This window comes from Natator depressus, chromosome 2 (assembly GCF_965152275.1).
Source record: "Natator depressus isolate rNatDep1 chromosome 2, rNatDep2.hap1, whole genome shotgun sequence".
In the NCBI taxonomy this organism is placed as follows: Eukaryota; Metazoa; Chordata; order Testudines; family Cheloniidae; genus Natator; species Natator depressus.
The window spans coordinates 237,956,235-238,028,323 of NC_134235.1; the positions used below are offsets into that span (position 1 = coordinate 237,956,235).

At 41.5% G+C, this 72,089-nt stretch overlaps 2 long non-coding RNA genes across 2 annotated transcripts; one reads left to right on the top strand and one right to left on the bottom strand.

Annotated features, from left to right (window-relative positions):
• The first annotated feature begins 22,011 nt into the window (after positions 1–22,011).
• Positions 22,012–35,050, top strand: LOC141981779 (uncharacterized). Its single transcript, XR_012637913.1, has 3 exons — positions 22,012–22,081; positions 22,652–22,704; positions 34,920–35,050. It is a non-coding gene; the product is annotated as an uncharacterized LOC141981779 (long non-coding RNA).
• Positions 22,156–25,544, bottom strand: LOC141981780 (uncharacterized). The gene is made up of 3 exons (XR_012637914.1): positions 25,406–25,544; positions 24,733–24,898; positions 22,156–22,273 (listed from the first exon to the last, which is right to left on the bottom strand). It is a non-coding gene; the product is annotated as an uncharacterized LOC141981780 (long non-coding RNA).
• Positions 35,051–72,089: the final 37,039 nt, after the last annotated feature.

Genomic DNA, 72,089 nt, shown 5'->3' on the forward strand with positions numbered 1-72,089 from the left:
GTCTGAAGCTCTTTCCTCAGATATTATTCATGTTGAAGTCAGTGGCATTAAACCAGTGAAGAATTTGGTCCAGTTTTATTACATAACTACTGCAAAGTTATACACAACTCACAAAAAATAAAAGGTGTGTGTTTGAGCGGCTTACAGATTTCTGAAATACAGAAGACAAATTTGTTTTATTGACTGGCCATCAATGGGAAGGGGAGGAGAAATAGTATGGTGTCCCAGGACTTGTTTTAGCAGTAGGCCAGGGAGGCAGTGGTGAGTGGGGCTGACTGGAAAACAAACCTTTTATTTCATGAAAAGATTCAAGGGTTTGGAATTTGTTTTGTTCCACATTAGAACAAAATTGAGACCTTTGAAAGTTTTCACAAAAACAAAAGACAAACCAACCTTTCAGAATTGCCAATAGCCTCTGAGTTAGGGCACTTGCCTGGGAGGTGAAAGACCTAGCTTCAAGTCCCTAGCCTGAATCAGGCAGAGCAGGAACTTCAAGTTGGATCTCCTACATTACAGGTGGGTGCCCTGAGCTATTGGCTAATCAAGGGGCTCTTTTCTTCCCCAGAAGTTCTATCCTAGACCTGAGAAACCCTGTGGAGGAAAGTTTCATCAAAACAGATAAGTTTTTGCAAAAAGTTTCAGTTTCAACAAATTGCCACTTTCTGAGGAAAAACATTTCAAGAATGCAGCAAGAAAAAGTAAGTGTTTAGACATGTCTGAGGAGAAGACAACATTGATAATATAAATGTATGCCTAAGCACGTATATTGCACTTATTACTGTAGTATCTGAATACCTATTAATTCCCCAGGGGACACTTAATGTACACTCTAACTGTGAAACCCAAAACCAAAGTCTCTGATGGTGTAAATGTATGCAGCTGCACTGATGTCATTAGTATTGTGCCCATTTACAATAGCAGATAATTTGCCCCCTCCCCATTGTGATAAGTTCTTAGGATGCAAATGAAGTACCCCAGCAAGCAACTTTTCCCTGTAGCCCGTCGCTTCCCGCATCTCCTATTGGCCACTGGGAGCTGTGGAGAGCCGTGCCTGCAGACAGTCAACATCAGCAAAATGTCTCGCAGCCCACAATCAGATTACCCTGATGGGTTGCATGTGGCCCATGGACCGCAGGTTGCCCACCACTGGTCTAAGGCCTTGGGAATTCCCTCAGGTAAGGATTTGTTGCTGGCGTTCTCTCTGTAAACTTTTTTTTAAAATAAAAAGGTATCCTTTTACCTTCTTAAAGTTCTGCTGATGTAAGTATTAACTGCAGATATTAAAGGCTGGCAACACATATCACTTTATAGCGCTTTTCAGCTTCAAAGCATTTTACAAGTACTAATCCTCACCACATCCTAACAGGTAGTTAAGCAACTATTATAATCCCAAACTGAAACAGGGAGGTTAAGTAATTTGTCCAAAAGCACAGAGTAATTTTCAGAACTAGAAGTGGTTGAAAATTTGAAATTCCATCCTGCAGGAACTTCTGATATTTCAGAATTTGTTTTTGTCTCAAATTGGGACCAAATAAATAAAGTATTAAAACTTTTAGCAGAATGCAGAAGTTCAGCAAAAATTATATTTTGAATTATAGATATGTTTTGTTTTGATATTTTTAATCAAAAGGAAATGTTTTGACATTCCAGAAATCAAATGGTTTCATTTCAGGTCAGTTCAGCATTGATCTGTGTTCCCCCCAACTTGCACAGCTCCTCATGGGAGTTGTAGCTCAGGTGTCTCATGGCTCCATTCTCCTGTATGGACCGTGCTTCCTAGTTGAACTCCATCTCCCATGATGCACTCTGGTCACACAACTCCTGTGATGCACTGTGGTGATTTGACCAGAAAGGAGATTATTTTAGAGTTTTATACTGCTTTCCATCACCATAGCATCTGAATGCCTTCCATGTCAAATCAATAGCAATTTTGAAGTCTTTAGTTCAGTTCATGAAGTCTCTGACACTTTTCCCTTTTTGGAGTCAATACTCTGCTTGGAGTAGGGCTGTGTTTTACCTTGTTTATTTTAAGATTTTATTAATTGCATTTTGGGGGGGGTTGAATGGTATAAGGGGGTGTCAATGTTCTGAATATCATTCATATCATGACAGGTTTCAGAGTAACAGCCGTGTTAGTCTGCATTCGCAAAAAGAATGGCCCAACTTAATTATCATACACATTGTAAGGAGAGTGATCACTTTAGATAAGCTATTACCAGCAGGAGAGTGGGGTGGGGGGAGAGAAAACCTTTTGTAGTGATAAACACCCATTTTTCATGCTTTGTGTGTATAAAAAGATCTTCTATCCTTTCCACAGTATGCATCCGATGAAGTGAGCTGTAGCTCACGAAAGCTTATGCTCAAATAAATTGGTTAGTCTCTAAGGTGCCACAAGTACTCCTTTTCTTTTTATTCATATGATGGAAAGGCCTTTTCAGATAGAAAGGTTCTGCAATGTTTCCTAAAGATGGTCAGAATGTGGATTCACCTGATCTCCTCTGGAACTTTGTTCCATAGCAAAGATCCCCTTGATAAACAACACTCTGTCCCCAGCACTCACATGCTTTCTCCTGGGCTTTTGACCTGCAATGTCCCAGAGGAATATAACTAGTGTATTGGCTCATAGTTTTAAATTTGGTCTTTGGTGTATGGCTCATTAATTGCTTTGATAATTAGAACCAAGGCCTTAAAACTGGCACTGGAAACTGACTGGGGGCCAGTGGAGGGACTTGAGCATAGGCCTTATGTGCTTGTGGTGGCCTAAGCCATGGAGAAGACAGTGAGCCACATTCTGTATCAGTTGGTGCCTGTGCATCTTCTTCCCAGAGGTAGGTGAAATTTATCAGGCAAATAGTTTGATTGCTGAAAAATGCAGCTTTGGGTTGACCAAAACAAGTTGTGATTTTGACACAAATTCACCAAAGAGTAGTTTATGAAAGAACAAATGCCCTCCTCCCTCCCCCAGTCCAATAGCCCAGTGGTTAGGGTAGTCACCTGTGATGTAGGTGACCAGGTTCAAATCTCTGCTTTGGTGCAGCAACTTGAACCCAAGTTTCCCCCCTCCCAAGTTAGTGCCCTAAACACCAGGCTATGGAGTATTCTGGTGTGGGTCTCAATCTCTTGTTTAAGCTCTTCTACTCATCTGGGATATAGGAAAACCAAGTTCAAGTCCTGTACCAATGACTAGTTAATTATGTATACTATATCTCCCAGTGGTTTTAACTAGATATCGAGGATGAATCCCAATGTGACCCTGCATGTAAGGTCCTTCAGAGATGAGGAGCAGTTACCCATCACCGCTTTGACTTTTGCCAGAGAGGAACAATTAGAGACTGTGGTGCATCACAGTGGTTGGCATCCAGTCAGGAAGCCCAGTCTGTAGAGGAGAATAGGGGCATGAAGCATCATCTCTCATGGCAGAGAAGATCCAATGATTAGAGATTCAGATGGAGATGATGATGGAATTGAGAAAGGGTTTTGAAGTTCCTTTTCATAATGCAAGAGAGGAGGTGGTACAGAAAACTACTGAACAAAAGTACTGGAGGTCACACAAGTCAGAAGAGGAGAGTGATTCGTGGAAGAACATAACAACAAGGACAAGTGAGAGGAAGAGACCAGCTAATTATGGTGAAACTGAATTGAGTAACAGGTTTGCTGCAGTGGGGAACAAGGAGGAGGAACAGGCAAAAGATGGAGTGGCAAGAAGGAAAAGAAGGGAAGACAGTCCCTGAAGAAGAGAGAAAGAGAAGTTGGAGTTAGCCAGGGACTGAAGCTTATGGAAAAATGATGATTATGTACAGGGGACTGTGAGAGAGAAAATAAGGTGAGGCAGGTCTGTGTGACTGGGGATGCCATATTCAGAAGAATTGACAGCCCTGTCAGACCAGATCCAGAGAAAAGAAGACTTTGCTGTCTGCCAGGAGCAAGGATATGAGATGTGGATGTGGCTGAGAAGGATCCTTATGGGAGTGGGAAGAAAAATCCACTGACTGGGTGGCCTGTTGAGACAAATGAAGCTGCTACATTCCCACTAGAATGGATCAAGGATGACTAAGCTTGGCTGGGTAAGACACTTAAAGAAATGGAAGCTCAGATAATCTTCAACAGAAGGAAGGTGAAGGTGAGACAAGATAATGAAGATCCACAGATGGCTCAAGGACTGATGCTATGAGGAAGGTTTGGGAATCATCAACTACTGGAAGGCATTCTCAAAAGCAGACTTTTCTTGGCTGATGGACTTCATTTGAGTATGTGGGTTATTAATCTTGTGGGAGCAAGGCTGGTGTGATTGATGAATAGGGTTTTAAACTAGAGATGGGGGGAGACGGTTGAGAGATACTCATAAAATCTCTATTCATGGCAGACAGAAGGGGGAAAAATCAGCTAAATGAAGATATGTAAGGGTAATGCAATACCAGAAGATAAAAGTATGGAGAGCAAACAAAAAGGAAATATAAATATTTATTAGAGTATTAGTCAGGTAGGTGTTACAGTCAGCAAACGGACTATATCTAATCTGGCTAGAAAAGTTACTAACCAACTCAGTTTAACTTGACACAATGTTTGGAAAAACTTGGCTTTCTGAACATTACACCTCTATTTCCATTTATTTACTTTTGATTGATGATCACTTTAGTGAAAATGAGGAGCCTGATTTGCAACCAATTTTTTTTCCAGATAAGAACATTGTAAGAACAACACCATCCAATCAATACAAAAAGCATTCAGCAAGAGCAATTTTAAGCTAGAAGTGTCATCTTCTGTATGATTAGGTCCATCCATGCTTTGTGGCAGCTGCCAACCTGCAAGTAGGGCAAGTATTTTGATAACTATGGGGTTGTTTTGGCTAGGACAATCATAGAATCATAGAACTGGAAGGGACCTTGAGAAGTCATCTAGTCCAGGCCCCTGCATTCATGGCAGGACTAAGTATTACCTAGACAATCCCTGATGGGTGTTTGTCTAACGTGTTCTTAAAAATCTTCAATGATGAAGACTCCACAACCTTCTTAGGCAATTTATTCCAGTGCTTAACCACCCTGAAAGTTAGGAATTTTTTCCTAATGTCCAACCTAAACCTTCCTTGCTGCAATTTAAGCCCATTTCTTCTTGTCCTATCCTCAGAGGTTAAGAAAAAATATGTTTGTTCCTCCTCTTTGTAACAACCTTTTACATACTTGAAAACTGTTATCATGTCCTCTCTCAGTCTTCTCTTCTCCAGACTAAACAAACCCAATTTTTTTTCAATCTTCCCTCATAGGTCACGTTTTCTAGACCTTTCATCATTTTTGTTGCTCTTCTCTGGACTTTCTCCGATTTGTCCACATTCTTCCTGAAATGTGGTACCCAGAACTGGACACAATACTTCAGTTGAGGCCTAATCAGCACAGAGTAGAGCGGAAGAATTACTTGTGTCTTTCTTACAACAATCCTACTAATACATCCCAGAATGATGTTTGCTTTTTTTGCAACAGCATTACACTGTTGACTCATATTTAGCCTGTGGTTCACTATGACCCCCAGATTCCTTTCCACAGCACTCCTTCCTAGGCAGTCATTTCCCATTTTGTATGTGTACAACTGATTGTTCCTTCCTAAGTGGAGTACTTTGCATTTGTCCTTATTGAATTTCATCCTATTTTCTTCAGACTATTTCTCCAGTTTGTCCAGATCATTTTGAATTTTAATCGTATCCTCCAAAAGCACTTGCAACCCCTACCAGCTTGGTATTGTCCATAAACTTTATAAGTACACTCTTTATGCCATTATCATAGAATATCAGGGTTGGAAGGGACCTCAGGAGGTCATCTAGTCCAACCCCCTGCTTAAAGCAGGACCAATCCCCAATTTTTGCCCCAGATCCCTAAATGGCCCCCTACAAGGATTGAACTCACAACGCTGGGTTTAGCAGGCCAATGCTCAAACCACTGAGCAACCCCTCCCCCCAAATTATCTAAATAATTGATGAAGATATTGAACAGAACCAGACCCAGAACTGATCCTTCTGGGACTCCACTCGTTATATTCTTCCAGCATGATTGTGATCCACTGATAACTACTCTCTGGGAATGGTTTTCCAACCAGTTTTGCACTCACCTTATAGTAGCTCCATCTAGGTTGCATTTCCCTAGTTTGTTTATGAGAAGGTCATGCGAGAGAGTATCAAAAGCTTTACTAAAATCAAGATATACCATGTCTACCACTTCCCCCCTATTCAGAAGGCTTGTTACCCTGTCAAAGAAAGCTATCGGGTTGGTTTTACATGATTTGTTTTTAACAAATCCATGCTGACTGTTACTTATCACCTTATTGTCTTCTAGATGTTTGCAAACTGATTGCTTAATTATTTGCTCCATTATCTTTCTGGGTACAGAAATTAAGCTGACTGGTCTGTAATTCCCTGGGTTGTCCTTATTTCCCTTTTTATAGATTCACACTATATTTGCCCTTTTACAGTCTTCTAGAATCTCTCCCATCTTCCATAACTTTCCAAAAATAATCACTTAATGGCTCAGATATCTCCTCAGTCAGCTCCTTGAGTATTCTAGGATGCATTTAATCAGGCCCTGGTGACTTGAAAACATCTAATTTGTCCAAGTAATTTTTAACTTGTTCTTTCCCTTTTTAACCTCTTATAATCCTACTTCGTTTTCACTGGCATTCACTACATTAGGCATCCAATCACCACCAAGCTTCTTGGTGAAAACCGAAACAAAGAAGTCATTAAGCACCTCTGCTATTTCCACATTTTCTGTTATTATTTTCCCCCCACATTGAGTAACAGGCCTACCCTGTCCTTGGTATTCCTCTCTATCAGCAACAGAAGATGGTCCAATAAAATCAAGGTAGATGTCAACTAAATACCTACAAGTACAATTTTTACTAAGAAAAATACTGTCAGCTAAAAGGTCTGCTGACCTGTCCCTCCACTGGTTTAACTGCTAGTGTAGAGGGGACAGTTTGACTATTACCATTTCAAGACTATATTCCATTTGATCTACTTTCTATAAGTGTTTGAAAAACAGTTGTGTCTCCTTTATTCTAGCAGATTTCAGAGTAGCAGCGGTGCTAGTCTGTATCCGCAAAAAGAACAGGTTTCAGAGTAGCAGCCGTGTTAGTCTGTATTTGCAAAAAGAAAAGGAGTACTTGTGGCACCTTAGAGACTAACCAATTTATTTGAGCATAAGCTTTCGTGAGCTACAGCTCACTTCATCGGATGCATAAAGTGGAAAGTACAGTGAGGAGATTTTATATACACACAGACCATGAAAAAATATACATTGTAAGGAGAGTGATCACTTAAGATGAGCTATTACCAGCAGGAGAGTGGGGTGGGGGGAGAGAAAACCTTTTGAAGTGATAATCAATTTGGGCCATTTCCAGCACATTTCCAGGAGTTAACAAGAACGTCTGAGGAACAGTGGGGGGGGGGGGGGAGGAGGGGGGAGGAATAAACAAGGGGAAATAGTTTCACTTAGTATAATGACTCAACCACTCCCAGTCTCTATTCAAGCTAAGTTAATTGCATCCAATTTGCAAATTAATTCCAATTCAGCAGTCTCTCGTTGGAGTCTGTTTTCGAAGTTTTTTTGTTGAAGGATAGTCACTTTGAGATCAGAAATAGAGTGACCAGAGAGACTGAAGTGTTCTCCGACTGGTTTATGAATGTTATAATTCTTGACATCTGATTTGTGTCCATTTATTCTTTTACGTAGAGACTGTCCAGTTTGGCCAATGTACATGGCAGAGGGGCATTGCTGGCACATGATGGCATATATTACATTGGTAGATGTGCAGGTGAACGAGCCCCTGATGGTGTGGCTAATGTGATTAGGTCCTATGATGGTGTCACTTGAATAAATATGTGGACAGAGTTGGCACCAGGCTTTGTTGCAAGGATAGGTTCCTGGGTTAGTGTTCTAGCAGTTAAACCAATGTTAGGGTAAACCAATGTAAACTAGTGTTAGGGTTAGTATTCTAGCAGTGAAACCAAAGTTAACACCAGCTGAGAGAAGACTGTGGATGATGCTACTACTGACAGCTATTGTTTAGAACAAGTTGAATAGTAACTTTTGAAGGGAGGTGGACCAAAATAGTATCTGAACAGTAGTAATTGCTGTGAATGTTCTTAATGCTGGAACACACTTGTAATTTCATTGCATTCACTAATGCAAAATTGGTAATGTTGAAGTTACATTACCAATGTGCAGGTGAACAAGCCTCTGATAGTGTGGCTGATGTGATTAGGCCCTATGATGGTGTCCCCAGAAGAGATATGTGGACACAGTTGGCAACGAGCTTTGTTGCAAGGATAGGTTCCTGGGTTAGTGGTTCTGTTGTGTGATGTGTGGTTGCTGATGAGTATTTGCTTCAGGTTGGGGGGCTGTCTGTAGGCAAGGACTGGCCTGTCTCCCAGATTTGTGAGAGTGATGGGTCGTCCTTCAGGATAGGTTGTAGATCCTTGATGATGCGTTGGAGAGGTTTCAGTTGGGGGGCTGAAGGTGATGGCTAGTGGCGTTCTGTTATTTTCTTTGTTGGGCCTGTCCTGTAGTAGGTGACTTCTGGGTACTCTTCTGGCTCTGTCAGTTTGTTTCTTCACTTCAGCAGGTGGGTATTGTAGTTGTAGGAATGCTTGATAGGGAAAAAATGAAAGTGACACCACAGACTGCTGTTACACAGGTGATAATGAGAAATTCCTTAGACCTCAACAGATATTTAGTCATCTACAACACCAGAGAAATTGAACAATTCCCTAATTATTCAAGCAATTCATTACTATTGTCTCTCTCCAGCTAAAGCTACCAGCTTTGGAAAGAAACATATAATTAGCAACTCATGAACCCAAGGACATTCAGCAAGTCTCAATAAACAGGTTATAAGGAGCATTATTCTCACTATCCTAATAAATAACTTCTTTTGTAGGAGTAATGACCAATCATTTATAAATGACAGTCCCACAATTATCTTTCCCTCTTCAGATGTAGGCACAAACAAATCACTTAATAAAAGCAAATATGTGGACTATAATAATCTTAAGAATGCTTTTGTTTTCAGTAAGAGATGTTAATGAGGGTAAACAAGGAAAATCAGCAGAAAACAAGTGCCATGTATCAGGTTTAACGAAGTTAGTAGAGCAGGAAAAGGCATTTTTATCTGGTTTACTTGCTTTTTTTCTTTTAAGATATTTCAGGGTTGTAGTTATTTTGGGGAGGGGAAGGGAGGAATAGGAGGGAGTTGGTTAATTTTTCTTCCAGTGGAAAATACAAAATATTTGGTATATTCAGTGTGTTCTTTGAGCTATGAGACCCTTGGCATGATCACACAATACAGGTAATTTAGCTTGGCTCAATATTTACTACAAACATCTAGCAATTGGAGACTGTTGTGCAATAGGTATGTTTAGCTCTGCCTATTCCTCACACAGCCCTGAATTCAGCCCTATTAGGGTACATGGGGTGCAAGGTAAGAACAGAGTCCCTATAATCAGCCAACCTCTTGTTGGGCAGATATTGCAGCCAGCTGTCCCTCTCTTGTGCTTCCTTTGGGCTCCTCAAATTATGGCTGTGTCCTCTCCCCCCGTGGACCAATGCTGAAGTGGCCATTACTGGACTATGCTGTTGTGTATTAAATCAGGGATCACAAAGTCAAAGATGCAGCCCATAAGCCAAATATAGTCCAGGGATAGCTATGAACACTGAAAGCCCAGTAATGGCCACTTCAGCATTGGTCCACTGGGGGAGAGGACATAGATATATATATATAAAAAGAGATGCCAACTCTGGAGACTCCATATTTGAATGTATACAGTGCTCCATCTTATTTTTAATGGCTCTCACAACAAGAAAGAACATGGCATATTCTGTAGTTTCTGTGGCCCAGACTGGTGTGAGGTGGTTGCAATTTGTTTCATTGTACTACATGAACTGAGTGTGACCTTCAGGATCCTGATGATAAGGGACCCGTGACGTGCTGAGCTGGGCAAAGTTTAGGCATATTGTTCTAAACAAATTGTATCATCTGATTCTGAAATTAAAACTTTGATTATCATCCTTTATATTAATACCTACCTGTTATATAGCATTTTACCTCAGTAGATCCCTTTACAGTCTTTAATGCATTTAGCCTCACAACATCTCCATGAGGTAGAGAAGTGCTATTATACCTATTTTACAGATAGGAAATTAGGGCACAAAGAGGTAAGAGGTCACATATGAAGCCTGCGGCAGAGCAAAGAATTGAACCCCTGTCACCAAAGTTCTAGGTTAGTGCCCTAATCACTGCACCATCCTTCCTCTAATCTGATATTCAATTAGCAAAAATTCTGCTGCAGTGAAAATGACTAATGTTTCATCTATTATATAACACTGAGGAATAAAGATTATAATGTGCATGGCTTCCTATATATTATCATTTAATAGTGGGTATGTTTGCACATTTTATCAAATTCAAGTATAGTTTTGCAGTATCAGCCACTGATATAAATTTGTAAGCGATCTCATTGTTAAACCAGGAATGAAAAGATCAGGGAGCCTGAATATTCACCCCATTCATTATGCCAGTGCCACCTTATTGAGGTCAATGGTTTACAGCTGTGCAAAACTAGTGTAACAAAGTAGGCAATCAGACCCAAAGTTCTCATTCCATTTCTTCCAGCGAGTTCTTGTGTGACTTTTAACACGTCATTTAGGGACATATTTTCACCCACTTGCTCCCACTGAGCTGAGGACTTTTAGCAATCTGACCACGAGAGCCAAATTCTCCTGCCATTTATTCTGGTGCAGTCCCACTCAAGTCAGTAATAATTAATAACACATTGCTGTATGGCACCTGTCACCCTGAAATCACCAAGGATTTTGGAAAGATGGGGAAGTGGTGAAATGTAGGATCAGAGACCTTAAATTCTCATTTCTGTTACACCAACACAATCCCATTACCATAGTGCAAGGCACTATATAAATGCCAAGTGTTGTCTGACAATTTTATTCATGACTTGGATCATACAGAGAAGAACAACAAGCTATTTAAGTAAGAATTAAATACTTTCACTTCATCTTGTTGTATAGCGATGGTGGTGAGTTTTGTAACCCACAAACTTTTAAAGAGCAGATATTAGAATAGTGCACAAGCAATTTTTAAAAAGTGGAATGAATGGAAGCAGAGAATTTTTGCTTTAGATGGCCAAAGGGGAATACCGGTTCATTTGCAACACCAGTTCTTTTTAAAGTTCATTTAAACATAGCTGGTAAGTAACTAATTGCAATCCCCAAACTACTTTATTGGCAATTCATTTGAAACACAAGCTACGTGGTAAATGCATTTTTATTCAAGAAGTAAGAGAACATTAATCTTATTTAATTTGTGCCTATGAGCTGCATATGCCAAGGTTTTCAGGTGTAACAGATCATGGCATATAAATTAAGCTCAGCATCTGCAGAAGGCAACCCTGTTTGATTGCTATTTGATATTTCTCTGGAGAGCTGATATCCTGATGTTTTATACTCTCTCTATACTTTGGTGATGCATAGAAAGTACTAGTATTTTTAAGTAATGTATTTTATAAGCTTGTACACTTTAAACATTGAATGATGGAGATGGCCAATTGCTAAAATGGCTAAATACTGAAAAATTACGCTGTCAGGTTCCATACAATTTTCCATTTAGTTCTTCATAACCTTAAACTGAACTGGGAGAGAAAAGCTTGCATACAGCCTGTGAATGGTTGTTTACTGTCATTTATTTATTTATTTGTTTCACATTATGAACCTTTGCATTTTAAGAAAAACCTTTATACATTTTTTCATTGCAAGCTTCATGAAATCAGCAGACAGTTTTAAGAATACAACAAATGTATCCCTTAAACATCCTATTCGCTCATCAAGTAGATGCTATTGTGATAAGGGTAGTATAAATGTAAGAAGACTGATCCATATAATTAGGGCCTTACCAAATTTACCGCCATGAAAAATGCATCATGGACTGTGAAATCTGGTCTTTGGTGTGCTTTTACCTTATACTGTACAGATTTCACGTGGGGAGACCAGCATTTCTCAAATTGGGGGTCCTGATCCAAAAGTTGCAGGGGGGGTCACAAGGTTATTTTAGGGCAGTCACAGAATTGGATGGTTGGAGAGTGGCTACGGCTGACCAAGGGCCTAGCTCTGAAGGCAGCTGCACAGAAGTAAGGGTGGCAATACCATACCATACCATCCTTATTTCTGCACTGCTGCTGACGGTGGCTCTGCCTTCAGAGCTGGGCTTCCAGCCAGCAGCTGCCGCTCTCTGGCCACCCAGCTCTGAAGGCAATGCCGACGCCAGCAGCAGCACAGAAGTAAGGATAGCAATACCACAATCCCTCCATACAATAACCTTGTGACCCCCCTTTCCCCTGCCCCCCACAACTCCTTTTTGGGTTAGGACCCCTACAATTACAACCCCATGAAATTTCAGATTTAAATAGCTGAAATCATGAAATTTACGATTTTTAAAATCCTATGACTATGAAATTGAGAAGAATGGACCATGAATTTGGTATGGCCCTAAGTCTATAATTTTATCTCTTCCAAAGTGCATTGTTTTATGACTGGGTTGAATTTAGCCATGTTGTTTCCAGTGGGCTCATGCTGCACTCCCTTCCTCCCTCCCCCACTCTCTCATCAAAAACTATATTTTGTTCATGTTATTGAATTTTATGTCCACTAGACACAACGATGAGACTAGGACGATACCAAGATCCCAATAGGTCAAGAGTGTGCTATGCTAATCCTCTAAACCAATGAGCTCTCTGATCTTTGCTTTTTGCCTCTCTCACCCCACTTAAAGAGCTTCTGGGGACAACATTGCGGCAGAAATAGCTGAACCCCAAACCTTTTACGCGCCTGTCAGTGTTTAGTTCTCTGGGTGCTAGCCAAATATAAATAATTCATAAAAATTAATTAAAAATTAACACCCCTAATCAATATAGCTGTGCTGACAAAAGTGTTTGTCAGTATAGCTTATTTAATTCAGGGATCTGATATTACTAAATCAGCAAAAGTGCTTGTTTTCATTATAAGCTGCATCTACACTGGGGGAGGGAGTTGTGTATGTACAGCTCATTCAAACCCCTAAGTGACAAAAGTTATACCGACATAAGTGGTAGGGTAGATGTAGCCTTAGTTTAGATATTAGGAAAAACTTTCTAACTATAATGATAGTTAATTACTGGAACAAGGTTACAGGGATGTTGTGGCCTCCCTGTCCTTGGAGACTGTTAAGAACAAGCTTGATAAATATCAGGGATGGTCTAGGAATACATGGCCCTGACTCAGCACAGGGGACTGAATTAGATGATCTCTCAAGATCCCTTCCAGCCCCATATACTTCTATAACTATTATAAAGCAGCCGCCCGCTAGGGCTACGGGCATGGGAAGACCATTTAAGCCATGTGCCTCCCCCTAATACTGGTTCCATTGATGAGGGGAATGGAGATTTGACTAGGACTCTCGCTTGTCAGGGAACTGCTGCTGCTGCTGGCAGCTACCCCTGCTGCTGCTAAGGCATTGCTTAGTTTGTATTTTGGGAGCAAAGGTCTAGTTTAATTCTTATTCAGCTCAAATGTAATACACCAACAATAATGTCATCCACTGTAATATATGGTATATATGGAGGCTGCTTCCTGGAAGGAATCTGTATCAGGGGATTTTATTCCTTAAATTTTGAATGGGAAGAAGTGCTAGAAACAAATGTCTTTTAGCCCAAAAACATTGCCGGTTACAATCATTTCTAGGAACTCAGTACATAACTATGAGTATAATTCATTTTTCAAGGAATCACAGAACATAAATCAAAGGACGGATTAAACTATATCATTTGTTACATACAAAAAAATCTATTGAGAGAAAAATCAGATGTTGAAGACAAAAGGTAGTTTTGGGTCACAGGTCTCATCTGTAGTTACTTTACCTACTCAGATGTTTGAATCTGCTCATTTAGCCAAGTTACCTAAAAAGCTATCATTACTGATTTTCAAGCAGAGCAATCAGCATCTGAAGGAAAACTGTCTGAAAGTCACAAACAAGCACAGAGGCCCAGAGGCAAAAGGTTTGTGAAATCTTTAAAAGATAGCTTAGAGGCTAGAGTTAGAGCTCTGAAATCAGACAATGAAAAACTCTTGCCTGAAAAATAGATGTTCAATGCACAGAAATGTATTCAACAAAAAACGAAGGACTTAGCAAAAAGTTGAAGCTACTTCACACAAAGTACTAAAACGATATTATTTCATTGTTATCATTGTTGATTATGTAGATTAGGATACTGGGGTGACGGAAGCTCCCTATAAGTGTGTGTGGGGGGGACATCAGCGCCTGAACCGTGGCCCCTCTCGCGGTCCCGAGATCCCGCCCTTGTGCTGCCCCTCCCCACCCAAGGCCCTGCCCCCTGCTCGCTCCTCTCTGCCTCCGCACCCCCTTCGCTTGCTCTTATGGTCGGTAAAAATGGGTGGGCTACACTTTTAAAAGTCATGCGCCCCCCCCCGTTCCAACACCCCCATTAGGATAGCACCCAGAGAGATAAACACTGACAGACATGTAAGGTGCCACAGTCTTTGCACTGAAGAGCTTACTGTTTCATCTATTGGATAATAATATAAAAGGACTCCTTGTTTCTAAAACTAAACTGGCTGTTTATTATGAGAACTATTTACAGAGCTGCTGCAACTGCAGTTGGCATTCCAGGCACGTGCAAGCAGATTGGCTCCCGGGTGCCTTCTCCAAACTCTTCCTTCCTGCAACCTGTGCTCCTCCCTCCAAGTGTCATGCAGGCTGCTACACTTAAGCTATAAATAGATAGTCAGAAAATAGAGAGGTAAAACTACTATTTTAGCCACTAATTTAGTCAACACTGGCACTTACAAACACCTTGCTCAGCTGCTGCCTAACCCTGTAGGTGCCTAGACTCTCTTGGCATCTAAGTTTCCACTGTTGAAGTCCCCAAGGTGCCTAAATTTCACCTCAGTCCTGACACTCCTGAGAAGCTCAGTGCCTAACTCATGCCCAAGCCATAGCAGGATTCACAAAGTAGGTGCCCCCCTCACTCCCCATCTCACCTTTAGGATTTGATCTGGTGGATGTGCTTGGAGCAGGTCTACACCCACACAAAATGGACAAAGGAGGAAGATGAGATGCTGGTGGTGTCCCCAACTCTTATCCCTGTAGATAAAGCACTCAGGTTGTGGAAAAAGGCCTTGAGCTTGGGCCACCCACCTCAGTTTCCTAATCCTTTTGCTATAGTGTATTCTAGGACAGGACTTTGCCTGTCAACACTGTTCTACTGTATTTAAATAACTAAAGAGTCATTAGAACAGAAGGTTTGGAACATGAGTCTCTCCCATCCCAGGGGAACATGATAATTACTAGGCTGTAGAGAGAGACTTCTCTTACTCTCTTCTCCCCACCTCCCCATGAATATTTTATTATTTATACACCATGGAACAGCTTCAATAGGAGAGCTTGAGAGTCCTGCCTGAGATTGCTCCATAGCCCAGTGGCTAGGGCACTCTCCAGGGAGAACCAAATTCAAGTCTGTTCTCTATATCAGGCAGACAGGGGGAACCTATGTCTCCCACATCCTGGCTGAGTGCTCCAGCCCCTGCACTAAGAGTTATAGGGGCACCATCTCCTAATTGTTCCTTGAAAAATGACAAACCTGGCTTGGGTGCCTATTTCCAGGCGAGGGTTCATGGCTGTGAATCCCAAGTGGAGATAAATTTAAGTTGGAGTGTGGCATGTAAGTGCCTAACTCACAAAGGGTGAGGCTTAGGCCACACCCCTCTCCTCAGTGTATCCTATTGGCTAGATTAGGCAGCTCCCTGTTTACCATGCTGGCTTTTGTAACTCCCATTCTTAGGAGCTCTGTACAATGCATAAGGAACCTAACTTGAGATTGTGAATTCCATGTAGGCACCCTGCTACCTAATGTTAGACACTGCAACACTGAGCGTTGCAGCACTTAAGTCCCCCTTGTGAATCCCACCTTCAGTAACTTCCCCACACAGGAAGTCTGTGGTGAAGTTGGGAATTGAACTTGGGTCTCCTATTAGCAACCTAACCACCAGGCCACCCTTCCTCCTAGTGCTGCTCCACTATGCCCACCTTCCAGCCTGCCAGCTGCATAGTTTCAGGGATAACTTGAGATCCTAGTGTAGAGAGGGGAATCCATTAACACATCCACATTATTGAAAGTTTCTGAGTGTAAAAAGATTTCCCTTTACTTGGCCCCTGTAATCACTGGTAGCTCCTACTGCCTGATATCTCATGTATCCACCTCCCCCTGTGGAAGATGCACAGGATATGGATGATCCGACTTCTGTTGAGCTTCCCCAAGCAGGGCCCCACATAACATTATTTCAGTCAAATAATGAGGGCCAAATCTTACAAACCTGTGCTCATATCCCACTGGAAACAATATTTTATGATTTTATTCAGTTTGAACTTGGCCTTCAAGGGTCTGCTCCAAAGTCCACAGAGGCCAATGGGAATTTTGCCATCTGTTTCACTGGGCTTTGAATTAGACCCAAGTGCAGCTCTGTTCACAGGGTTCCGTGCCTAATGTCTCCATGAGTCTGTATGAATAGGCTCAATTTACATGTACAAATATATATATATATTAACCACTATCCCTGAAACACATGCTCATATGGTCACTGATACTAGAGATTCATTCTGCAGTGAGCTTACAGACTGCTAACGGTTCTTTGGATGAGACATAAGTTTGACTGTACAGTGCTAAACAGGAGTATGGAGTAGCAGAATCTTATTTTTGTCACTAAAGTCAGCATATATGACTGAATATACACAGATGAGTAAGCAGATGCCTTTTTACATAGGGTTACCATATTTCAGGTGTCCAAAAAGAGGGCACTGCAGGGGTGGAGAAACTGGGGGAGAGGTGGAGAAGGAAGAGGGAGGTGGAGGGGGTACCTGCGGCAGGGGTACTCACTGGATGTGAGGGGCAATGTTGCTCCCTTTCATGGTGGCAGAGCCGTTGCTGCAAGTTCAGGATGCTGCGACAGCCATCAGTCAGCGCCTCCTGCAGGACCCCTTCCCTGGGGCTGAGAGTGGGCCTGGGTGGGTGGGATCTGTCAGCTGTGGCTTGCTGAGGAATGGACCAGTCAGCTGCAGATGCAGGGGAGGGACCAATTGGGAAGTGGACTAATCAGAGCTTTTTCTGAGCTGCAGCTTGTCTGCTCTGCAAAAACCTAGGACATTTCCCCTTATTTTTAAAATGCCCCCTGGACAGAGAAAGGAAACAAAAAAAGAGACTTTATCCAGGAAAATCTGGACATATTGTAACCCTAGTTTTACGTAGTCACATATTGTAACATTATGTACTTGAAGAACCTTGCCAATATCTTTGTATTGCCTGGCTGTTCATCAAAGAAATACAAATAAATTAATATTTGGTTTTGTAGAATGGAAAAAGTAAATGAATTGCACTGGTGAGTAGGGACACATTTCCATTTATGGGAGCAACAGGTGCACACACACACCTCAACTTACCATGTATCCATGACTTTGATCAAATCAAGGGAAGGGAGGAAAATTACAGTTGCAATAACAATTACAATAACATACACAATCCAGCAGAACTGCTAATGGCTCCAACTTGTGGATAGCAGATAAGCAGCATGGAGGCTCTCTATTACTGCATTCCACTCCAGGACCCCTCTAGGAATAGTGGAATGGCTGGCTCAGTTCTGCCATTGTCTCAGCAAAGGTCACAGCTAAGCTCTGTAACCTTTACAATGGGGCTCACAGAGTAAAGTGCAGCAATTACTGAAATCCTGTTTTTCTGGGCAGACATTTGTTCACATAGGAAGGTGAATGGGATGCTTACAAATTCTGCTTCTTGATGTCTCCCCTGCTCCCTGTCCCCTTTTTTACTACAGCTTGTTATCAGAACAGATGTCTTGTCAAGGACAGTAATGGCTACATGTTAGGTTGTGGGGAAGAGAACATCTTTCACAATTGCCTTTCTTTTCCATTCAGAAACCATCCTTTCCATTTCCAAAGTTCACTGGGATTTGGAGATGTTTTCCCCCCTTCTAGTACAACAAATGGGAACCTTGGAAATTTCTTTTGTTTTTTCCCAGCATCAGAATTTGTCTCCTCAAAACAAAGGGAAAACAATGTTTGGAAATGCCTAGGATAACTTCTTGGCCAGATTAGTTCTTTCCCTGTCATGTCTCCACTGTCAAAGTCCAATACGCAGAGGATAGATGTTGAAAGACTAATGTCCATATCACTGTTAAAAGGGACTCTAATTTCACACAATATTGGATTATTTTTACAAGGTAAATACAAGGTGAGTGACATTTGGTGTCAACCCTATATAAACAATAGCTGCCCTGCAATTACAAATCTATTTCTTTCATTACTGCTGATGTCCTTAAACCTCAGGAACACCAGAGATGACAGAAAAACAACCCATTTCCTGCAAACTTTCCTGCTGAATAATTACTTCCTGTGTTTATCTGATGTGAGCTTCCTGAGGCTCATTTCCATATGTTTTTCCCTTGTAAGAGATTTTTTAAGGACACCATGAAGAGAAAAAGCTTCGCAGTAGGCCTGTTTACTGCATACCTCCTCCAACTAACAAGGAAATTAAACAGATGAAAAGAGCACACAGGGAGTCTTCAACTTCTTTCTTACTTATTTTGTACTTATAATAGTCAGACTAAGGAAACATAAACTGAATTTAGTTTTCCAGTTGAATTTGCCTTTAATACAACTTTGCCTATTTGCCTGTATTGTTATAAATGAAGCAGTTCTTCTGTTTATATTTTCATTCTTCTTCCTTGTGTGCATGAGCCCCCTTTCCTCACCCATTTTCCCTCCTCCTTAAGGACCACATTGTGGCAGTTGGCCACAACAAAGGCACACTACCCCAATCATTGAGGGACTGTGCAATTTCTTCCCCATCTTGCATATGCAGGCTGCATTGTCCCTTTGGAAGGTGCAGCCTGCTCTCCAACAAATGCAGCCAACTCCTCAAGATGATATGGAAAGGGTGCAGGGCCATGGATTGTCTCCATCCTCTCCCATATTCAGTGGGGCTATTTGAACACCCTGGTGCTCACAGAAGAAACAGCATCCCATGTGCTCCTCTGCATGATGGTACTGCAATTTTATTTGGCTCCTTTGCACTGGGAGACCTACTTGCACTCTATCCTTCTACATCCACACTGAAGGCAAGGACAAACTACCCTTGTGTGAGCTGTTTTATAGAGCATAATTAACCTCAATGAGCATTCATCAACGGTGCTTTGCCCTTAGGGCTGTGGCTACATCTTTGGAAGAAGACCACTAGAAAGGTTCACACAGAATACTACATCTTCTGGAACCCACCAGATATTCATGATTGGGCCCTCTGAGAGAGCTCCTATTGGGACGAAGATCTTCACAAACTTGCTGGCAGGAGTCTCTGCAATGGAAATCTGCCACCAGCAGAATCCATGCCGCCTCCAGGGATTCTTCTTGGTGAAGCCTGACTCTTGTATGCAAGAGGAATGGGCAAAGTGCTCACTGGTGTCACCAGACTCCTTATATATTCCAGGATATCTTTGAGAGCCAGCTAGATGATTTACTCAGAGGGTGGAATCATCAGGTGGAGTAAGCTCTGATACATGACAGGAGCGAATGGGTGCATTGGCTACTTAGCCTTCCTCTCACAGAAGTTGCCAATGCACCCATTCTCACCCAACAGTACAGACTCACCCGCATAGTCTATACTGCATGTGGGTCAGTCAAGGTTCCAAAAAGTTCCCTATTTTACAACCTGTAACCAACTGATGCCCCCTCTTTTTGTCCTATGACTGCAGAGGTGTTAATGGGCCACTCTACCTTGGTCCCTTACAATATGTGCTAACTACTTATGCTAAACAATGTGTTCCACCTTGCATTTTGCTGTGATGCTGGAATATCTTTCCGAGACTGAAGAAGTGCTCTTTGAGGCTTGAAAGCTTGTCTCTCTTACCAGCTGAAGTTGGTCCAATAAAAGGTATTACCTCACTCATATTGTCTCTCTAATTTAAAAATAGCATTCTGGGATATTAAAATAAGTTACCCAGGAGAATTTACATGCACAGGTCAAAGCTAATTCAAAATGGATACTAATGGACCAGAACTTTTTGTAAAGAAATATCTTTGCTGTAGACAGGGTCAAGAAAGGCCTTCAAGCTAACCTGATCCAACTTAAGATGTTGTGTGCATATTCTTTTAGTAAGCAGAAAAGGACCGTGTTATTGAGACATTCTATACTGTTCCAGATTTTGGGGGGAACACAAGAGATACTGCTTGTGTTATATCAAATGCCTTTGTTTCCCAGGGTGACAGACAGAAATAAAATGATAATGGACTTATTGGTAATATGGGAACCTTTTTCAAGGGATACATTGATATATACCATGATGTGGGTTGAACTATTCTGTAGCTTCGAGTAATGGAGGCCCCTCTGACTGCTGCATGCGACTCATATACATTAGAGGGTTTGTTCAGATTTGTCAAACCATGTTAAAATACTGAACAGTAACAGATACTCAGCTAATAGAGTATTTGAAAAAAGACCCCACTCATTCACTCTCACTTAGGAACCAATCCTGCCATGAATACTTGGCAACTTACACAGTAAGAGACTGTTGCTATGCATGACAAACTTTTGCCAGCATAGCAATGTTGGTCAAGGGAGTGATGAGATGTAATTTGTGACTGGCATAGCTGTGTCAGCAAAAAAAAAAAAAAAAAAACAACCTAGTGTAGATGCAGTTATACTTAGCCAATCAGAGCTGCTCCATGTGCTGATGGACAACTGCCCCCATTTCCTGAATAGCTTTTGCCCATCACTGCTCTCCATTCAGTCAGGGGGGCAGTGAAGATCCCCCAATGCTGTCATTTCCCCCCAGGATGGGGGAAAGGAAGGAGGGGGATATCAATTGTGTGTGAGTCAAAGGCGTAGTCGGGTGGTGGGAGTTGCCTGTATGGAAGAGATCCTGTACCAATTGCAGTCGGGTCTGTAATGTGTCAGGAGTCTATCAAATGAGGGGTTGTTTGTTTAACATGTTCGGTTTCTGCAATGGTGGTGATTTTGGGGAGGGGGGCGGGAAGGAGAGGAATTTTCTAATTCATTTCATTTTAGTAAAAAACAAGTATCAAAATAAAGCTTAGAAATAAATGATACCTAGCTCTTATACAGCGTTTGTCAATCATTAGCTCTTAAAGAGCTTTAAAAAGGAGGTCAGTACCATTATCCCCATTTAACAGATGGGGAAACTGAGGCACAGAGCACTGGCATGACTTGCCCAAAGTCACACAGCAGGTCAGCAGCAGAGCATGGAATGGAATGGAACCCTGTCCAGTGCTTTATCCATTGGTCCACACTGCCACCCCTTAGTGTGGCTTCCCAGCCAGTAGTATGGTAAGGAAATAGGGCAGAGTAAAATCTAACAGAACAATACCTAGTCTAAAAGAACTTGTCCATTCAAGTCATTGATAGCCATTCTAAAGGTAGGAGTTGACTGTAAGTGTAAATCCAACCAAATAATTTAATAAAGGTCAAATGACTGAAACATAAGTTTGTTGCCTGTAACTGGGGCTGTATTGTGAATGATTTCTTGGGTGAACAGCTCAGTAGCTGGTCTGAGCAAGGGGTTATTCACTAGTGCAGATGTCATCCTGTAGGTTACACTCAGACATTTCTTGGTTTCATGCTGGTTCTACAGAGTGATAGCAAATAGTTGCTACTGGCTAATACATGTAATCGCCCCTTGAACTCTGACACTGCACTACTTTGATTCACTAATTTTTCTATGGTGTGCTATTGGGAGAGGAATAATTCCATGCATTAGTATCCTTCCCTTTCCACAGAATAAAGGGTCTGATCCAAAAGTCATTAGAGTCAATGGGAAGGCTCCCAATGACTTCAAAAGACTTTGGATCAGCTTGGATACATGATTTATACTTTTTTGTTCCAGAGGTCAATGGAAAAGAAATTCATGGAGACCCTCAACAACAGAAATCAGGTGGGAGGGAGGACTCTCCACCATGGACTGTAAGTAGCAAGGGTTACTCAAGGTGAAGGCTAAAGTCTGGGTGCTGTTTCACTCGGGCCAGTAACTTGCCCACTTTGCAGTGAGGACACAGGCTAGACCACTTGTGCGTCGATTGTCTTCCGATGCCGTCTATTCCCACAGTTCTATTTCCACAATTCTCCTCTTGGGTTCAGAAGGACAGACAAGTTCTCCTACATGTAAATTGGAAAAAAAAATCATAGCGCTAGTCACCTTACTGCAGCACAAAGAACCATGGGCTATGCCCCCAAAAGTCCTTGAAACACACATGCATGAGTGCAGCGCTAGTGAGGGTACACTAACTCAGGTCTGGGTTTGGCCAACATGGGTGCTCAGACTTGGGGTGCCGATCACCCAAGTTAACTCTTCACTGAAGACATATCCTAAAGGTAGTCAGTACAATCACCATCCCATCCTCATAGTTCACTACAGTTCAGTATATCTGGCTTATGGGATCCATTAAAAATAAAACAATGAGCTAAGAATTCTGTACCTCTTCACTGCCTAAAAGTTATTGGAGCCTCGTTATCTTTGCCCATGCTTATCTACAGATGGCTCCTTGCTGCTCTGCCAGGCTTTCCAGCATCGGGAACATTGAGTCCTGGTGAGTTGGCACTTTTACGTTTCTCTCTAGAGACATATTGCTTTCCTTTCTCCCTCTCCTCCCACATCCCTGCTTCCCAAAGATTTTTTTAGAGACTTTAAGAAGTTGATTCTCTTGAGAAGCAACTCTGAGAGAATGTTTAGTACTGCTGCCATTATAAAAAAAAATCAATATTCAGCAGCAGAGTCAGAAAGCACAACAAACTTGGCACATGTATATATTGGCCGTCTCACACTATTTTCACCCAATTGCCTTCATTATCTGTGGTAATAAGACCCAGGGAAATAAAACACATATTGATTTAATCTTGAAGCTTTTAAAAGTGTCTTGTCTCCTGCGATCGCAAAAGACAGGAGACGCAAAGTGCAGTTTGGTTTTGAGAGTCACTGTCAGAGGTTCAGACATGCTTTCAGGAATAACACCACTGAGACATGTTTTTTACTTATCCAAAATGTCATTTGTACTGTGGATATGTTTCACGTCACTCCAAGGCTTGTTTTTATTAAGTTTGATACAGCATTGTATATAGCAGATTTAGCATTATGTGGATTGCAAAACACATTTTAGCTGGTGTTTTAAACTGTGGCAGCACAATGACCATGAGTTGAGCACCAAAGAATGTGGCAGGTAACCACAAACTATAATTCTGGCAATTACAGTGATGATATTTTGAGAGACTGGATGACTGCAGTGGTATTTTTCTATTCCTTGCTAAAGTCTCTCTTCAAAGTTAACTGTTACATTTTGCTTAGCTTAGCTGGCGTGGATATAAAATGAATACTGGAAAAGTTACTTTAACTTAGTGAGGCATTTAACTTGCATGTCTTCTCTTCTTATTTCTTAATAGCATGGTGATATGTCAGTGGGTGCAGAAAAGATATGCATCCGCCCCAGGGTTGCGTGGGGCGGGGGGGGGCTAGTATTTAAATTATATATTTGTGTCTCAGGCCTCGGTCTCCATATTTCTTTCTACAGATTTTAATGGGCTGTTATATTGTATGCTGAAAAAATGCAGTAAAACTAATGTGACATTTTTCTCATGTCTGTGTACATTATTTGTTGCTTACATGGGGAAATAAATGAAAAATCAACATTGCAATTGGAATAACTACCAAATGTACAGTCTTCTTCAAATAAATATATAAATGAACAAAATTTCCACTTATTGGAAGAATTGCTGCTATGTTGGTAAGTGCAAACATAGTTTAGAAATGTAGTTGAATAAATAGTAGATTGAACTTAATGAAAACTATCACCTCTATTAATGTGGGCTTCAAACTGGACCTATGCAAGCCTATAGCATCACTTGCTATTCTAAACACATTGAACTAAGGTGGGTGAACGGGACAAATAAGAAAGCCACATTTAATAGGGATGGTCATATAGAGGCATCACAAAAGGTCTCTGTACATCACAAAATGTACTGTCATATTTGCCCTAGTGTTAGGCTTACTCTAAGATTCATTTTCATCTTGCCTTATGTGACATCCTGCTTGGGTACCCAGAACTGTGAGCAACTTTGTTACCCCTGTCAGCCTCAGCAAGTGAGAGTTTTGCTGCTGCTAAACTACCGTGTGTGTCAGCTCCCTGACACACTAGCTCATCTCCCTTGCCAACAAATTTTACGGACTCTCTGTGATACTCTGTATCTCGGGAGAACATTCTGCACCCCCATGTTCATCCTTATAATATGATTGTTTGGTATCCAATGCAAAGTTTGTCATGTCAGGTGTCTTCAGAAGGCTCATGATTCACTGAGCATTGTTGTTATAGTAATGTTATAGGTGGTAATTTCATGTATATTGTTATGAGGCTGAAAATGTGTCCTCATGGCTTAAAACAAGCCCAGGCAAAACTCTCCAGGAGCAGAAAGGCAGTTCACACCTCATCAAGGCATATATGGGACAAGCCCAGCCTCACAGGAACAAAGGACACTGGCCTAGGCAGGAACAAAGGATCTGTTGGACTCTGGAGTGAGTCACCCCATTTCCCTTGGTCAGTTAGGGACTACAATGAGGTAATGCTCACCTGACTCTGAAGGGGGTGGGCAAAGCCAAGAGGGAAGAAAGAACATCATAAAAGGGAGAAACGTTTGCCATGCTCTCTCTCTTCCACCTCCATCTACAGACATCACCACCAATTGATTGAAGTGCTGATCAATGTGGAGAGCCTGGCTGAAGGGCAACCAGCCAGCCTGTGGTGAGAAGCATCTACGTTTGTAAGGGCACTGAAAGTGTTAAGATCAGCTTAGAATGCATTTTGCTTTTATTTCATTTGACCAATCTGACTTGTGCTTTGACTTATAATCACTTAAAATCTATCTTTTGTAGTTAATAATTTTTTTATTTATTCTACCCGAAGCAGTGTGTTTGGTTTGAAGCATGTCAGAGACTCCCATTGGGATAACAAGCCTGATACCTATCAATTTCTTTGTTAAATTGACAAACTCATATAAGCTTGCAGCATCCAGCGGGCATAACTGGACACTGAAAGACAGAGGTTCCTATGGTTGTGTCTGTGACCGGAGATATTGGCTAGTGTCATTCGGTTGCACAATTCAAGCAGCAGCTGGCCAAAAGTGCTCACTCATATAGCTTGGAGCAGCTTACATGCTAGAGGCTGTGTGTGAACAGCCCAGAAGTGGGGGTTCTCACAACGGAGCAGGGTAAGGCTGGCTCCCAGAGTCAAGGATTGGACTGACCTAACAGATCACTGGTCCAGATAACACCAGGGGACAGTCACACTCTCCCAGTCTAAATCTTGCCTTGCAACAATCACTGAATAGCAATTCCTGAGTTCCACAGAGATGTCTCCCTGCAGTGTTCAGTCCCTCTCGCTGGACACTCACAGAAGTTTGCTGCCCTGAAGGGACAGAGCACACAGCAGTCTGTTAGTTTAGCTGAAGACTTACACTTAACTGTAATAGAACAGCACTGAGATGGTTTTCTAATAAAACAAAAATAAGTTGATTAATGAAGAACAGAGATTTAAGTGATAATATGTAAGAATAGAAGAAATAAGTATGGTTACAACTAAAACCAAACAAAACATGCTTTCTAGTGACTAAAACTTAATTTCAGCAAGTTACTATCTTTGTCTAAGTAAATTTCTCACCCACAGTTGGTTTCCAGCTACTCTTGCCTTTTAGGCCAAGAGGATTTAGCTTTCATATGCTCAAAGGGTGCAGAACGATAAGTCCCCTCAGTGATGGATAACCAAAATGGCTTTTTGCTTGTCTATGTATTCCACAACGTTCATTTTCTCTGTCTAAAGAGCCAGGAAGGCTTCTTGGGGTGCTGATTCTATCCATTCCCTGTTGCGACTGTTAAGCTGTTCTCCCCAGCTTATTAGCTTAATGGTTTTGTTTGCCTTATATGTAAATGCACTTGCATTTTCTTCTGCCTGTGATGAAGCTGGTCAAACAAGTAAATACACATGCCTTTATCTAGGGCAGAATGAGTTTATGCACTGCCTGCCAAACATATCTTAAGTACATATTGCCAGGACATATCCTTAGCTCTTTGTATGCAACCTGAACCTACACCACACAATCAGTTTTGGGACAGTGTGTTACAAGTTGTTGTCAAAAACATATATCCAGGATTTGAACTGGTACGTGTCCAAATATCACTGGTGAAGTGGATGACATTGTGCTTATCATATTTAGTCTTGCCAATATTTGCTCCTTCACAAACCTACAAAGGACGATATAATAGTACAGCTAAAAGTAGTTCATGGAATGTTGAAATGGCATTCCAAGCATTGAAACAGATGCTGAAAAATCTGTCTTACACTACCAGAGAAAGTGACTACACAAGGAGAGCTATCATCTGATCATTTTTTTTCTACAAATAGACCAAACAGAAACTCTTGATCTGGTTATCATCCATCTTAATATTATTATTCACGCATTACCATGACCATCCATTAGCTTGGAATCACCAAGGTCAAACCCTGTACTGGTCAGGCATGAAAGCAAACACAAGGAGGAACATTAAATGTTCTACAATGTGCCATAAGTTTATCCATTTGTATCCATGTACATTTGTCATCCATGTATCAGACCTTATATCATCTATTTTCCTCTGGGCTACATCAGAGGACACATTCTTCTCTAATGCCTAGGTGCAAATTACTTTGCCTCTGTTGAACCAGGCTCATTCTCTGGGAGTGACTCATCAAGATATACTATTGAAGGCTTAGAGCTGTGAATATTTTTGCCTCAGCAAAGTTGAAACTCAAATTGAAGAGTAGGATTCACCACTGTGACTCAATGGCCAGGACAGATAAGTCTGATTCACCAGCAGTTGAAAATGAAGCTAACTTACAGGATTCCCATCCAGAACTTCCTCTGTACATTATTTTCTTCTGTGGGAACAGAATCTACTGGATGACTACCCAATACTGCTACTAATGGCTTTGCTTTCCATCCATTATGCATCCTTCATGTTACAGAGGTCTGGGGAGATTCCAGATGGACTAAACTAGTACCACACATGGAGAATGGAGCCGAAGACAGAGAAAAAAAGTTTAACTTTATTTTTCTTTCCTGTACTCACAGCTTCTTTCTTAACCATTACAGACTTCTTCAGAACTTAATAGTTTGTGTGTGTGTGTGCGAAGGGGGGTGTTCCCTATGACAAAGTCAAGCTATTATTACCAATAATTGTAGGAATCTTCAAAGGTTGTATGTATGTTATAACATTCAATGTGTTTTGCAGGTGTGATATTTTCCCCAGTGTGATGTAATCAACTGATAAATAATTAGTTCCCTTATCATAAAAGTCATATATAGCACATACATTTTGCAGTTGCCCATTGACATAAATGCATATCTGATGTTTCGGATATTTACTAAGAACTCAGAGAATAGACACCATTTCAGACCTCTGGAAGAGTGCAGTCCTCTAAATCTTTAGTTAGAAGTTCTTTAAATGAAGAGCAGCACATGAACATAAACTGATGTGCCCACATAACCTCATTTACTGTCCCTGGCTTTATGAAAAAGTCCTACACAATTTAACAGAGAATCACAATTCCTCTATAGACTGTCTGACCCAACCTATAATTTCTAAAGCATGGGATATGATTCCTTATTAAATTCTATAGGTTTTTAAGATAAATTTCTCCAGAAGATGATTTAACACTATAGGTTTTGTCCCTATTAATTTCTTTAAGCCTTTTCCACGAGAACGAGCTACCAAAAGCAGCCTGTCCTTGGAGCATGGATTTCCAGGGAGTATCCGATACCAGTAATATCTTTTATGTCAGGCTGATACCCTCTCTTTAGGGACACTGCATTGTGATTATACTTCTTAAAGTAATTAACATTTTGTCTTGAAACTACATACCTTTCTATACCTGCACGTTTTAATAAGGAATGTGTCCTTGATTTTGTTAGATGGCACAAATTTTAATACCAATCTGAGAAATAAATTAAATATTGGCTGCTTTTTACCTTTAAATATTTAAAAGGAAATATTCGAAGTAACTTTTAGAGAGAAACTAAAATACTGAGATTTAAGCAGTAGCTACTGTATCATGGATGAGTACCTACTTTACAATCATACACTTCTTTACTGTATATATACACAGAAGGCCAAAGCCTCAACTGGTGTAAATCAGCATAGTTCTGTTGAAATCAATAAAATTATACCAGTTTACACCCAACTGATGACCTGGACCATAATATAATGGATTATACAGCATTACATCCAGCATGTGCAATTTCAAGTAATTACAAAAAGTTCTATTTAGTCAGTGCAGTATGCGAGTCTGGAACTGTAATGTCTGCCTTGCAATGAAATGTCAGAGTTAATCCATTGCCATCTGTCTTTATTTTGCTCACCCACTGGATCTGATCCCACACACAGCATATTATTTTTTAAGTAAGCAAACTCCCATTGACAAGACAGACCATAATGGCTCTGTAGGAGACAATGTGGTCTGTTGTGTCAATAGTCCACAGCTTTAAAATGTGAACTATTTATATTTTAAAGCTCCTGAATTGCGCACTGAAAGATTTTGTTATGTCAGTGATCTGCAGATTGTGGATGACAAGAACATCTGCTAGCCTTTACTGGAAATATTTTTCTTTTAATCCACTTTAAAAAAAAAAGGCAAGGAATGAATAAAAAACTACATTAAAGTAATATTAAGAATCTGACTTTAATATTAAATTTCAATTTCAATCCTATGAATTAAAGATGATACAGACCTGTATCATCCATCCAACTCTCATTCCATTCTACGTGATATGATACAGGGCCTAACTCTGCCCTGCCTTCTTTCCTGTATAGCCATTTGTATATGTGCAAAGTGAGCGCACAACATGACCACATCAGAATGATAACATTTTGCACCCACTTTGTCCAGGTATGTATGACTACAAAAGGTGCAAGGCAGTAGAGAAGCAAACCCCATAGGGTATGTCTATGTGGCAAAACAAAACCAAAACCAAAACAGCAGCAGCGAGTCTCAGAGCCCAAGTTTAGAGACTCGGACTCGCAGGGCTCTCTCTGAGGCACTAAAAATAGCTGTGGATGTTTGGACTCGGACTGGAGCTTGGGCTCTGGAGTCCAAACGTCTGCATGGCTATGTTTAGTACTCTAACATGAGCCCTAATCTGTAAACCTGGGAACTGAGACTTGCTGCTGTGTTATTGTTGTTTTGTTTGGGTATTTTTGTGCTACGTAGATGTACTCATAGTCGTTATTTTATATGCTAGCATGAGATACCTCATCATATTTCATGTGATGTTGTTTCAGCATGAATCAATGTGAAACTCTGTTTGCGTGACTGGTTATAAACAATTAATAAAAAATACAGCCCATTAAAATCCTACCTAAACAATCCCTTCTCCACAGAACTTACCTTCCTTCAATCCATCTTCCCCTTCCTCATCCACAACCCACTGCTGAGAACCTTTTAATCCATCTACAAAGCTCCGACTGGCCAAACAATGTGTATACAAGAAAAATAATTTCTTGTGTAACAGGAGTTCCAGGGCTAGTGGAGATACTTGCAGACTCAGTTCTGCACCATCTAGGGAAAGTATAACAGACTCCTGTTATATGAAGACTGATTTTCAGAAGTGCTGTGGGCTCACACTTAAATTTAACTGGAAATATGGGTGTTCAGCACATCTAAAAACCAAGTCTGTGCTATCTGGGCAGATGCTGCAGTCTGGTGCCTGCTGCTGCTACTCCACAGTATAGATCTACATGGGCATTTTTCTCTCTTTTCCACAGTTTCTGTCTGTTTTCCAGCATCCTTCCTTCTCTTTTGTTTTTCCTCCACAATGGGACCTCATCTCTGTGTCCTGTGTGCTGTTTCCTGTGAAGAGTCACAAATCTACCTAAGGAACTTATATGGCTCCCATTATCGTAACATCTGAGCTCCTCACAGTCTTGAATAGATTCCCTACCTTACAGGGAAGTTGTGAAGATAAAATACTATTATAAAAGGCACAGAGAGACTAAGTGACTTGCCCAAGGTCATAAAAATAGCCTGTTGTGCAGCAGGGAATTAAACTCTGTTCTCAGAAGTCCCAAACTAGTGACCTAACCACTGAGACATCCTTCTCCAAACAGGCAGCATATCACAGAATGCCAAAAGAATTCAAGGCTGCAAAAGTCAGTCTTTTTCTCTCTCTCTTCCTCCCAATGCCTCTGGTTCTGGGGCTCCGCTCCCACATGGCTGTTGAGGGGAATGCGTCCCGGTCTAGCATTTACTACACGTGCAGTGTGTTGTCTCCCTCAGAGAAGCTCAATGGGAACAACTTACCAGTAAATTCCAATTTCTGATCTAACAGAATTACAAAATTTAAAATACACATAACTTTGAGCAATCACTGTACTGGGAACTTCCAGTTACCACAGCTGCATCACTGAAACAGAAGTCAGATAAGGTATTTACCAAATAAGCTCACTATGAAAATGTGGCACCTCTTCAGGAATAAGAAAGAAAAAAAAAACATAACAAGAGTTAGAAACACTCAGCCAGCGCAAAAGAAGATATAGCAACCTGTAATTAGCTGCAAAATATCCAGCTGAGGTTCAGTCTAATTTAAAGGGCCAGCCTCTAGAAAAGAATTCTGGGAAAGCATGACCAGGAGGCCAGCAGGAGTAAGAAGACATAGGAGACCTGCCATATGGCCTAGACATGTGCACTAACTTGCAAGCTAGAAGACCTGGGTTTGATGCCTCCTGAATGACTGTAGTCAGGGCACAGAAGCAAAGTCACTTACTTTCCTCATCTGTAAAATAGAAGGTAGTAATAGTGCCCTTCTTTTATAAAGAACACTGAGATCTACAGGTGAAAAACCCTATAGAAGACCTAGACATTTTTATTATGCATATCACAATAAGTCAGTATTCATGATAATCAGTAGATTTAACAAAAGCTGGGTCTTCACTTGTGAAGGTGCAGGATTTTAAAAATGTCTTAGATTTGTGCTTGAAAGACAGGAAATCACTAGATTTCTTTGCAAATGTTACCAAGCAGACTCAATATCTCTTTATGTCCTTCTAACACTTGAGATATTTCAGTCTCTGAGGGCCCATCTACATTAAAGCAGTGCATCATTTTAGGGATGCTGATTGAATTGTTGGTTGCACTGCTTGTCCTTGCAGCGTGTCCACAGAGCAACTCAGGGAATTTATTTTGTTTAGTTATTTGGGGTGGGGTGGAGAGGGTTGCGGGGGGGGAGTGTCTGTCCATGCAGCTCACTTTATGATCATTCAGTGCTGGGCTTTCTAAGACATCTGAATCATCTATCTCACAGCTCTCATCACAGCTATCTGGAGTAGAGTCTCAGGCTCTGATTTCACCCACCTTTGCATCCCTTAAGTCACACAGGAAGCAACAAGCAAATACAATACACCACAATTAAATATAGCTCTGTACTTCTTGCCGAGGTCCTACATCTCCCAATACCTCTGATCTATTACTGCCATGCTCCTCTACCATTTGGTTTGCAGCTCTTGAGACAGACCATTCTTAAGCCTTGTTTTGCTCCTTCTATATAAGTCCCTATCGGTGTCCTGGCTGTTATCCACATAAACATTCTAATCCTAGGATGGCCAGTTCACATAGATTGAGTGAACTCCTCAAAGAATGGGCAGCTGAGTCTGTTAATTCTTGGAGTTTGCTTATTTTGCCAGATGTTAAAATGGCAATGCTAACATTGTCACTGCTATTGGTAGCCAATGACTTTTCCACTTGGAGCCAGCTCTTCAAGTTCTCAGCCCCCACAACTGGGGACAGAGTTTCAGATGAGCTTAGCTCTCATTTAAGACACCTAAATAAGGGACAGGTTTTCAAAAGAGCTCAGCATCCAACGTGCTGTGCTCTTTGGAAAATCTGGCCACATAGTTTAGTGCCAGAATGGGATCTCTGCCTTCCTAGTGTACTGGAAACGGCTTCAGAGTCAGAAACTCCTGGAGGAGACCAGTGTCTCCTGTGAGCCACCAAATTATTAACATGTAGGTAATTTGGGAATGTGAGATCCTATGCTGCTCCTGGATGCCCAGCTAGTGGTTGTAGCCAAGAATGTATTTTCCACCTGCACCTGACAAGATGAGTGGAACTGTTTCTGTCAGTTGAAGACTTTGCCATGCCTTTGTCACTTTAAGATTAAATTGCTGTAATGTGGGCTACCTAAACCATTTCTGTACCTAGTACAATATGTTGCAGCCTTCTTACTAAGTGAAGTTTTATGCTGGGAGGATATTAGACCAGTACTTTGGATCTGCACTGGCTTTCCATAGCTTCTGGGTAGAATTCAAGGTTGTTGATTCACCTGCAAAGCCCTAATTGGTTTGGGACTTGATTACCTGTGAGACATTGTATCTATTCTCATGATACATTGCCACAAATGAGTTCATCAGAGTCACTAGAGGTGGAGCTCCCTCAATATAACTGACAGGCAGCTCCTAGCAGGGCATTTCTCTGTGAGGATTCCTCAATTCTGGAAGTCACTCCCCAACTTGGTGTGTAAAACCCCTGATTTGATAACCCATCTTTTTTCCAGTCCTTAAAGCTGCTGAGGACAATATGAACTGAAGTGGATATGTTTATGGGCAGTCCTTTATTCATGTTTATCTTGTGATTTTTAATTTGTGGGATAGGTGTCCACAGCATGGGGTGACACCCATAGATCCATTTTCAAAACTGAAGAAAAATACATGATTTCTAGATGAAGAGAGATTTGTCTTCAAGCCAGCAGCTGCATTTTTCCCTGTCGATATCCTTATCTGACAGAAGAAGAAACAGCTCCTCTATCAGATGGTTTAAGAAGTCAGAAACCAGGACTGAGGCATTGAATATGGGTTAGCAGAACTGCTGCAGCTGCTTATTATGTAAACCAGTCCTCGCAAAGTAATGATTAAACATATTTCTGTGAAATCCCCTTTGTTCTATCAGTCTCTTTGAAAAGCATCTATTGACCAGTTGAAGAATGTCTCTAGCTCAGGGACCGGCAACCTTTGTAGGGAAAGCTGCTGGCGGGCTGGAATGGCTTGTTTACCTGCAGCATCCGCAGGTTCGGCCGATCACAGCTCCCAGTGGCCGCGGTTCGCCGTTCCAGGCCAATGGGGGCTGTGGGAAGCAGCAGCCATCACATCCCTTGGTCCGTGCCGCTTCCTGCAGCCCCCAATGGCCTGGAACGGCGAACCGCGGCCAGTGGGAGCTGTGATCTGCCAAACCTGAGGATACTGCAGGTAAACAAACCATCCTGGCTGCCAGCGGCTTTCCCTGACAGGCTGTGTGCCAAAGGTTGCTGATCCCTGCACTAGCTGTTAATTCAGAGGGTATGAACTGATCTATTTGCAAAGGATTTCCATCCACTATCAATTTCAGAGCAGTTTGTAAGATTTTATTTTCTGTGCAAAAGTTCAACTTTTCATCACAAACCTAAAAATGAAAAACTTTTGGCTGAAAAATCTGAAGTTCCCTTGCACAAATTGAAATAAAATATTTCATTTCAGGCGAAGTTGACATTAATCTCAACAGCTCGAGCTGCCGCTGTCTCTCAAGGGAGTTGTGGTTTGAATGCCTCATGCCCTCATTTTCCCTGTGAGCCACCTCCCTGGCAGGACTTATTTGCCATAGTGCATCGCAGCGTCCCCGCTTACTGACCTCTCAAAGTGCATCCTGGGAGTCCTAGGGCTGAGCTGCCTCCTGAGAGATGTGGTCCAGCCCCGTAACCTGGTACATGGAGGACAATGGTGCATGAGGCACCTAAACAACAACTCCCCTGAGGCACCCCAGCAGTTCAGGAGGACGTAGTTAAGCATCAATCCAACCTGGAAAAAAGCTTTTTGATTTGGGAATGATGACGTTTCCTTTTGACTGAAAATGTTTAAATGAAACATTGTGCTATTTCCACATTGAAGGTTTTCGTTTATAGCAGACTTTTCTTTTTTTCCAGCCCCAAACCGAGAATTTCCAGGTGTTTAAATTTTCAACAAAAAATCAAAAATTTCTGCAGAAAACAGACCCTCATTGGAAAAAAAAATTAGTCAGAAACCCCACTGACAGAACGTTTTTGAAGAGATCTAATAAGTTTGGCACTGAGTCTGCCTTGTGAACTCCTTGGTTATAAACCTGCAGGTAGAGGAACATTAACAACAGTTTTCAGAGTAGCAGCCGTGTTATTCTGTATTCGCAAAAAAGAAAAGGAGTACTTGTGGCACCTTAGAGACTAACCAATTTATTTGAGCATAAGCTTTCGTGAGCTACAGCTCACTTCATCAGAGCATCCGATGAAGTGAGCCGTAGCTCTCGAAAGCTTATGCTCAAATAAATTGGTTAGTCAATAAGGTGCCACAAGTACTCCTTTTCTATTAACAACAGTGTTATTTTTGCCAGAGTTAGCTGATATTTACTTCCTAGGAAATATGGGCTTTGAACTACTAAAACATATTTCATCTCAAAAAAGTACTTAGCAAATCCGATCCTGGCCACCACAGCAACAACCCCCTTCACAGTTAAACACACAGCTTATGTGTGTGAATGAAGGAGTGCTCTGCAAATCCCATGCCTCTGACAGTTCGCTCATCCTGCAGCCTTTATATGAATACACTAGCCATGTAAGGGCTGCTGAATTGGACCCTATTAGCCTCCCAGCAAACACAAGGACATTGAATTCCGGGGTGCAATCAGGAAAGAACCCAAGGGTGGCTTGGCCAGAACTAACATATTTTTCTCTTTAGTCAAAACAGAGGCCTGCTCTGATGCATCCACCTTTAGTCTCTGAAAATCTCTGAGAGCTGTGTGGAGAGAATGAGAGAGACAAAGAAGAAGTGAAGCCCTGAATACAAAGAAGGACAGATATATATGGGGAACTATACGTGGAGAGAGAAAAAATGAACCTAAAAACAAAACAAAGAGATACTTAGAAAACATGTTCTCTTCATTCTGATAAACTATCCTTGAAAACCTAATGCAGGGGTCGGCAACCTTTCAGAAGTGGTGTGCCGAGTCTTCATTTACTCACTCTAATTTAAGGTTTTGCATGCCAGTAATACATTTTAACGTTTTTAGAAGGTCTCTTTCTATAAGTCTGTAATATATAACTAAACTTCTGTTGTATGTAAAGTAAATAAGGTTTTTAAAATGTTTAAGAAACTTCATTTAAAATCAAATTAAAATGCAGAGCCCCCCAGACCGGTGGCCAGGACCCAGGCAGCGTGAGTGCCACTGAAAATCAGCTTGCCTGCCGCCTTCAGCATGTGTGCCATAGGTTGCCTACCCCGACCTAATGTTTAAGTCCTCCAGTTTCTTACGTGCTTCATACAACAGGGCTATGCTGTCCTTAAGCATTTATAAAACCTTTCTTATAGCCACCAAATGCCTGTTCGTTCTTCCACTTCTCTGTATGGTCCATGGGGCTTGAATTATATAATTCTCCACAAATGAGTAAAATGTCTCCCCACTGAATCCCAAGGACTGTCACTCAGCTCTCTGCCATTGTGCACAATAGGTTTTGGCATATCTGCTTATCACACTTCCGTCTCGCTTGGAACTGAGGACCACGGAACTCCATTTATCTGACTCACATAGATCCTTTAAACACAACTGTAACAGCCATACTCCAGAAGACCACTGTCAGCAGACAGCGTACTGGGCTAGACGGACCTTTGGTCTGACCCAGTATGGCTGTTCTTATGTAGGATTGCTTGGGCCTAGCCTTTGATCGGAATAGTTCATACAGAACAAAATTGTTTAACATTTTCCTCTATCAAATAGGATACTTTGTGCCTGGTATCTCATTCCAGAAGGGAGAAAGTGCAGGTTCGAGAACATGAATAAACTGTCAGAAACCACAATTAAGTTTGTATCTGACTTTCTGTAGGCTTTACCTAAGTAAGTGTCATGTCATTTCAGATTTATTCCATGGATACTGTCTTGACCAACTCATTGATTTAAAGTAGCTGGGATGCCTAAGGAGACTGCGTTTTTACCAGTGTAGTGCTTGGGTTGCTGACGGCCTCTCTTTCTTCAAAGGGGTCCTAAATGGGTCACAGTCCACCTCAAAGGGTGCTGGGTCTCCAGCACAAGTCATAGGATGCAGTTTCTTCCCCTTTTTCCAGCATGGAAGATTTGTGTTCCTTTTCTGTGGTGACAGAAGCGCTGCTGGCTAGTAGGCCTCTACCTGGGAGGTGGGACGCTCAACAGCTTGCTGCTTTTCCAGAGCTGCCCCCCTATTGAGGGGCACTTCCTCCTTTTACAGTCCTTCACCATTCCTGGCATGACTTGCAGGTATGGTGGAGCAGGGTAACTTGAGCCCAAAGCAGGTCCTGAACCCCTTCCATGCTGGTGATGGATTTATACACTCTGTCACAGACACATTACATGGATATCTAAGTTTTCAGAGACCAGTCCATGACAGATACCATTACAGCTTTCTAGACACAGGCATTTAAAACCATTTCTGTATTGTGCACTATAAGTTTGCCACTTCAAAGTTAGGGAACTATTGTCACAATTAGCTACTAGAACATGTTATTTTCTTTTAATACTAAAAGGATTATATTCACAAATGCTACTGAGTGGTTTTTTGGGTTTTTTTTTTGTAGGGTGGGGTAATTTAGAGGAAATAAAGGAAAGGTGTTGTGGGTTCTGAGCATCTGGTTTCTGTTTCCAACATTCCTATATTTCTAAAAGTTATTATGTACCGGTTTATGGGGCCAAAGAAGAACAAATGATACATCTGTTTAGCCAGAGTGAATCGTTATGTGAAAGCAGAGTTCCCCCTTCTAGCTTCAATTGTTTTTTGAACTACTGTAGGCTCCAATTACAATTTTCCTTTGAATGCTTCTGGCTCATCTTATTCTCAGTTCAGGAAGCAGATGAATAGAGACAGTGTTGTTCCTACAGTGGGAGGGAGGCAGCAGTTCATCCTGGAGGGGGGTATGCTGACTTTGGAAACACACAACAAAGAAAAAAGTCACCTTTAATACATAATAATGGACGTCACCTCAAGATTCTGGGAGAATGCAAGATTTCAGCAGAGTGGGGAAATGGCATTTTCTAGATCCTTATTTTTTGTATATAACCATATCTCATAATTAACAAATTTCTGTTTTCTGCATAGGTGATCATAGAACTGAATTTTAATGCAGCCACCAGAAATACAAGGATACATTTCAGTTCCTATACTCAGAGGCTGGTAAATTGACTTTATTTATGTATTTATTTATTAAAGCAGAAACTACCATCATTGCAATTTCACTTACATTGGTTTTAAACCAGTGTTGCCCCATTGACTTCCATGGATTTACATAGGTGTAAATCAGGAGGATGCGAGAGAAGAATCAGGTCCACAGCATGTCCTTGAGTTTTCTCAGTCCAGTTTCACCACAAACACATACATTTTGTACCATTTAAAGTAATAAAGTCTGTTGCCTTTAATCATATAACAGTCATGTGATCATCTGATTGCAGTATTTTCTATCTGTCCGTCTTGTTCCATGAAGACTAAATCCCTGATCCTGAAAATGTGTTTAACTTTCCACAAGTGAGTAGTATTGAGTTCAATGATTCTACCCAAGTAAGTAAAGTTAAAGCATGTAAATAAAAGTTTGCAGGATCAGAGTATTAAAATGCTACATGATACATGTCTGCAGAGGTCCCTGTGTATTAGCTAAGGATGTGAATCCAACAATCTGTGCTCTCTCGTGGAGACTTTATATTTGTTCTTTCCTTCTTTGCTGTTTCTTTTAGTCTAAAGTAACTTAGACTAAAAGGACACATTTTGCATTTACAGCAACTTAAATCAGCTTAATTTGAACTGCTGATTGAGTAATAATCTTAAAACTGGAGCAGGGAATAGCAACAGAGGGAGCAGAATCTTCTCTGTCAAAGGGTCATCCTGGATACTCTTCTTCCATCAACATATGCCAGAGCTGATCTGTGGTCTTTATATAATCAAAGCTCTAGACTTTTTCATTTTCATTGTAGTCTATTGGTTTGTGGTGGGTTTATTTATTTATTGAATGCTGGGAATATTGAGGATTTACATTCCTCTTTTATTTATTTATATGGTTTGCCACTTACCAGTTAAGGAATCTATCAAGTCATATATGAAAAGAGGTATTATTTTATTGTCGTTGATGATGGGCCCAAATCTGAACCCTGATCTGAACTCCAAATAGGGATCTGGGTTTGGATCCAAATGCACAGTTAAAAAAATTAACTATAATGTGCTAACTCCAATCACCCCAAACTGTGGGAAATTTGAATGCAGGTCTGGAGTTCAAACAACTTCATTCAAATTTGAATTTTTACTTCCACCCATTGTAAATATACAGACTCAGATTCTTGGATAAAAGCACAGTTCAAAGTGAAGAGCAAATGTGGCCTTTACAGTCTCCTACCTCTGAGACCACTCTGAGTTCATCTTAATCTGGTATGTACCACCTAGCCCTTAGTTTATTTGGTATATCCTTGCCTCTCTTCCTATGTCCTTACATTTTTCAGCTACACTGTTCATCATAGAAGTCCAGCGATACCTATGGAAAGACCTTATCTTCATGAATGCCTGTGAAGTGCCCGTCAGGCTTTTGCCACTCGATAATCTGAATCTGGAAAATGCTAGGAAATTAAAATTAAAGCTGACATTTCATCTTTAATTAACAGTGCTGCATGCTTGATGTGACTTTTCAATGTTTTTTATTGCACACATTCCGACAGTAAATCACAGTGAAAAATATGAGCTTCTAATATATTACTACCTTACCTCAAAATGATTTAAAAAGTATGAAACACAGCTTTAAAATAACAACATGTGACATTCACATGCAGTGCAATGGGGAGGTGGTAGCATGCATGAGGATAGCATGATGCGGTTCAGACTGTCAGTCACAGGCATGAAAAGATCTCACTTTTCCTTCTATTCACTCCGGCTTCTGGGTTGAGTGTCAGGGCTGAACACCGTTTCAGTAGAGAGGAATTGTATCAATGTGTAAAAATTGTGACATAATATTATTCTAATACATGGGTCTCAAACACGCGGCCCACGGGTGGCCCGCGGAGTTATTTCCTGCAGCCCACCACAGGCGCCGACAGCTGTTTGACAGCACTTAGGATGTTCCGGGAGGGCGGGGGGAGGAGCAGGGATGCAGCGCACTTAGGGGAGGAGGCGGGGAAGAGGCGGGGCCAGGGCAGGGACTTGGTGAAGGGGTTGGAATGGGGACGGTGAAGGGGAGGGGCATGCAGTGGTGAGCTGGAGCCAGTTCGCACCAGGTTTTCTGGAACCGGTTGTTAAATTTAGAAGCCCTTTTAGAACCGATTGTCCTGAGAGGGCAACTGGTTCTAAAAGGGCTTCTAAATTTAACAACCAGCCAAAAGTGGCGCCTTAGGCGCACCTCCATGGGTGCTCCGAGGCTGGAGCACCCACGGGGAAAATTTGGTGGGTGCAGAGCACCCACCGGCAGCTCCTTGCCTGGCCCCAGCTCACCTCACTGCCGCTCCACCTCCGCCTCCTCCCCTGAACGCACTGCCCCGCTCTGCTCTGCTTCTCAACCCCCACCGCTTCCTGTGAATCAGCTGTTCGCGTGGGAAGCCTGGGAGGGCTGAGAAGCAAGCAGCAGCTTTGCACTCAGGCCCAGGGAGATGGAGGCGGAGCGGAGGGGAGCTGGGGCGGGGGGGGGGGGTGAGGAGGGCCGCCCATGCCGCAGCAGGTAACCCGGGGGGGGGCCCTCAGGGGAACTGCTCCCCACCCCAGCTCACCTCTGCCTCCCTGGGCCTAAGCGCGAAGCTGCCGCCTACTTCTCAGCCCTCCCAGGCTTCCCGCGCGAACAGCTGATTCGCGGGAAACCGGGGAGTGGGGGGGGAGAAGCAGAGTGCGGTGGCATGTTCAGGGGAGGAGGCGGAGGCAGAGCGGAGGTGAGCTGGGGCTGGGCGTGGGGCGGGGAGCTGCCTGTGGGTGCTCTGCCCTGGAGCACCCAGGCAGTCGGTGCCTAAGGCGCCACTTTTCACGTGATGAGTGAGGGGAGCAGCCACTCCCCCTGATCCCCCCCAGCTATGCTCCCCCACCTCTAGGAGCCAGAGGGACCTGCCGGATGCTTCCTGGGAGCCGCCCCAGGTAAGCACCGTCAGGACTCCCCACCTCGCCCCTGGTAGGTCCCTCTGGCTCTTAGGGGCGGGGCGCGGTGGGCACCCACTACGGTGGCCCACAAGATCCTCCTGCCCGGTGCTGGGGGCAGTCAGGGGACGGGGAGGGGGTGGATGGGGCAGGGGTCCCGGGGGGCAGGGGCAGGCGGACCTCCTCGTGGGGTGAGGAAGGAACTGGTTGTTAAGATTTTGGCAGCTCATCACTGGGGGCATGTACTGAAGTGTCGCTAGAGGTGAAGAAACCAGAAGGCAGGACAAACCCAGGTTCTCCCCCCACCACAAGGCCCGGGGGCTTCCTCCGTCGCCTGCCCAGCGCCAGGCTGCCAACTCATGCCAAGCTGCATAAATGGAGCGGCAGGAGCACGGGGCAGCTGCAAGGCTAAGTGGAGCCTGGCGCTTTAGAGCCGCAAGCAGCAGAAGGGAGGGAGAGCAACAGGCTGGGCAGGGTACCTGCGGGGGCCACCGAGGCTGTATTGCCATGCTGGGCTGACGGGGGTGTGTGTTTTTTCTCAGCCAGCCCCTTGCTAGTTTCTCGGGCATTGCAGAGTTTTCACATTTGAAAAAAGACCCCAACTCCTCACTCCTCCCTTGGAAACAAGCACAAACTAGGGAGTGGGGGGGGGGCTTTCCAAGTTGCGCACTTCCCTGCCCCTCCGCTTCCTTCTGCTCCCTCGTTACACAAGCCCTGTTCAGCTAGATACCTCTTGTGGCTATGGTACATCCCTCTTTTCATTAGGTGCCAGCAATATGCTTGGTAAGACCTCAAATAGCTTACAGTCTAGCAGAGATACACAGGAGCCAGGATGCACAGACAGACCCAGAGGGGGGATTAACTTGGAGCAGTCTGGGAGAGAGGGTTGTTTATTTGGGCATCTGTGGTGTGATTTGAATCATACCTGTCATTCCCCTTGGCTTCAGGACTTTGTTGCAATGCACATGCTATCAGAGCCTGTTCTGAAATGTGCTAAGCACCCTGAGATCCCACTGGTCTCAGTGGGAGGAGAAGTCACCTCAGCTCCTCACAAAGGAAGTTCTAACAGAGAGCTGACCCAAGCAGGGGGGGATTCAAAACCTTTGTCCCAGCCCCTTGCTGTTCTGGGCTGTGACCTGAGGCTGAAAGGTGCTGCCAGCTGCCATTTGTGAGGTTCAGCGCATGCTCACGGCCAGTGGCTCTTAGCCCATCATTCCCATCAGACCCCATGACAGCTCCCTCTGCTTCTGGAAGGGTAATGGCAATGTTTGGAAGTACATATAAATGTGAACAGTTTTTCTCTTCCATGAAGATTAACAAATCTGTGTTAAGGTCAAGGCTCACTGATGAACATTTGCAAGCAACATTGAGATTGGTTTCGTCTCTGGATATCAATCCTAATATTGATGCTCTGGTTAATACAAAACGCTGCCAGCTAAGTGGCCAAAATGAAATGACTGTCAAAATTAGCACTGACTTTTCACATTACAGTTTTAAAAAAGTTAATACATTGACTTTTAATAGCACACTCTTCATTTTTTTCATTTTTGGCTATACTTTTTGTAGTGTTGTATGAAAAGGTTTCAGTGATGTGGCCCTTGGGCCAATGTACTAGTCCTAATGTGGCCATCATGGTGATTTGAGTTTGAGATCCCTGTTCTAGTATCTTACATTTAAAGAGGGAAAATAATTGCCATCTCTAAAGAGCCTACAATGAAGGCAGTGAGAGTTTCACATGTAAAGGTCTTGCTGGATCAGGCCCTATGTTTAGAAGAGTCACTTCCCACAGTACCAAAATGTAGTCATTTTTGGAGAGTCCCGTAACACTACACAACAGTTGAAAAGAGGGAGCTTAAATCGTTACTGGCAATTCTATTGGCATTTGCATTATGACAATGATTAAGTAAACAGCAATATAATAGTCTGAAAATATTCTATTTAGCAAAACTGGAATTTAGCTAGGACCCTGGGATGCCATCCCTACTCATGTAATGATATCATGGGGTCTTTAGTGATCACAACTGATCAGAACATCCCTTTTGTGTCTCATAAAAAAACCCACAGAATGCTGTTATACCATACTGGGGCATTGGTTCAATACTGTCTCAGGGAGAGACTGTCATCACCTGCACTCCCTGGAACCCTTTGTCTTTTCCTTTTAGGTCTGCCATACAAATACCCCCCTGAGGTAGGAGGAAGAACAGATGTTCCAAACTCACAGTACCGCAGGTTTTTTCTGCATCAACTCTACTATTGCAATCTGGTCATTTCCCTGGCAACAGAACAGTAATCTCGAAGGGCTTGATTGAAAGCCTATTGAAAAAATGAAAAGAGTACTCTTGATATCAGTGAGCTTTGGTTCAGGCCCTTAAGGATAGCAAGGCTGGTCTAGCACTTTAACCACAAGTCAGAGAGTCAGGTAAAATAGGTTCTACTCCTGGTTGGGCTACAAACCTCCTATTGACCTTTAGTCAAGTCACTTGCCTTCAATAAGCATCAGTCCCCGCAATGGGGATAATAGTTACCTAACACACAGCAATGTTTTGAATCTTAATTAAATATTTGTAAGCAGCTTATGATCCTGGACTAAAAGGTGAAGCACAATGGCAAAATATTTTATTATTGTCAGAGGGCCTATTTTTAATAAATCTCACTTGATTATAATGTATTATCCCTGAGAGAATTCATCCAAGTCTTTTTTCCAACACTTTCCCCTGCAATCCATAGTAATTAGTGATATTGCTCTGTGATTTCTACAGTATTTACCTCACCCACCCCCAGTTTCAGAACTGTGTAATTAAAGCATTCCTAAGAGAACTTGTTAATGAATTGACCTGAAATGCCTTATTAGACCGTCTACATGAAACTTACTTTTAAAATCCCCTGAAAAATTTTGTGCTGTTTAGCTAGAAATCCATCAGAATCAAGTGCTGATCCTTCTCCCTGGGACACAGAGGATAGGCAAGTACAAGGGAATTTAATTTACACCTCAATCCACCAGCTGGGGTGAATCTAACCTAACAGGTGCAACATTAACAAGAGTGACTAATGTAAAATGGTGGTAGGTTTGTCCCTGATTCTATTATGAGATGCCTGTAGATGGATCTCTGCACTCATATGAAGCCCCACAGACTTCACTGGGGTTCTGAGCATATCTTATTGCAGAATCATGGTCCTAGTAATCATTTATTAACCTTAGCATTTGTGATTTGATCTCCCACACTCATGGTACTCTCTTTGTCAACAGTATTTAAATATCACAAACTCACAGAGAAGGTTTAAACTTTACTAGTAACTTTTCATTTTATTGTGGCTAGAACATTCTTTCTGTTTGAATCCTAGAACTAGAACTCTGGATATCTTAGGAGAAAACAAAACAAAACAAAAAGATCTTGCTAAAAATCTTCACCTCAGGTCTAACATGCAATTTATAACTCAGGCAGTTTGGTTTTGTGGATATATTTTTTCTCACACTTCCCTGATTAGAATGAATGAAAACCATTCTTTTCAATATTTTTTTTCATATTCTGGGTTCTTGCTATGGGAAAAAGGGAGAAGCAAACAGATGTTTGTGGAATTGTAATGGTGAAAAAGAGAAAGGGCCATTCATAGATGGATTTGAAGAGGGGAAAGAAGGCTGGTAATATAATAAGTTGGAGTACATTTTCTTATGCCTTGGGGAAAGACATGGGAGTAAGGCAAATGAAATGTGGAAGCAAAGAAAGTTTGGCTGCTTATGTCATAAACTTAAACATTAAAGTCACTTTCGTATTAGTGCATCAATGCCAATTGAACTCTAAATCATTCTACCTTTGTACCTGGACTCAGCAGTGGATCACTTTTACTTTTTCAAAATTTAACTAATAAATATTATTGTTTTGAGGTAAAATTCAAATATACATAAATAATGCATTGTTCTGGTGTTAATAACCAAATCCTGATATTTAGCGAAAACTGGCATATATTTGTAGGTGGCTGCACAGTGCAACAATCTTAAAGTGCCATATACACATATGGTACTTGGAAGAAGTATCATTTTCAATAAGTAGATAATTTGACACTCATCACACTCCCCAGCTGTGGATGTTGTCCAGGACTGGCATTCTTCTCAAGTATTTATAAGGGATGAGAAAACCTCAGCATGTTTGAAGCTTCCATTCACTCTGAATAAAGCACTGAAAACTTTGGATTCTTATCTGAATTGTCCTAATTTACTAAATCTACAAAACTGGCCAGAAATCTGATGTGAATGAGATTTCTAGTGGGACATCCAGTGTCTTCCTGCTGAGATTAAAGTAAGAACATTTTCTTTCACAATATCCATCCATCCCTCCTATGTCTCTATCCTGATCCCCAAACTAGCAGCGGCCAGCACATCACTTGGACTGCGCCGCTTCCTGAAGCCCCCATTGTCTTGGAGCAGTGAACCGCGGCTAGCGGGAGCTGCGATCGGCCGAACCTGTGGACGTGGCAGGTAAACAAACCGGCTCCGCCCGCCAGGGGGCTTACCCTGGTGAGCTGCGTGCCAAAGGTTGACAGTCCCTGATTTAAACACATGCCTTATTTTAAGCATATGAATAGTCTATTGGATGACACTTCCATTGCCTTCAATGAGGCCAGGATTTCACCCATTGCCTTGAATCAGATACACATGTGCGTATAGTGAGGCATGCACTTGAGGCTCCAATCTGTAACAGAGTTATGAATAACATAGATCTATAGATTTTCAGGCCAGAAAGGACCCTTAGATCAACTAGTCTGACCTCCAGTATAATACAGGCCATAGAATTTCATCCAGAGGCCCCTGCATTGAGCCCAGCAGTGTGTATCTGGCAAAAGCATAACTTCCAGAAAGAAATCCAGTCTGGGAGGCCAATGGGACTGGTAACATGCATAAAGTTAACCTCATGTGTAACTGTTTGTTGTGGGATTGGGATCCAAAACCTTTACAGGACTAGCTCTTTCTTCCAGGAAGGGTTTAAAGGTTAGCATCAAGAATCACATAGACACATGAAAATGATGTTAAAACAAGTGAAAAAGAAACAAGAAAAATGTGAACTGAACCTTTGTAGAACCTCAGAAAAGGTTTGGATGCAGCACTTGGGTGAGTGTTTGGGAAAGGAGGGTGGCAAGAAGGATTTCTTATTTTATCCAATCAAGTTCACCCACCCCTCCTACGAAACCAAGAAAGAGGTTAAGGATTTAACAACTTGGCTGCAAGGATTTGCCCATGTACTTAAGTTTAAACACATGCATAAGTCTTTGCGGGAGTGGGGCCTAAATCTGTATGCCAGATTTCAATTATCACACGAGATGCATTGTCTACCCTGAAACTTTCCCAAACTTTTTAAATTTTCTGCTTCCCTTCCCTTCCAACACAAACAACCATAGTTACATGGCCATTGGTGGTGGAGTGACTGCTGGTGCCATTCATTGAGCTAGCATCAGGGCTGACAGCTTCAGATATTTCTCATGTTTACTTCTGCTAAATACCAGTAAAACCACAATAAGCTCCAGAAACCTGTTGAGCTAACATCTGCTGTTGAGAGTCTTTCCTGAACTCCAAGTCTAATATAAACTCAGTCATTTATTTTATGTTCAGCACAGCATCTACAAAAATACCATAAGAATTTTAGTATGACAGTAGTTCAATATAAGTCTAACATTTTTAGTAATGTTTCTCTGTCTCTCTTCCTCTTCTCTCTCCCCCGCCTCATGGACATACTTAAAAAATAACTTATTGAAATACAGCTAGGGAAAAATTGAAATTCGGGATGCAGGAAGAACAATTTCAGATGCATACAGCAATACGCACTCTATGGCATTGTAAAGTATTTCTCATTTTATTAATTGGAATGACCCCAAGAAATAGAACCAGTGACTCCTGAATTTTCCAGAGAATGAATCTTTTCATTTGAATTAATGGTAAGTTACCCCCAGAAAATTGAGTTTGCGTTCATAATGAAGTTATGAAATCTCCTGCTGAATTCATTAAATTGAAACAACTTTTATTTCATTATGGTAACAAACACTGCAAATTAATTTTCTCAACGAGGCATAAGTGTGGGTTTTTTTAATAGAGAACACTATTATGTGTGAACAATTAAAATAATTTATGTTTGGAGAACACTGATTATGAATGATGTTATTATCCCTTTAATATGGCAAAACCAATCAAAACTGAATGTTAAGGAGTTGAAATTATGCTTTTAAAATAATAAGTAAATGATGTGCAGCTGTAGAGAGGAGTCTGGAACTTTCATATGAAATGTTGGCTTAGACTGGCACAAAGATTAGCAAAGGTGCACTGTCCCTTAAGGTCTAATTAGGTCCGGTATACTGTAAGACAGAGAGCACCAAACACATAATTATCCATTGTGTACTAGTCTTATCTGTTTTAAATATTACTTTTGCTGTATTTAATTATGTGTGGGGAAAAAACGAATGCCACTTTATCTGTGTGATCTTATCCAGTGATCACTGTGCCTGACAAGAAATGCCAATGTTTTAATACTGTACAGAAGAACTGACGCTTGGCGATGTAAAATTATGGCTTGTATGAAACCCTGATCTTTTAGATATTACACAATTTTTATTTTTTTTTTCATTTTCATCCCTACCAAGATCTTCTTGCATAGGTGAATTACTGTCTTCGGTTGGATTGTTCGTTTTTGTTAAACTGGAACATGTATATGGAGCAACCCTACAAACCATTACATAGATCCAGTAAAAAGGAACAGGGTGATTTCTTGCAGATACTACCATGTGCTCCTCACCACTCTGAGGTTCCCCATAGGGATACTTTTCCATAGGCCCGTATGGCTAATATTGTAAAAAAATGCTGTCAGCCATTGACTGGCAGCAGATAAACCCATCAAAAACCAACTGGCAACAACATGAACTACTCCAGTCTTTGTAAGTTTTCAAATGCTGTTCTTGAGGATGTATCTTGCCTGAAGCTATTTCAGCATATGCTCACAACCTGATATAATGGACAGAAAAGTAAACATAGTCTATACCAATAATAATCTACCCTAATAACAAGTGTTCCACATGCCAGGCTATATAAATAGTCTTCCCAGTCCTGGTGGCAAACCTGACAAGAAGACATGTGTCCTGACACTAAACCCAGGTATAGAGCACTAGCTCTCATCATGATCCTGCCCAGAGGAATTGTCCTCTTGGAAGCTCTGTCTCTACCCATGTATGTTCAAGGCCCTCAAGTATATTCATGGAAATTTATACTGAGCCAATGCCCCATCAGGGCCCTGAGCAAACCACAGAATAGGATTAGTCTATAATCCACCAAAATGATAGATTATTCTCCACTCTCTCTGATTCCTCTCCTTGATTGGCAGCTAACCCAGCAAATTCCTGCTTTCCTGGCACTTACTTTTTTCCTCTATCAATGTATCCTCAACTTTTGTAGTCCCCTAGAAGTAAACAAGAAGACAACACTCAAGGTCTGCACCTAATTACTTACATGAGTGTGTGATTTCTTATTTACTTTCCTAAATTGAACCAGCCATTTGCCTCCTTGTAGTGATGATGTTGTTCAAACCTCCTCAGTCCACTACACCAGCCAATAATCAAAAATTTATTTTAAGATAGATGCTGCTCTTTACCCCTTAGTGAGTTTGAGCATGGCGGCTCTCTGTAGTATGTTTGCAGGGTGTGGTAACAGGGATGGAAGATGATGGTCTGGCATACCCAAATGACACCTGAAGCAGAATCACTGAGGTTTCGTTAGGAGTAAAACCAACATTCGGCCTCTCCCGAGAGGCTGTAAAAAGATCAGTGTACTGAACTTCCAAGAGCACAAGCCTATTTTATGTACCTCTATATTGTTTTAAAGGGCGCTATATATATACACACATGCCTTTTCTAAAGAAGGGGCCAATTTTCATGGGATTGCTCAACCCTTTTCCTTACCAAATTAGGTTTGTATTTTGGAAATAGGAAATGTATTTTGTAAGTCCAAATATTACCAGCCTCTTCCTTCATTCTACTGTTTGGGGAATGCCTTCATGAAGGAATGAGCTTTGTGTAGCTGGAACATGACAAGATTTGGGCCTCTCCTGATGCCTGTTGATTGCAAGTCAAAACATTTGTTGCCCTATCCCCTGCTCCTGATAATTTCACCTTTATATGTGCAAAGAGTTGACAGTAGCTCTGATGATGCAGGAGTCGCGGAGCCCCTGCCTATTCTGAGTCTTGTAAATCAAGACCCATCCCTTGGATGTGGCTCTGGACAGGAAATCAGTATGAGCTGCAGAGTACTGGCATTGTATGCTTTCTCCTGCCTGTTCTCTTTGGGGATTTTCTCACCATTATATGGACCACCTACAGCTTCCATGTGACCCTTGCCTTCAGTCCCATATAAGGTCAGTTGCAGTAATCCAGCCTGGAGGTGATGAACCCATGAATCACCATAGGTAGGTCTTTGAGAGGAAAGGAAGAAGTCTCCTTTTCAGTCAAAAATGGGAGAAGATGTTGTTATTAACCACTGCAAAGTGGGTGTCAAGGATGAGACCAGAAGGCCCCAATACTACACACAAAATAGACCATTGATGAGTATATGCCCTTGACTGGCAGAGAGGTCATGGTAATTCCCAACTCTGCACGCTACCTTGCTATTCTTATTAGCTTCAGCTTTTTCCTGGATGAAGTTTGAACCAGTTATGTTATATCTAGGCTTTGGTCTCCTTCCTGCACAGAGAGCGAGCGAGCTGGTAAACAGCACCATATATGTGGGAAGAGAAGGACTGGATTTTTCTTTTAGTACAGAAATGGAATATTTTGTAGGGAGTGAAGCAGCTGAAATTAATCTTTATGATGAAAAAAACAATTTACTCAATCCTTGTGAACACCCAACAGGCTTAGTGAGACAAGTAAAGATTTACACTAAGTAGAAGATCCCTCTCTACACCACACAGTCAGGAACAAATGTATATTTCCCTGTTTATTGCAGTATATGAATCATCAGTTGCTCGCCTGGAGATTACATCTATACCATGAATGGTACTGGGGTAGATCTTCAGCTGATGTAAATCAGCCTACCTTCAATAATGTCAAACATGATTCAATATGGAGCCTGGAACTTTTAGGTAAACATAGGAAAACACACATATGGATAGGTAACTAAAGACATACAGCATTGTATTCTATGTTTTCATCTTTAAGAATCTGCAAAACCATTTTTCCCTTTACATAAAATAAAAGTAATATTTATAATTGTGCCTCTGGCAACAATCAATATAATGACATCAGGGAAGTCCTCACATGAAGGAAGGATTTCCCAGTGAGGCTGGCAGGAAGAGATTTTTATCTTTGGACCAGAGACTGCACTGAGATTAATTTAATAAAAAATGGGTCAGGGAGGTAACTGAAGTGGATGTCAGAAAACTGCAGAAAGTGGTTTTAAAAAAGGTTGAACTCAAAATCCCTGTGCTGGCTCAGAGCTGTATTGAATTCTTTGGGCATGCTCTGAATTTCCTGCATGAAATTCAAATAGTTCCTTTCGATGTTCTATTATGCCCTAAATTTTATCATATCTAAACTCCCTATTCCTTCTCTATCTTTTAAAGATGGGTGAATAATAAAAAAAAACACTGTTCTGTGAATAGAAAAGGAGTACTTGTGGCACCTTAGAGACTAACAAATTTATTTGAGCTGTAGCTCACGAAAGCTTATGCTCAAATAAATTTGTTAGTCTCTAAGGTGCCACAAGTACTCCTTTTCTTTTTGCGAATACAGACTAACACGGCTGCTACTCTGAAACCTGTTCTGTGAATATTCATTTGAATTTTGAGATGACTTTACTTCTTAGTGGTTTGTTTTAATGAACATTTGTGCAGCCATGTTTCACTGGCAAAAATATTTGTGGCTAGTGAATGTCAAGGTCATGCCACATATTACATTTGCACAAACCAGTATTCATGCCAGGAGTGTTTGGATTGCTCATCGAATAAGAAAATAGAAACTATACCAAGTACCTTACCAAACCAGTTGCAACAAATCAGCACACCTTAAATTTGAAATATTTGCCATCAGTAAAGCTTCGGAAAGGATATTGACTGCATACATTTAAATAATGAATGCATTTGACTACATTGTGATTTACTTGTAGATAATCCAGGAACAAAAAATGAAATGTTATGAATACATTATTTGTTGTATATTATCCTTTCAGCTTCAATATCTTTAATTGCACAAGAGAGAATCAAGTTGCCATCACAGCAGGGTTACAGTGAGAGTCCCTGGTCCCTCCCAATTTTCATATCAGATATGCCCAGTACTAAAATGTCCATCCTGGCAGTCTCTGCTGATGTTCCCCAGATGTGGTTGTATTTTTGCATACTTTGTCCTTAGTCTCATCCTTTCCCAAATAAACTGAGGCCTTGGTTGACACCTGGCAACATAGCTGAGAGCAGCTCCACAGGAGCAGACCAGGAACTGAGTTCATGGCTTCATAGAATAAAAGGCCAGAAGTTACCACTGTGATCATCTAGCCTGATTTGTATAACAGGCCATAGGACTTCCCTGAATTCATTCCTGTTAGAACTACAACGTATCTTTTAGAAAAACATCCAATCTTGTTTTAAAAATTGTGGGCAATAGAGAATCCACCACAATCCTTGGTAAATTGTTCCAACAGTTAGTGACCCTTACTGTGAAAATTTGCACCTTATTTCTTGTCTAGTTTCTAGCCATTGGATTTTGTTATACCTTTGACTGCTAGATTGATGAGCTCATTATTATCAAATGTTTGTTCCACATGGAGGTATTTAGAACCTCTGGTCAAGTCACATCTTAAACTTGTCTTTTTTAAGCTAAATAGATTGAGCTCCGTGAGTCTTTCACTATAGGAATGCTTTCCAATCCTTTAATCACTCTTCTCTGAACCCACTCCACTTTATCAACATCCTTCTTGAATTGTGGAGACCAGAATTGTACACTGTATTCCAGTAGTGGTTACACCAGTGCCAAATACAGAGGTATTTTAACGCAGAGTCACGATTTGATCTTTTTTCTACCCTTGCTTCATGTGGCTAGGAGGCTGCATCAGCCTTCATGCAGTTTGCTTCCTCTTCTGCACCAGCTCAGCTGTGGATCTGATATATTGGCATGGGTGGAGCCAAGGGCCTGCCCACTCCTAGTTTAGCCATATGGAATTAGGAGTGGTCTAGCAATGCGGGGTTTAGAAATGCAGCCAGGCCATGGAAGAAAAGAAATGCCCCCTTTATTTGCCTGCACTGGTGCGTAGCACCAGCCCACAGCTGAGTCATTAGAGAAAAAAAAATCCACTCATTTAAAATAAATATTTGAAATACCTGTTAGGAATTTACACTCAAAATTAAAGATGCTCAAATTTGGAGGCATGAAAGTTAAATCATGGGTGCGGGGCGGGGGGGGGTGTTACTGTTTTACACTGAACTAATGATTGAATGGAAAATTTCCATTGTGCACATAGACTTATCTAGCTATCAGGGAACAATACAATGGCCCATTTTGGCTTCCAAAGCTATTTTAATTTAATTTATACATCCCATAACATTTAATTGTAAACCTTTCCCATCTGCTTCGTGCCATTTTAACATCAACTACACCTGGAGTCACATTATATTTTTTAGCAAGTTTTGTAAGTCCTGGTGAAATCTTCATACCCAGAGAATTCAGTCCTGTTGTAATTCCTCTGGTAATAGTCCATAGCCTTCCTTTCCTTCACAGGGTGGGACATTTGTGTGACAACAGGGCTATGTTCTTATGGGCAGAAGGTGTTGCAGTTTTAATGAATAGTTTGCCAATCAGTACCATCAGCTCCCTGGAGCTGCAACAGATAGCTTTGTAAACAAAACATAATTTTGTTACTTGTAATGTTAAAATCAGCCCGAACAGCAAAGAAAAAAGTCACAGTAAATGGTTTAAAATGACCAATTGCATAAGATCAGACAAAAGAGCTCATTAGAAAAACTTTTCATATGATTGAAACTATTTCCCCCCCCAATATTATTATCATTACAATGGATTCTGAGGGGGAGTTTATTTAACGAGCAAATACTTAATCAACATTATTGATTCACTTTCTAGCTTGACAGTTTTGCAAGTTGGAGTTTCTATGTAGAATGCTGAAAATGAGGCAAAAGGGACTCTTCTGTTTCTTATGTGATACTATGCAACCTGATGTACATGTCCTTATGCTATTAATGTGCCTTGCATACAAATTAGACTCACTCTTGTGAGCAATGCTATTCTGATTTGAAGCAGCAGCAAAATAAGATGTTGAATTAAGGACCTCTTAGAAACTGGCATCAGTTTTACCAGTCTACAAAAGATTTTAGGAAATGACCAAGAGACCTTTAATAGGCCTTTTGGGGACCAGTTGTTATTTTTAGTGGAGGTTTGGGAATCATTATCCTTAGTTTCTATTCCTGGCTCTATCACTGACCTGCTGTTCTTGAGCAAGTTGCTTAGAGCAGAGCCATCCACAATGTGTTCATATCTCCCTCCAGCTCCTGCCTCTCAGAGAGACCTGGATCTTTTTGTCTGACCCTGTCTCTGCCGCTGCCTTCACTTACAAAGTGCTCAGGTGGTGCTGGGCTTTCTCTCTCCCATTTCTGCTGATTCCAGCCCCTCCCTCCTTCCCCTTCCCACCTTTTCTGCTTTTTTTTTAGCAGCACTGCATAATTTCTCTAGTGTGCTCCTCCATGATTTCCTCTCTGATTCCTACTCTTGCTTCTCATTCTTCCGCGAGTCACAGTCTGCCACACTCATTCTTAGTGACTTCAGCTTCCTTTTGCATGACTCATCTGACCCCTTAGCTGCATGTTGCCTCACCTTCACCTCTTCATTTGACTAGCAGCCCTGGTTCAGCTCTCTTGCTCACTGAAAGGGCTGTTCACTTGACTGGGTCTTCACCAGGCACTGCTCTCTCTCCAATCTCTTCCCACCTCTGACCATGCCCTGGCCTCTTGCAGCATCACCCAGCAGTCAGTCTCCCACCTCCTACGCCCTGTCACTCAGCTTTCCAGTCCAACAGCACTGATGGCTTTTCATCTGCATCAGCCTCTTCTTTCCTGCCCTCTCTCTTTCCTTTCTTCCATTGATATGGTTGTCGATACTTTCCATGCTTCACTCCTCTCTGCCATGGATTCTTTTTTACCCCTGTCTCTCATTCCAGGACCATCCTGACACCCCGCATCCTTGCTCACCCCAACATCCACTTCTCCCTCTCCTGCTCTCGGGCTGCAAAGTGTCTCTGCTAGAAATCCTGTGACAAGGCTGACTTCTTCTACCACAAATCAGTTCTCTCCTACTTCAGTTCTGCCATCTTCTAGTTAATTAACACTATCTCTGCAATTTAACTGAATCTCCTGAAAGTGGACTTCAGATGATTTGGTCTGTTTAAAGTACAGAAGTTTATATGAAATGAAAATGAGCTTTCTTTCCACACAGTTGTCATGGCTGATATGTTCAGTACACAAATAATAGAGGCATATAAAAACATGTTGATTATAATTGCCTGCATTTATCTCAGGTAGCATTGTATCAACATTCCCACAATTCAGTTTCCATCCAGTATCCTAATGCCGCTTTTAGGGCTTTATCTCTATGTTTGAATTCATTAATAAGTTCCTAAGTAACTCATTAATAATTATCCAAGTTTGTATAAATAATGTGCAAGCTCATTAATAATGATTTACTGCTATTTGTCTCAGTATGGGTAACAATCATGTGCAATGAGTCATTGAGAGTGATAAAGTCTAAGGCCAGAGGGACCACCAGGACATCTAGTCTGACTGCCTGCATCTCACAGGCCACCAACACCTCCCAGCGCTTGCACATTAAACCCATGGTGTGGCTGTGCACTGGAAGTTCACGTACAATAATTTGACCTCACACTTATTGCAGGGTAAGTATAGGCCACATTTACTACTTTTAATCAACCACACTTTTTGTGAACCTGGTAACTTCAAGATTAAGTCAAAGGAGTTATGCAGTTACAGGGATGAACTTGGGATAAAGTCACTAAGGTAATTTACATTCTGTGCTATTTCTTATACCACACCCATCTCCATCATATCTGAGTACTTTACAGCGCTGTACTACATTTATTTTGTACTGTGCCTGTGTTGTCTTTTTTCTTATAAATTTTGATTAATAATATTATCTTTTTTAATTTGGGGAAAGTCTGATAGCAGATTTTCTCAGTTTATTAACAACAAAATTACAAGTTAACCATTTATTTCAAGGCCCACAGATTAAGAAAGCATTGTTAATGCTGTATGAGCTTTCACATGCATAATCAGCAATGTCAATAATTAGCTAGACTGGATCTAAATGATGTGATAAATGAGATACTTTGTTTTAGGCAGAGAAGGTCCTTTCTGAAGGCTGTTCTATTGTACATTGTTTTCCTTTCAAGCTGGAATCTTAACTATAGAAATTGACCTAAAAGCAGGTGAAAAATCACCTGGTTTGGAGGTTCTTTACTAATCTGAAAATGGGCTGAGTTTGCTGGATAATTTTAATGAAGTTTTCAAATCTAGACTTAGTTCTAAGTAAATTTGGTTTGAGCTATGGACACGGATGAAGAATTTATGGGTTTGGAGAGAAATAATGTGAAACTTGGTGATTTTTGCATAATTTCAGCTCTAAACCAGGCAAAGCTTAGCAGGTTAGGTTTAATTCCCCTTAATGCTTTTGAGTTCATTCAAACAGAAAATCCAGAGCAAAACTATAGATGATTAACCGATGTGAACTGAAATAAAGAAAAGTGAATGTGAAACTCCTGTGAACTGAAACCAACTGCAAACTTTTCTCCCTCCAGTGGGGTTAGAATGACAGACAATATTGTTTGGGGTGGCCTCAATGATCAGCTTTAATGTCTTTGTATTAGAACTGTGTTTAAGTACTTAACAATAATCTATGCATTTAGTGAATCACAGTATGGGTAAGTATCAGAGGGGAGCCGTGTTAGTCTGGATCTGTAAAGGCGGCAAAGAGTCCTGTGGCCCCTTATAGACTAACAGATGTATTGGAGCATAAGCTTTTGTGGGTGAATACCCACTTTGTGTAAGTTCACAGTTATTTCACTATATGTAGATAGTAGGAAAAGAAGGAAGAAAAAACAAGGAAGACCATTGATTCTACAGTACTGCTCTGTGCCGGGGAGCAGCAACAGCAGTGTTTATCAGGGCTTAGGGAGCTTGAGTTACCCAAGATTTCCAGGTCCCCATACAAATGGCTGTATTGGATCCGATCAGTGGTTCATCTAGCCTAGTATCCTGCCTTGAAACATGTCTTCCAACAGTGACCCATGCCAGAAACGTCAGAGAAAACAGAACAGGGCAGTTATTGAGTGATCCATCCCTGCTGTCCAGTCCCAGCTTCCTGCAGCCAGGAGCTTAGGGACACCTAGAGCACGGGGTTGTGTCCCTGACTATTCTGGCTAATAGCCATCAGTGGACCTATCCTCCATTAACTCATCTAATTCTTTTTTGAACCTAGTTATACTTTTGGCCTTCACAATATTCCTTGGGAATGAGTTCCATAGGCTGACTGTGCATTGTGTGATGAAGTACTTCCTTATGTTTGTTTTAGACCTGCAACCTATTCATTTCATTGGGTTACCCTTGATTCTTGTGTTATGAGAAGAGGTCATGGGTGTCGTGTGAAGGGTAAATGGCACTGATTCTTTGATTAAGGCCATGAATGGAAGCTAGTGGTGCTGCAGTGTCCTGCATATCCTTGTTTCCCAATGGCAGCTCAACAAGTGCAAAGTCTCTGTGTCAGTTGGGTTAGAAATACCACAAGGAAATCTTTCTTAGAGTAGCTGGGACATACAGCAGTGAAACTTTAAAAAACAAAGAAACACATTTTATTGACATCAGACAAGGTTTGGGGTCTGTTTAATTCAACTTGCAAATGAAACTTTTATTTTCCAAGAGAAAATAGTAATTTTGTCTTCATATCAAGAAATGACTAGTGTGTAGTATGTCAGACCTGGGGCCTCATATTTAACAAGAGAAAACAAAATATTGAATCATTGCTCATTAATTGAATATCATCCATCCTCAGCAGTGAATGAGGCAGGAGTCCTGTGGAAAAAAATAGTATGTGGGAATCATAAAGCATAAAAACAAGGGGGAAGGATTAAAGACAAACAGGCAACTTTAATTGTGGCATTTCCTAACTTTTGAGTGGTTGACTTTGCAACCCGAGCAATGTTATTTTAATGTGTTTTTTTGTTCGTAATTCCATAGGCTTTTAAAAAAGCAAAGTGAAATAACAGAAATTCCATCATGTGACATCATACTGACTCCAACATGGATCATCAGCAGTGCTGAAACCTTTAGATCCATTGCACAGACCTCTGCCAATTGAGCTAATGGAGTAACTGACAGCAGTAGTAAGTTGACATCCTGTATGTGGGCTGCGGGAAGTGGCAGCCAGCACATCCCTCGGCCCACACCACTTCCTGCAGCTCCCTTTGGCCGGGAATGGCGAACCACGGCCAGTGGGAGCTGCGATCGGCTGAACCTGCAGATGCAGCGGGTAAACAAACTGGCCTGGCCCACCAGGGGGCTTACCTGGCAGGCCGTAGGCCAAAGGTTGCCGATCCCTGCACTACCTCTCAGTCCTAGTATTCTTACTGAGCCAATCCCAGGCTCCCAACCTCCCAGTCCTAGTTTTTATGATCATTAACAGCACATCTGATCACTTCACATCTGAAGTGACTGAGCTTTACCCAAAGATGGCAAGGAAGGTCAAAACCAGGGGAATGGACTGTTGGATCTTTCAGGAGATAGGCAACTTGTTCTTGCCCCTGATTATACCACGTGGAGGCAATATCAAGGTTACTTAGGGGGACTATCCAAACAAGGTGCCTTGAGTTGAGACAGTCGCTTGATGGATTAAACACATCTTTAAACAGGGTAGCTGTGGCATGTCTTGAACCTTAAGGAGCAACTTCTGCAAGGTGACATGTCAACTGATATTAGGAGGGACAGTGTTGGGCAGGGCTGAGTTAAGGGAACACCATTTACACACCCAGGAGAGGTAGTGTGGTTTCATGGTAAGAGTACTGGACTGGGAGTTTTGCCACTGACTTCACTGGAGCCAGGATTTCTCCCCTGATTTCTGCTTCTGCCATTGGTTTTCTACATGCCTATTCACCACCCTATGCCTTAATTAAGCTATCTGTAAAGGAGGGTAATAATGGTTGTTTGTCTCACAGCGTGATTATGACGCTTCCTTAATTATTGTTTGTAAAGTGTTTGGAGCTCCTTGTATGAATGGTGCCATAGGAGCCACTTTCTGGTCTCTGATTTGCACTCTCGCCATGCCCTACAGCATTATTATTACCAGTATACTATGTCTGATTAAAGGCTCACTGCTGTGATTATATCAGGGGTTAGACAGTTCTGCCGCACTAATGTACAGGAATGAGATACTACTCCTTTAGGTAATTTGCGAGCCCTCTAATGGCAATCAGTATGTTCTAAGTTTGGAAGTCACCAGAATCCAACCAGAGTAGCAGCTAGCCCATGAAAGTACGATATAGTCAGTTAACACAGTTATTCTGACATCACTGTGTCTCTGTGGTTCCTTCATATTATGTTTGTTATGTAAAGAGAAAAAGACACAACAAATACAAAGATTGTTGCAGCTGCTTGAGTAGCTACAACACATCCATCAGCAAAACAGGGCAAATGGTTTTCTTTATCTCTGTTGTTCTTAATAATAATCTAAGTAGTCTAGATCCATCTGACTTTGGCTACAGTAACAGTCAGAGACTAGCTAATCCCTCTTGTTTTCATGCCAGACTTTATTTCTGAAAACCGCATTGTCCTCTCGCTGCTCTTTTTAAAAAGAAAGAAAAAGAACTCGGTCCAGGTATGGTCAGTAAAGGATGTCTGCTGCCTCAGTCTGAGAGATTTTATGCATTGTCTGCTGTATGCTCTTAAATCTACAGGGGATATTCAGTTCCTGAGTACAGTTATGAAAAAAAAAGGTGCTGATAGGATTGGCAGCCATTCAGAAACTACCCATGGCAACCTAGCGTGGATCAGATTCATCTGAAATACCTCCCTGATGTTATTCTATAGTTTCAAGTCCAGGCTGCACTAAATTCCTTGAGAATGCTTAGTATAAAATGTAGGGATAAACCAAATTTTCAAGTGTGTGTGTATTTTAGAGCTTGTGAAAGATGACAGACCCCAGCCACTGAAATCTTCTCTTTATTTACAGCACTGGTAACAGCAGTGCAATTTTCCCCCTGTTGTCCCATAAAGTTGTCTAAAATTTAAACATGTAAGGAGCAGCTATGGAAGAAAAGAGTAATTTTTTCGCTGCACGTCTATTCAGTTCTTGGCCTCTGTGCAGATGCTAGAGCAGGACAGGAAATGGTTTTCCCAACCAAGCGAAAAAAATTGAGATTTTGAAATATTTCCCCTCTGAAATAGGGAAGAAAAGCCAAAATCTCAGATGTTTTCATGGAATAACAATCTGAGGAAAAAATCAGTGTAGGTCAGGCAAAATGCTTCATTTCAACATTTTTGAAAGGTTTTGTTTCAGTTTGGACCTTTTTTTAAAAAAAAAAACTATAGTTAGCTTAAATTTAATTCTAGTCACTTTGAACCAAGAAATGAAAAAAAGGAAGAAAAAAATAATTCTTGAAAGCGTCAAAACGGGATGTTTTTACAATTTTGAATTTTTTCCAAACATTTTTTCACCAAATAATTTTGTCAGACCTGGTATTTTCTAATGGAAAAAATGGTCTGTCAAAAAGTTCCTGAGCAGCTCACTGCCAGCGGTATGGACCAACTGTGCTGTTTCCTATGATGTACCCATCTATTCACTGGGAACTGGTCTTGGGAAAAGAACCAGTTTCCCAAAAGCCAAGTTAACATCATAAAATCTTTGATCACTATTGACCTGGAACTGGATTTGAATCAGTTTCCTGGTGGAGAAAAACCTCTGTAGTCCATTAAGAAGCCTCTGAGCCATTCAACTCCCACCCGCTTCTGACTAGATGGGCATGTGACTATCTATGCTGCACCTAACTGTGGAATCTCTTTTCTCCATTTCCTCTAAGTTCAAAGAGCTCTTGAGGACTTTAGCACAGGAGGGAACTCCCTGTATTTTCTGTTTTGTCAAACTTACACATAATAATTCAGCAAATTTAGCAAAATAATTGTAGCAAAACTGGAGTCTATATTAGGCATTTTCTCACTAATGCTAATTGCCAGAAAAACTATGGGGCCCATTAGGATTCTTCTCTGAGGTTGGGCATTACTCTGTGGTGCAGTCATTTCAGAAATCCATGTCTGATAAGTTATCAAGACTGATTAAATAATACACACTTCAGTTAGTGTGTGCAAACACAAACTGCTTATTTATCTCACATGGCTGTGGTGGAGTTACATTAATGTTTGTAACGTTCAGGATCCCAGAATAAAAATTACTGTACACATTTTTTTTCAGGAAAATATCATACCTCCCCCCACTCCTATTCTCTCCCACCCCCCAAAACTTTTATCAAAAAACATTATCAAAATGGTTATGGAAATTTTTCATTTACCAACCCCCCAGATTTTGGTAAACAAAAATGTTGATAACAATTTTGATAATATTTACACTAATATTTGCAATAGAAATATTATTTGTGAAGAATTGCAATAATAATATAAATTAATAAAAAGTGGAAGAAAATTACTTTGGGTCCAATTCTTCAAAATGTTGATTTTTTTTCTCATGAACTAGGCTCTTCTTTTTTCAACCAACGTTGATCAAGTCAAAATTTTCCCATTGAAACTTTTTCCCAATGGAAAATTAAGTTTTCAACAAAATGATACTTTCAGCAAAAATTATCATTTTTCTTCAAAAATGTTCTGTTTCAGTTCAGAAAACTGAAAATGCCAAACCAAAACATTTTTGGACAAAATGTTGAAGATTGTGTGGGAAACAAAAATCAATTTTCAGACCAGCTCTACAAAATAATATCACGAATTTGCTATGTCTAAATGTTGGCGTGTACCTTAAATCTATACACCACAACTAAGGACTTCATTTAATGAAGGAAAACAGACTGGGATCAAAGAAACAAGAATTGGCCTCTAACTATAGCACTCCATTACAATAACCATTTATCTGTATCTTCAACAGCAAAGGAAATAGCTCCTTCAGAAAACGCGCAGGTATTTTCACTGAAAAAAAGAGTAAAAAATGAGCCAGCAATAAAAATAAATTTGACACATATCTTATCTATATATAGGCTTGTCTACACCCAGGCCTGGTTTACATATAAAATTGGTACAACTAAAGGTGCAATTTTAAACTGATTTATTTAAACCGGTATCTAGACAGTCGGTTTAGGTGTCATTATAAACCAGGTTCTGACCAATATCAGAGTGTCCACAGCCACACACAAAGGTGCCCAAGTGTAACTAAATGTGTTAAAACCTCACACTCTTAGTTAATTCAGTGCAATATTATGTGTGGACACTATTAACGGTCAGGTTTTACACTAATTTAAGTTAAACTTATGCAACTTTCTGTAGATGAGCCCTGCATTTACCAATAAATGCTCAAACAATATAAGTTAGGTTTCAATCTATGTAAGTGTCTACACACAAAGCTCCATTGGTGTATCCTGCAAGGTGCTGAGCAGTTCCCTGAGACAAGGGCCCTTAGATGGTCCAGACCCAGGTATTCAGTAAAAGTCAACTTAAACTAAATCAAAATAGGATATTTCTTATTTCAAAGCATCCCACAGAGCCTGGCACTGAAGTAATGAAAACTGTGACTTAAAAGTGTTTTAATTATTTTGGTGCATGTTTCAGTTTGCAGCCCTTAATTTGCAAGAATTAAAGGTTTTAGGACAGAGCTCTGAAGGTGGCTTTCCTGAAGAGTATAAACTGGAGCAGGAGTGCAAGAGGCTTGGGTGTCATCCCCCAAATGAATGTACATTTTTAAACCACAGTACCTTCTAGAAAGCACCCAACAAAATTACTGAGCAATCATAATCATGATGATTGGGAACTACTTTCTCTGATACACTGCAGATGCCAATCTTCAGAGCAGTAGTTATGCAGAGAGGTCTGGCATTTACAAGGGTCCATCCTCATTTTTAATAGGCTGCGTTTGGTTGTCTAAATGCCAATGGGACAGAGAATGCAAAGTAAATGTATCCAATATATAAAAGCAGTTATTGCTCAACATTTAGTTTTCCCGTATGTTTATGCTTCACTGGTCCCTCAGTCAAATTCCTTTGACAGGCTGCTGGAAAGTTCGCTCCTCTGGCATGACAGAAATGTGTAAAATATGCTGATTTTTTCTGAGGGTGGTTTCAGATAAATCCCTTCACACTCAATCTAAACTGCCATGTTCTAGGCTGTAGTATATGGATTGGTTAAAACAAAAGAAAGAGGAGAGGAAGGCGGCTGTAACTGGACTGGCTGGCTCATGGCTCCTTTCCCCCCTTTCCCCTTAAAAAAAGACCACAGTCTCTCTCTTTCAGTCGCCGCCCTTCGTAGGGTCTGGGTTGTTGTTGTTTTTTAATCAAGTTAACAAAGTTCTCAAACAAAGAAAATCTTCCACCCAAGCTTAAGCTGGGCAAAGAGGCACTGTCCCTTCCTCAGGGATCACTGAAGGACCCTGTCTCCCTGCTGCTTCCCTCTGCAGTTCCCTCACTGCAGGAGCCTGCTCCCTGTAGCTTCTTGCTGTCCTTTACCCTGGGAACAAAACCTGATTTAACCCAGGTGTGGCTCACTTTGTAATCAGGGCTGGCTTAGTCTCAGGGTCTCCAGCCCAAGTGCAAGCCATCCTGTTACAGTGGCAGCAGACACCTTTGTGGTTAAGGCATGTTACCAGGAGCTGAGACACCTGGGTTCTATGCCTGGCTCTATCCTGAATGACCTTGGGCCAAGTCACTTAACTAGAGCAAGCCAATAGTTTTGACATTTGATATTTTTTCTGAAAAGCAGAAAATGTTCATAAAATTTGTCTGAGTTTTTCCTTCTTTTTTTGACCCTCCGTAACCTGCTACGTGCCTCAGTTTCCACCTAAATATAGCGGGGATAATAATGCATTCCAACTACGTGAGGCTGAATTAGTAAGTGTTTGAAAAGCATTTTGATGTGCAAAGACAAACAAACTATCAAGCAAAAGCATTGCATTATTGTGCTGAATTTGATACAAAGAAGTAGGACTTATCATAACATAAATTTTAGCAAGCCTGAACTCAAAGATCAGGGAACTCACTCTCAAAATTGAAATACTTGCTACTGATGTCTTTGACCTTTCTCCTCTTCCACTCTACTCAGGCCCTTTAGCAAAGACCAAATGACCATTTCCCTTCCCCAGTGTGAGTTTCAGGGAATGGGAGCTGACAGCTAATGGCTCTCCCTTTGGTAAGTGTCCCGCATCTAGGTAGCTGGAAGTGGCATAGTCTCTTCTGTGCTGCATCCATGTGGGGAACCCACCAGTACACAAAGTCTTCTGGGCTAAGTAGGACAGTTCCCTGCTGCAGCACGGGGACTGTGTGAGCTCATGCTTCCTGGGGACAGGGGCAATTCCCATCACCTCCGGACAATGGAATGGATTGGACAGAAAGAAGCACTTCCTGTGATGATGTCGGGACCACATGGCATTCCTTCTAACACTTCCAAAGAGAGAGAGAGAGAGTGGATGAGACAGTATGTGCAATCTCATGCCTTAATTCACCAAATACATGTAAACATTTCTAGAGCAAAACTAATGTCAAGGCTGGTTTATTTTTGTGACCTGAGTCAGTAAATATAACTCAAGCCAAAACAAAAGAGGAAACCACCCCCCACAATGGGTGGTTGGAGAGAAGGGGATATTGGTAAACCAGCCTCTGAATCATCATCCACCAAGTCTGAGTCCTTCTACTATTTAGAAGTCACTGTCACTTCCTATTGGTTCTAATTCAAAATCAAATCTCCTGCTAGCATCCATTGAGCATGTTGAGGTGGAAGGTGTGGAAGTGGAAAATATGCAACAAAAGCAGCGTAAGCTACCAAGGAATGGGGACAAAGAGTAGGAGGAAGCTAAAAGCTTTGTAACAAAGTAAGAGCTGTAGTCAAGAGCAGCTAGAGTGGTGGGCCTCTTTCTAAACACATGCTGCTGAATCCTTCCCCAGACCTTTCTGTTCTTCTGCTACTGGAAATAAGCCCCTCCCCTCAACAAAAGGACAGTGATATGGATGGAGACTGTTGTGAGGAGAAGGCAGTATCTGAAGATAGTATAAAAACCTCCAGCTCCTCAGGAGACACAGAACAGCAATGACAGTGGACATGAAGAATACTACTCTGATGACAGTGTGTTACCCTTTTTCAAGCTAGCAAAGCAAACGCAAAAAATCATATTTTATAAGGAAAGACCAGAGAAACAAATCCAAGCTTTGATTTCCAGTCAAACTGGAAACCTCCTTTGTTTTGCACTGCTTCTGCCTCTATTCTCTTCACATGAACAGAACTTCATTGTCTTCAAAGTATCTTTGAGAACTAGTGAAACTCTCTCTGAAGAAGGATCTCATCGTCAGCCTTCTGGGGTCATTTTAAGAAGAACCAGGTGGATCCAGGTCACAGAACTTGTGCTCATTGTGAAATGCACATAAATCACAATTGAAAATGGCTTATGTGGGCCCAACAGCTAAAACAAAACCTTTACTACATACATACCCTAATAAAACTCAAATAATGCCTGTTCAGACGGTAACCCCACTGCTAAATTAACTGCTGCATAATAGCATAGTGAAGTTCATATTGAAACAGAACAGCAAGGATTACTGCCTCCTGCGGGTGTTTGGTTGGCAGGGTTGTCAGCTTTTGTTATTTATTGCAAGTTTTATTTTGTTTTTTCATAAAACCCCAGCTCTTGCTGTCAAGAGATTGAAAAAGATCTTTCCTTTCCTTTCCTTTTAAAATGTGGACCTTAAAGGCTAAAAAATCAGAAGGCAAATTAGAAGAACCCAACATTTATTATCTTTAAACCAAGATTTTAGGGAACCTGACTCATGATTAAAAATGCATGGGGTTGGCAATACTGCACTGGACTTATCCCAGTTCTACAACATGTGATGCTGGTCTGGCATTAGCAACAGGGATCTACAGTTAAGCATAGAGGCTGCTCTGACCTTCTCAAATTGAAAGATTGATATTTTAATGGGTAATACATATGTCCATATCAGAGGGCAACACTAAGCCCTAAATCTTCAGCTCTAGTTTATATATTTTCAGTTATCATTCATCCCACGCAAAAATTATTTGTTTAAATGGAGTTATACATGTCTATCAGGTACTAACAGGAAAAAATCATTAAGAGATTATTAAACTTTTTCTCAAGGATTCTGCTAGTCCATTAGTTTGGAAATTCAAAATTAAAATTTAGTAATCCACATCAGAAAAGTCGACCAAGTTACAATGGCAGAATCTTTGTTTCTGAAGATGTCAAAGCCAGAAACAACCCATCTCTTGACTTTCAGATATTACAGTGAGTTTGCAATCCTGGCAACAAGGAAAAACATCTTTTTACATGAGATTATATATGGATGTCACTGACCAAGAGTAGATCAGGAATGATAGGACGTCACTCTTTTGCAGTCACTTTCCAAAGTATAACTGCATTTCAGTTATTAACTTTCTTATTAAAGGTAAACAGAATTGCTGTTGGTACAGCACATGCTATTTTTCTTAAATAGGTATTAAGGACTTGATCAGATAAAGTGCTGAGTATCAGGGATTTAATGCAGCAAAGTAGTTAAGCACGTGCTTAACTTTAACAATATTAATAGTTTCATTGACCTTTAAGTGCTTTGCTGAATTGGGGTTCTCTCGTTGGCATCTTGCAGAATCAAGCCCTAAAGAAAAGAGTGACTGATGATGTACAGAGAGAGAGGCTGAGAGAGAGAGAAGTCCTCAGGTTCGGCAGAGTAGGTTCTTATAAAAGTAATATCAATTTTTTTTTATTTTACTTACATTGGGTCCATCTTCTGCAAGCTTTTTTTAAAAAAACTTTATTTTTTATAAAATATAAACATATCAAAACAAAGCATATGTAAATACACCCACACGATGGAAATACCATATAAATAACAAAATTCAATGTTCTATTTGTAAAACCTGGGGAAAAAACAAAGCAAAAATAAACAAACAAACCTGAACCCCTCGAGGTCATGCAGAGCATCAATTATTAAAGTGACTAAAGAGATAAATAACTGAGAATATAACCTCTCAGTATCGGAGACTAACATATACTAAACTGCAAAAGTATGCAATAGTTTCATGTGTGACCAGACATTCTCATATTTTTTTCCAAGCTGTCTATTAGATAGTAATTTTTTCCATTAATGCAGGAGTAGCGAGCTACCAAGCTAGTCTGTGTATGAAGGAGGAATTGCAGATTTCCATTCTCTCAAAATAACTCTTTTGGCCACTAAAAGAGTTAGTGCAATCCATTTCTTAATGTTAAATGATAATAACAACTCATCCAGCATCCCTAATATACATAAGCTTGAAGAAGGAAAGATAGCAGCCCTTAAAGTTTTTGAGAAGAGCACTGAATATGGTGTTCCAGAACACATGCATTTGTTGACGGGTATAGAGGATGTGTGAAAGGTTGGCATGTGGCTGTTTGCATCTCCAACATTCAATCTAGCTTTAAACAAACATTCTGGAGTCCAGTGGTACCTGTTTAATATCTTGTTCTGAAAGAATCTCTAGGGTAAAGAACTTGAAGTATCTTTCACATTAAGCCAGATATCCTCCCAGGTTTCTGTTGAAATAGTAAGGGCTAAGTTCTTTTCCACATTTTTCTTTGAGCCTAAGATTGAGGGAGTAATGCAAAGCATTAAGTCACCTAAAAGTAATTCCAACAAAGTGACTATTGTTTCCATATTTCGTAACATTTTCTTCTAGATATTGAAACAGACCCAGTGTCCCCTTTCCTTGCATGAATCCTTGAGCATAGCCACTGAAAGAAGGAACTGTGAGAGAGCGGTAGCTGATATTTGTTACCCATGTAACTGAAGGAGGCAAGTCTATCATCCTGTATTATAGCTCTAATTTTTGGTTAAATCCTTTTCTATCCAAATTGTCTTAAGCATGAAGTTTGCCTTGAACCTGAGGCACGGGTTTCTGAAAATTTTTTGGATCTAAGTGCAGAAAGCCATTAAAATTGCTTCCAGATGATCATATTATTCTTTCTAAATTACGAATATTATATCACACTTGGGCTAATAGGTTTCAGACTATATTTTCCTTTTCAAGACTTCCATGTCTGTTTGTTTTGACGATTAAATACTGTTTGTTTACTGGAGATAGCCATAAAATGTATGACCTGTAACAGACAGCTTGTCTTCAGATGGCAAAATGTAATTGTGCTGAAATCTTCTGGGATCCTTTCCTCTTATTATTTTAACCTCTTGCTTGGATTTGGACCAAAATGCCCTGAATTTTGCTGTCCCCACAATGGAAATGTACCGCACAATCAAACTTATTTACATAAGGTCTGTATTTTAGAGAGAAAACTGCTGACAGAAAACTGTCCAAAATCCGTTCCAATAAGACAGTTTCGGACCTAGACTTTATTTTTACATTTAAATGACTTCTAGAATTCTACTGACTGTAGCTCTTCAATCCCTCAGTTATTCAATTAGTGAAGAACTTCTACTATAAACAACAAGCATATGTAGTTAGCGTTGCTCTTGAGCCATAACAGAGGCCACTAGCGGTGTGTGAGGCATGTTCTCTGCTATAAAGAAACGTTGCTAAACCTGCACTGAGCAGCCCTTGTAACAAGGGTTAATTGTAAGGTTAATATGATGATGCACTCCCTTGTACCAAATAGCTGAGGATAATGTTGCAGCAAAAACATTCACACATGCAACTAATTTGCAGTATACCCAAACAAAGGAAACCTTTAATAAAGAGAAGCAGAGAGCATGTAATTGCATGTGTGGTAGGAATCCTTTTAATTACGCCACACTAAAGTACTTCCTCCTGCTGTGTGATGCACTGTGCTCACAGCTAGCAGACATGTGATGTCCTATGAATTAAAGCCAGATTAGGAAGGGAATGTTGCAGGCTACCGTAGCATGTTCCTCGTGTTCTGATGAAGTGTAATGAGGGTTAGTTGGATCAGCCTGTTCATCAAGTGCTTCTGATTTCTGTGTGTGAGAGAGAAAGAAAAGAAATGGAATGAACAAATTACTGCACACAGACCATGATTCAACCAAATTGTTAAACACGTGCCTAAATTTAAGCATATGAAGAGGTCCAACCAACGTATTGGTTGACTGGAATAATGCACTTCTGTGTGAATGAACTTCTTTATGGAAAAATCATTCATGCTAAAATTTGTGAAACTTTCCAGTTTTCAAAGGTCATCTCAAATAAACCAGGTTTCAGAGGGGTAGCCGTGTTAGTATGTATCAGCAAAAACGACAAGGCGTCTCAAATAAACCAGTGGTTGTCTTAATGCTCATGGACAGCCAATGATCTTACCTCCAGAATTGTAGCATTCTGAATGTGGCACTATTATTTGAAAATAGTCATCAGTCACATTTTTTTACTATTCAAACAGCTTTAACTATCAGTGCGGTCTTTTACCTTTTTTGGAGGCAGTCTTGCTGCACACCCCTTGGCTAGGTGTAGAAAGCAGCATAGGCGCCAACTTCCCCTCTGCGCCAGGGGTGCTCGACCCCCTCACCCCTGGCCCTGCCCCCGCTCCACCCTCGCTCCACCCCAATTTCTCCCCCTTCCCCCAAGTCCCCGCTCATGCCCCGCCTCTTTACCGCCTCCTCCGGAGTGTGCCACGTCCCCACTCCTCCCCCTCCCTCCCGGAAAATCCTAAACTCAGCCAAACAGCTGTTAGGCAGTGGGCGGGAAGTGCTGGGAGGGGGAGGAGCGGGGACACTGCGCACTTGGGTGAGGAGGAGGCAAGGAGGGGGTGGGAGTCTGGGGATCTTGGTTTTCAGTGCATAGGGAGCACCCGCTAATTTTCCCTGTGGGTGATCCAGCCCCGCAGCACCCACGGAGTCAGCACCTATGGAAAGCAGAATATACAGCAGAAGTTTTGTGTTTCTGTTGCATAGGGAAGAGACCATGGAGAGGCAATGGAGGAGGCCTTCACATCCCCCCTGTGCCCCAGCATGCTCTGTGGCAATTCTGTGTGTGATAACACAGATAGCTGGACATGGAATAAGTTGGGCATAAAATACGCAGGACCACTAGCTAAAACCCCCAGGTAGAAGGAGTACTGTAAGACAGGGCGCCTTCTCTAGTCCATGGACTGCATTAGCAATCAATAGGAGTTAGGTGCCTAAATACATCTGAGGATCTGGTCCTAAGTATCTGTGTTGATGATGCTCGCAAGTTGGGGAGAGAATTCCCTCCCTATCTCCCCAACGTCAGTAGGTCACCTGCACAAGGTCCATTTACATGGGCTTTGATCAGATGACAAGGAATCTGATCTAAGATATAAAGGGCCAAATCCTGCCTTGTCTCATACGTCTGTGGAGAGTCTTGGTAGAACCAAGAACATGGTGGGAGTATGCACGCTGCCCTCCTCAGCAATCGTAGAGCCCAGCACTGCAAGGGCTCATTCCACAGCAGTGGCACAGAGATGAGAGTAGTGGGGTTGGTGGATCTGCAGCCAATGAAAACCCATTACCGGTCCCTCTACCCATGCATGGAGCTTGATACTGAAGCCCTGAGACTGAAGAAGAGGCTGTGGAGTGGCTTTGCTTTGTGGCTTGGCACAGTGTATCTGTCTCCTCCCCCAAGCCCTAGTGTGTAAAGCAATGCGCAGCTGCATGCTGCAGACAGGATTTGCTTCCAAAAGAGGCTATTCTTAGAGGGTGAGATTAAATCATATATGTTCAATGGTGTCCAAGGTTATTAATGGAGAATCTTCATGGCATGTGATTTCTTGGAATTTACTCCACCAAAGTAAACTCCCAAATGATGTATTTTGTAGTAGAAAGCACATGCCAATCATCATACACTACAGCATAGTTTTGTTTAGGATTGCTATTAAAAACTGCAGACTTGTGTTTCACATAATCCTCTTTTAAATATCAGCTTAGTAAATCTATCCCATTTATTGTCAATTACAGTTTTCTTGTGACCTTACTTATCTCTGGAAAATCCTGAGAAGAGAAGCAGCAGCAGACAAACGAAAAGAACAACACCCATTGCTTATTATAATTCCCCCCTTTTCCTTTGAAGTGCACAGAAGAAAGCTCTGCACAATTCAACACTGATATTGTCAAGATTACTTCCACCACAAAAAAATGGTCAGTTAGGGTGCTTGCCATAAGCAGAACCGGTTTTATTGCACCAGAATGCAGGTGTTGGAAGCAAATTTTTCTCAATATTTCAGTAATCAGTGTTACCAGTTCTGGAGACTTCATCATAAGCCTCACAATATTTGATGGGTTTTGTACAGATCAAGCTTCTGGAGGCACTTATTATATGAGACTCTTAGCTTTCATTAAAAAAAATAAATGTCTAACCAGCATGGTTGCCGTAAAAAACTTGAAAAGTTTTAGCGGTTAGTATAATTAGGGAACAGCATACTAAGGGGTCGTGGTGGGTTCTCCATCACTGACCATTTTTAATTCAAGATTGGATGTTTTCTAAAAGACCTGCTCTCGGAATTATGTTCAATGGCCTGAGCTATACACGAGGTCAGACTAGATGATCACAATTGTCCCTTCTGGCCCTGGAAACCGTGAGTATACGAATCTATGAAGATGTATCCTTAGTGCGCCTGGAAGGCTCCTGAGTGCACCCATAGGCAAACAGAAAGACCCCAACTTTTTTTTTTAAATAAAAAGGAATGATTTTAAAGCCAACCTCATGATTTTTGGGACCTGACTCACGATGCTTGAATGCTGGAGGTTAGCCATACTGATCACTCATATGTATTGAGCACCTCATATCACAAAGATGCCCAGAGAAATTTCTAAATTAATTTTTTTTTCAGATGACCAACCACATAAAAGCAGAGAGCTCTGGAGATGAACACAGGACCATATAGCAACAGTACATGACAATTTCAGGGCCTGCTTCAAATCCAATTGAAATCAACAGAGACTTCCATAAGCTTCGGTGGGCTTTAGATCTGGACAGGAAATTTAACACAATGCGATAACAGTTTGAAACTAGGATTCCCAACATTCTAATCGCAGAAAACTGAACACCCCTGCTCTGCCCCCTGCCCCTGCCCCTGCCCCTGCCCCTTCCATGGGGCCCCGCCCCCGCTTGCTTCATCCTCCCTCCCTCCATCGATCGCTCTCCCCAACCCTCACTCACTTTCACTGGGCTAGCAAAGCGGGTTAGAGTGCAGGAGGGGTGTGAGGGCTCCGGCTGGGGGTGTGGACTCTGGGGTGGGGCTAGCATGAGGGGTTTGGAGTGAAGGAAGGGGCTCTGGGCTGGGGCAGGGGGTTGGGATGGGTGGCGGGAGGGATGAGGGCTCCAGCTGGGGGTGTGGGCTCTGGGGTGAGGCTGGGGATGAGGAGTTTTGGTGTAGGAGGGGGCTGGGGCAGGGTGTTGTGGGGGGTGGGATCCAGGGGGAGTTTGGGTATGGGAGGGGACTCTGGGCTGGAACAGGGGCTTAGAGTGCGGGAGGGAGTGCGGGGTCCCGGCCGCACTTACTGCGGCTCCCAAAAGTGGCGGGGGCAGCGCATGGCGCCTCCCTGGCTACCCATGAGTCTAGGGCTGCAGGGAGCTGGTGGATGTTTCCAGGAGCTGTGCGGAGCTAGGGTAGTCAGGGAGCCTGCCTTAGTCCTGGCTCCCAGCTGTGCCACTGACCGGACTTTTAAGGGCGTCCCTTTTCGGCCAGGTATTCTGGTCAAAAACTGGCAACCCTATTTCAGACTGCAGGGGGCATTTAGCTAGGAAATACTGTAACTATAGTAAAATGAACAGATTTTCTCAAAACATTTACTTTCATATAAACTTGAGACATGCAAAATTCTGTGGTTTTGTTAGCAATAAGCTTTAATAATTTTTAAACTTTCTTTATTGCAAATGATATTGGGCAATTCTCTCTCACTTCAACATCTCACGCTCTCAAGCATAGGGAGGGAATAATCCCCTAATATGTCTGCAGAAGGTTGCAGGGCAGTGCCACAAGTGTTGTATAATACCTGCACTTGTGTGACCCATGCACATAGTTAGTGCATGCTTTTCCTGAAATTTAAATTAGAGTTCTGTGACTTAACGAGATTTATGGTAAGTCTGCATCTTGAGTAACAATAGGTTTCAAGAGTCTGCAGGCTAGTGACACAAATCCTTCTATGCTATCACATGCACCACATAGAAATTGCAGGATATTAATAATGGACTGGATTATAAATTTGCAATCAGCCCTGGCTAAGTGTTGGCTGCACTGCCCCAGGAGCAGACCAGAGAATAAATTGCGACACAATCACAGTTCCTACCCTTGCTTTGGGGAGGGAGTAGGGCCAGATAAATGGGTGTGAGGCACCTAAATCCTTTGAGGGCCTAAGTTATTTCACCCCAGTTCACGAAGAAGGTTACTCCCTGCCAAAGTATCTACAAGAGGGTGGCACTGCACCTAGTAACAATATCAAATAATACAAAACATATGGTCAGGATAAGTCCATGTTTTTTATTCTGAAATCATTGATTGTTGTTTCCCATTTCCTTTCATACTAGTTCCAATTCTGTGTTGTTGCTGCTGAGGTTTGCTTCATTATGATCGCTGATGAAGTGGAGCCAAACAGTCCTTTCTGGTCCTA